Consider the following 58,630-nt stretch of genomic DNA (forward strand, 5'->3'; position numbering starts at 1 on the left):
TGCTGGGATTACAAGCGTGGGTCATCAACGCCCGGCTCATCTTCTTAACATATTATTAATAAATTTGTGGTACTAAAGGATTGAACCCACAGACATTCTACTAAACTCCACCCCCTCCCCAGCCCTTTGTGTTTGTTTGAAAATGATCTCAAAAGGTTGCTGACAGTCTTGATAAATTGCTGGTCTTCAACCTGAGATCCTCCTGGCTCAGCCTCCCAAGTACTAGGATTATAGGCCTCCGCCACCATGCCTGGTTTATTTATTTTGTGGTGCTGGGGGTTGAACCCAGGGGTGTTTTGCCTCCCAGCTACACCCTGAGCCCTATTCTATTTTTTATTTTGAAAGAGTCTAAGATGCAGATGGCTTCTCTAAATTTGCCGAGGCTGACCTCAAACCTGAAATCCTCCTGTCTCAGCCTCCCAAATACTATATGCACCATCCCACCCAGTTTGTTTTTGTAGGCATGCAGGGTAGAACCCAGGGACGTTCTACCTCTGAGCTACAACCCCAGACCTAGTTTTTGTTCTTTATTTTGAAACAGGGTCTCACTGAATTGCAAAAAACCTAAGTAGCTGAGGCTGTCCTTGAACCAAGATTCCGGTCTCAGCCTCCCAAATGCTGGGATTACAAGCGTGCGCCACCACGCTGGCTTATTTATTTTAAAACAGGGTCTAAATTACTGGGGCTAGTCTAGAACTTGTGATCCTCCTGTCTCAGCCCAAGAGTGAACCACTCCATCTGGCTTGATGGGTTGCTTTGGACCCACATTCAGGTTTGAAAATCTCTTAGCTGACTTAAGAACAAGATGAGCTCTTGAGTTACAGGAGAAAATCAGAACCCTGAACCCAAATTTCCTGTGCTATCACCACCCATAAACCTGGGGCAGCAGGGTGACTGAAGGCAAACCTGCTTCTGCTCAAGTACTGTCAACACACCCACCATAATGTTACCCAGGAACTCGGTGGTGGCCGGTGCCCCGGTGGCACCCAGGAAGTCCCGCAAGTTGTGATGTGAGGACCAGACTGCTGCGGTGGAGGCATCTTAGGGGGGTCAGGCCAGACACACTGGAACTGCATTAAGGCCTGGGGGAGGGAGAGGAAGAAAAGGCAGAAGGCGTTCTAACCAGGTGTAAATTAAAAAACTAGTTTGTTCATATCAAACTAGCAGCTTTATTCCTTAGGGCCCGTGTCCTCACTTGAGGAGGTATCGAAGCGCTTGCGGGAGGAAAACCTGTAAGAAATGATGGAGATCGGGAAACACGCCTTGGGAGTCCTGGAGTGGGCTCACGGTGAGCGTCTGGTTGGCCTGGGAGGCGGAAGCCACAAAGGCCACGAGGGGCTCAGTTTCTGGCTTCTGTCCGCTACCATTCGGTCCTCGCAGTTCCTGGGTTACACGAGCCTCTATTGCCAGCCATTCTGCTGCCGTGCCGGCGCCACCTTCACCTCCTTCCTGGGCTCGCTGCTGCAGGCGTCTCCGGGCACGGCGTCGCCCCTGCCACACTCGGTGCCACAAGGCGCAGCGCCAGCTCACTGAAGAGGGGCACGACACCCCCTTCCCCGTCTCACCCTGAGGCGCTTCCCGGGCCGCCTCGGGCTCCGCCAGCACTGCGTGGCCCGACGGGCCCTCTTCTCCAGCGGCCAGATGCTTTTCCGGCATCAGAGGTGACTCCCCAGGTTGGCCGGGGCTCCGCATGGCGCAGTCCTGCGGCGGCTCCGCAGCCTCTATAACCATTTCTTCCACTCCATCCTCACTGTAGCCCTCTACGCACCCCTGCTCCTCTTGCCCCTCCCCACAGCTCTCTTTCTGTCCATCTAGTTTCAGTCTCTTGCCTGCCCCACCCTGGGGAGCCTCCTCAGCCCCACCGCCTTCTGCCCTCGGTCTCTTGGTCCCCTGGTCTATGTGGCATCCCAGTGCTTCCCGCAACACCTGTGCCAGGGCGGCAGTGACCCGGGGAAAGGGCGCGGAGGGCAAGGGGATGGGCGTGGCAGACAGCAGGGAGCTGGGGGAGCTGGGCTGCAGGAGGGGCAGCAGCCCCCAGTCCCGACCCCTGGAGGAGCGGCGCTGGTACTGGAGGCTCCGGCAGTAGTTGGCTGCTGCTTGGCAGAGGTTCTGCAGACGCCCTGCCACCCGGCTGGTCACATTGGCTGCAACGTTGTGACTCAGGTCAAAGGGGTCCTGGAGATTCATGGGGCCGAGGCGCAGACCCTCCCAGAGATGAGAGGGCAGGCCCCCAGACACTGGCAGTGCCTGGCCCTCCCTCAGGGACAACAGCGAGCCACGAAGGTCCCAGCTAGAGACGCAGGAGAAGAACTGGGCCAATAGGGAACCTAGAGGCAGATTGGGGAAAGGCGGTCACTCGAAGGCCAGAACTGAGACGGAGGCAGGTCCGCACCAGCCACTTCCTTAGCAGTGCTTTCTTCTTCCTTCCCAAGGGGCTCAGAAGAGTCCTGAGAAACCAGGCTTCTCTGATCCCTCCAAACAAGAGGTCAAGCCTCGCTCCCCACACCCCAGCCATGCCCTGCCCAGATGCTGCTCGTGCCCTTGCTAGCAATATAACCTCAGGCAAGCCACTGAACTGCTGCAAAGCATGGTCTCTGCTTCTGTGAAACAGCCACAACACTAGCTGTCACGGGGCTGCTTTAAGAACCAGGCCCGGCCAGGTGTGATCTGCATGCCTGTAATCCCAGTACTTAGGAAGCTGAGACAGGACAGCTGCATGTTGAGACCAGCCTTTGCAATGCAGCAAGACTCTTAGCAACCTAGAGAGACTCTATTTCAAAGCAAAAAAAAAAAAAACAAAAAAAGCTGGGCTTGGTGGCATGTGCCTGTAATCTCAGTACTTGGGAGGATCACAGGTTAAGACATTCATCAATCTAGTGAGACCCAGTTTCAACACAAAAATAAAGTAGAGCTGGGGGTCACTCAGAGGTAGAATGCCCCTGAGCTCAATACCCAGAATCAGAAAAGATAAAAAAGGGCTATGAGCCAGGCATGGTAATCCCGGCTCACTTGTAATCCCAGCCTTTGGGAGGCTGAGACAGAAGTTCGCAGTTTGAGGACAGCCTCAGCTACTTAATGAGGCCCTCTGCAACTTAGTGAGACCCTGTTTCAAAATAAAGAATAAAAAATAAGCCAGATGTGGTGGCACACACTTGTAATCCCCGCACTTGGTAGGCGGAGACAGGAGGATCGCGCAGGATCGCACAGGTTCGAAGCCAGCAGCGCTGGCTTAAGAAACCCTGTTTCCAAATAAAAAAATTTAAAATAGGTCTGGGAGTGTAGCCCAGAGGTAGAAGGGCTTCCAGGAACCCCAGTACCACCAAAAAAATAAATAAATAAAAAAAAATAAAAAATAGGGTAGGGGATGTAGCTTGGAGGTCGAATACTCCTGGGTTCCATCCCCAGACCCTCAAATAAAAAGAGGCTATGAGTGTAGCTCAGAAGTAGGGTGCCCCTGGATTCAATCTTCAGGGGGAAAAAAAAAAAAAGCATGCCTGGCCCACAGTGAGCAGGCCCTGGCTACCCACTGCAGAGACTAACAATGTTACGAGTCCTCCACCAGGCCTCCCAGACTCACTGAGGGGCTCCACGTTGGTGCTGGGCTCTAGTCTCGAGGCCTCCCTGGGAAAACTACAGTCCCAGCCATCAACTTCCACTTGTTCCCCCTCACCTGCGGAAGCAAAAAAGAGGTCATTTGTACCCCTGGGGAAGTGAGGGGCAGAGGTCTCGTGCCGGTTGCTGGGTATGTCTACGTGCGGTGACGAGGAGCCAGGAGGCTAGGGCGGGAGAGGCGAAGGCCGGCTTTTGGTACCTGCTTTCTGGGTGAGCTGGGACACAGTGGGCAACACGGGAGGGTCCCTGGTCTGAAGGAAGTAGATCACGAGCAAGGTCAAGGCGTAGTTGTTGAGAAGGGGGCCACTCCCTGGGTGAATATCAATAATTCCAGTTAGAGGAGAGGTGCTTTCAAACCCCTCACTGGCGCTTTTCTCAATTCCGGCCCCATCCTGCACCCCCATCTGTGCCTGAATCCGCCTTTGTTCTGACACAAGCTCAGGCCCATCTGTCCTGATTCATTCTTACCTGACAGCCCTCGGCCCTGAGCCCAGCAGCGGACAGTGTACACAAGGGGCCGGACTCGCCCATCCAGCTCAGAGCACAGACTCAGGAAACGGGAGTTATGCAGGGCCAGCCTGGAACAGACACAAGGACACAGGAGCTTAGGAAACCTTGGAACCCGTCACCTCACCAGCTCTCATTCCAGACTTAGGGCCAGCTGGAATAAAGTCAAAGAACGTTTCCCAAAGTGGTGTTAAAACCATGAGTGGCGACACTCGCCTATAATCCCCGTACTTGGAAAGCTGAGACAGGAGGATCCCAGGTTTAAGACCAGCCTCGGCAACTTACTCTCCATAACCTAGTAAGACCCTGTTTCAAAACAAAAAATAAAGAGAAGCCAAGCATGGTGGCACACACTTCCAGTACTTGGGAAACTGAGACAGGAGGATCACAGGTTCATGGCAAGCCTCAGCTACTTAATGAGGCCTCCGCAACTGAGTGAGACCCTGTTTCAAAAATATATAATAAATAGGGCGGGGAGTGTAGCTTGGAGGTAGAATACCCCTAGGTTCAACCCCTAGTACTTCAAGGAGGAAAAAAAGTATTCTAAGCTGGGTGTTGTAGTGCGACGCCTGTAATCCCAGTACTTGGGAAACTGAGACAGAGGATATCAAGCCCAAAGTTAGCCTCAGCAATTTAGTGAAAACCTGTTTCAAAATAAAAAGGACTAGCCAGGAATGGTGGCTCACACCTATAGTTCTAGTACTTAGGAGGCTGAGGGAGGATTACAGGTTCAAGGATAGCCTAGGCAACTAGTGAGACTCTTGTCAGCCTTAGCAAGATACTGTTGCAAAAAAATAAATAAAATAGGGCTGGGAGTGTAGCTTGAAGGTAGAATGCTCCTGGGTTCAATCCCCAGAACCACAATAAATAAATAAATGAAACAGGGCTAGGGGCCAAGTGTGGTGTCTCATGCTTATAATCCCAATACTTGGGAGGCTGCAACAGGAGGATTGCAGGTTCATGACCAACCTCAGCTACTTACTGAGGCCCTCTGCAACTTACTGAGACACTGTTTCAAAAATTAAGAACAGAGCTGGGTGTGATGGCTCAGGTTTATAATCCCAGGATTTGGGAGGCTGACACAGGAGGATTGTGGTTTGAGGACAGCCTTAGCTACTTAGTGAGGCCTTCCATAACTTAGTGAGACCCTGTTTCAAAATAAAGAATAAAAAATAGGCATGGGGTGAAGCTCGGAGTTAGAATGCCCCTGGGTTCAATCCCCAGCACCACACGAAAGAAAGAAAGAAAGAAAGAAAGAAAGAAAGAAAGAAAGAAAGAAAGAAAGAAAGAAAGAAAGAAAGAAGCAAGCGAGCAAGCTGGGACTGTAGCTTGGAGATAGAAAGTGGATTCAATCCCCAGTACCAACAACACAAAAAATGGGGCTAGAGGCCTAGCTCAATGGTAGAGTGCCCCTGGGTTCAATCCCCAGCACCACAGAAACAAATTTATGAGTAAATAAAAAAGTACTCCAGAGCTGAGCCTGGTGGCGCACGCTTGTAATCCCAGCATTTGAGAGGCTGAAACAGGAGGATCACGGTTTGCAGACAGCCTCAGCTACTTAGTGAGGCGCTCTGCAACTCAGTGAGACCCTGTTTCAAACTAAAGAATAAAAAACAGGAATGGGGGTGTCGCTTAGAGGTCAAATGCCCCTGGGTTCCATCCCCAGTACTGCAAAAAAAAAAAAAAAAAGTACTCCAAAAAACATACTTTACAAACATTGAAACAGAAGCCAGATCAGGAGAGCTGAGGAGCAGAAAGTAGAGTGGGACCAAAGCCGGACGAGGTGGCGCACGCTTGTAATCCCAGCATTTGGGAGGCTGACACAGGAGGATCGTGGTTTGAGGACAGCCTCAGCTACCTTAGTGAGGCCCTGCGCAACTCAGTGAGACCCTGTTTCAAAATAAAGAATAAAAAATAGGGCTAGAAGCGTAGCTTGGAGGTCGAATGCCCCTGGGGTGAGCAAACAAGGATAAACTTGACTGAGCAGGCACAGGAGCCTCCAAAGGCCTGACTCCCTCCTCACCCACCCACAACTCAGCCGGCCCTCCCCAACCACCCCCGGCAAAGATACCGGTTACTGAGGGAGATGTCCCCGTGAAGACCTGACGGCCGATGGCAGAACTTGACCACGGGACGCCGGGCGGAGGGCACAGTTTGGACCCTGTACACACCAGGGACGCAGCCTCGGAGAATGGAGCCCAGCAGCTCCAGCATTGCAGCCCCCTCTGGCTTCTCGCCCTTGGAGGCCTCTGCCTGCTCCAGGGCCGTGCGCAGGTCTCCCTCTCCCCTGTCCTCCTGCAGCGGTGAGGTGGGAGGCAGAGACTGCGGAGAGGCGACAGTCTCGGAGGCCAGAGCAGAGTCCGGAGTCGGCGGGGCCATGGAAGAGGTAGGCGTTTCAAAGTCCAGGGCCTCAGAATCGCGGGGAGAAGCTGGGGGCTGTGAGTCGAGCGGGGAGGCCGGGGTGCAGGCCAGGGCTTGAGGGTCCACTGGGGAAGCAAGCGCTGAGTCCAGGGATGGAGACTCCGGAGCTTTGGGGGCTGGCTGTGGATAGAAATGAGCTGTGTGAGTGCCCGCCTGCACTCCCCTAACTAGAGAACATCTCTGTCCCCAGACTCACTCTTACTTATGTTTATTATTATTATGTTATTATGTTTATTATTATTCTCTGGGCTTCGGGCATATAAACTCATTTAATCGTCACACTACCTACCTGCGTATTTATTTAATTTTGTGGTACTAGGGATGGAATCCAGGTGCATTCTACCTCTGACCTATACCCCCAGCCCTATTTTTTTTTTTGAACCACCGTCTTGATAAGTTGCTGAGGCTGGCTTTGACCCTGCAATTCTCCTGTCTCAGCCTCCCAAATACTGAGATTATAGGCATGTGCCACCATGCGTGGTTTCAAATATTCCTGTTTTCCTTTTTCTTTTTGCCGTACTAGGGATGGAACCCAGGGACATTCTACCTCCAAACTACACCCCTACCCCTATTTTTTCTTAAAATAACTTTAATTCCCAATATAAATGCTCTCTATATAAAAACCATATCTCTGAAAGACAAATAAGGGCAGAGAAACTATTTCATTTTCTTAGCTTTTTCTTAAAGGGGTTCTTTTTTTTTTTTTTTTTTTTTCTTTTTGGAACTGGAGATCAAACCCAGAGCGCCACACCGGCAAAGCAGGTGCTTTGCCATTGAGCTACATCCCAGCCCCTTCATTTTCTATTTTTATTTTTACTTTTTATTTTTTGAGGGTCTGGGGATGGAACCCAGGGGTATTTGACCTCCGAGCTACACCCCCTGCCTTATTTTTTATTCTTTATTTTGAAACAGGGTCTCAATGAGTTGCAGAGGGCCTCACTTAGTAGCTGAGGCCGTCGGCGAACTGCAATCCTCTGGTCTCAGCTTACCAAATGTTGGGATTACAAGTGTGTGCCACCACGCTCGGCCAAGAGGAGCTATTTCAGAAAAGACTAAAAAGACAATACTTAAGAAAAAAGGCAGAGCCAGGCATGGTGGCGCGCACTTGTAATCCCAGCATTTGGGAGGCAGAGACCAGAGGATCAAGGTTCACAGACACCCTCGGCTACTTAGTGAGGCCCTCTGCAACTCAGTGAGACCCTGTTTCAAAATAAAGAGTAAAAAATAGAAGGGGGGTTAGTCGCTCAGAGGTCAAATGTCCCTGGGCTCCATCCCCAGACCCGCAAAAAAAAAAAAAAAAAAAAGCAATGCTACGCTGGGCGCAGTGGTATACTACTGCAATCCTAGCACGTGGGAGACTGGGGCAGGAGGATCCCCAATTTGAGGCCAGCACCAGCAACTTGGTGAGACCTTCAGCAATTTAGCAAGAGCCTGTTTCAAAATAAAAAATTAAAATAGCTGGGGCATAGCTCAGAGAGAGAATGCTTCTGAGTTCAGTCTACATTACCAAAAAAAAAAAAAAAAAAAAAAAAAAAAGACCGTACCAAAGTACATTCTCAGGATAGCTGACAAGATATGGATTCATGTCTTTTTAAGTTTTACACCGTACCAGTGTGACATCTGCTTGAACTGATAAATCATACTGGAGTTGCAAACGGGAGTACCTTTCTTATAGAACATACTTCAGAATGTTCAGGGCAAGCTGGGCGTGGTGGCACATGCCTGTGATCTTAGTACTTCGGAGTTTAAGACAGGAGGACTGGAAGTTTGAGGCCAGCCTCAGCAACTAAGCGAGACCCTGTTTCAAAGTAAAACCAAATAGGATGTAGCTCAGAGATTGAATGCCCCAGGTCAATCCTCGAAACCAAAGAATGAAGAGGGAATGATAAATGTTTTTAAAGAGAACAACTCAGCCTAGCCAGGCGTGGTGGCGCACGCTTGTAATCCCAGCATTTGGGAGGCTGAGACCAGAGGATCGTGGTTCGCGGACAGCCTCAACTACCTTAGTGAGGCCCTCCGCAACTTAGACCCTGTTTCAAAATAAAGAATAAAAAACTGGGCAAGGGGGTGTAGCTCGGAGGTCAAATGCCCCTGGGTTCCATTCCCAGACCAGCAAAAAAAAAAAAAGAAAGAAAGAAAGAAAAGGAAAAACTCAGCCAGGCATGTAATCCCAGTACCTGGGAGGCTGAGACAGGAGGATCAAAGTTCACAGCCAGCCTCGGTTACTTACTGAGGCCCTCTGCAACTTAGTGAGACCCTGTTTCAAAATAAAGAATAAAAAATAGAGCGTATAGCTGAGAGTGTAGCTCAGAGGTAGAATGCCTCTGGGTTCCATCCCAAGGACCTGCAAAAATGAGAGAAAATCTCTGAACCAAGTGTAGTGCTGCACGCCTGTAATCCCAGTACTTGAGAGGCTGAGACAGGAGGAGTACACATTTTTTATTGTTTTTTGTCTTTTTTCTGTGGCACTGGGGATTGAACCCAATTCTACCTCAAAGCAATACCCTCAGCCCTGTTTTATTTTGAAATGGTCTTGCTAGGTTAACGAGAGTCTCACAATTTGCTGAGGCTGTCCTCCAACCTGCAGGGCTCCTGTCTCAGCCTCCCAAGTACTGGGATTACAAACATGCACCACCACACCCAGTTCAGGATTGCACATTTGAAGCCAGCCTCGGCAAGAGAGCGAGGCCCTCGACAACTTAGTGAGACCCTATTTCAAAATAAAAAATAAAATAGGACTAGGGGTATAGCTCCAATACCCACATACACAAAGAAAACAACCCTTTTGTTGGTGGGGTATAGTTCCGTGGTAAGACACTTGCCCAGCACACACAAGGCCCTGGTTCAATCTAAGCACTAAAAGAAAACAGTGATAACCCCTTTTGTGAGGGTAAGAGGCATATGGGAACAATAGTTTCTGCTGAATTTTGCTACTAACCTAAGAACAGTCTTGTGTGTGTGTGTGGTATTAAGAATTAAACCCGTGGCCTGGCACGTGTTGGGCAATGCTCTACCACCGAGTACATCCCCACGTCTTTTTATTTTATTTTAAGCCCATGTCTCAGTAATTTGTCCAAACTGACCCCAAACTTGGGATCCTCCTGCCTCGGCCTCCCTAGTTGCTAGAATTATAGGCAAGAAAGAAATATCACACCAGGCTCTAAAGTCCTTTTTTTCTTTTTCTTTTTTGGTACTAGGATTGAATCCAGGAGTGTTCTACCTCCAAGCTAAACACCTGGCCTGTCCGTCCATCCATCCATCCATTCATTAATTATTTATTTGTGGTACTAGGAACTGAACTCAGAGGCATTCTACCTCCAAGCTACACCCCCAGACCGATTTCATTTCTTATTTGGAAACAGGTCTCACTAAGTTGCTGAGAGCCTCACTAAATTGCTGAGGCTGGCTAAGAACCTGCTCAGCCTCCCAAGTGCTGGAATTACAAGCATGCACCACCACACCTGGCTCATTCATACATTTCCGTGTGTGGTACTAGGGAATGAACCTAGGGGCGCTGTATCTCCAAGCCACAGCCTCAGCCTTTTTTTATCTTTGGTACTTGTGTGGTGCTAGGGATGGATCCCAGGGGCATCCTTTCTCTGAACTACACCCCCAATTCTTTTTTACTTGGAAATGGGGTCTTGCTAAGTGCTGAGAACCTCACTAAATTACTGAGAGATTGTCCTCAAGCCTGCAATCTTCCTTTCTCAGCTTCCTACGTACTAGGATTACAGGAGTACGCCATCATGCCTGGTTTCTTTTTGTTGTTTTGTGGTACCAGGGATTGAGCCCAAGGGCGTTCTACCTCCAAGCTACAACCCCTGTCCTATTTTTCATTCTCTATTTTGAAACAGGGTCTCACTAAGTATAGCTGAAGCTGGCTGCAAACCAGCAATCCTCCTGTCTCAGCCTCCCCAGTACTGAGATTACAAGATTATAAGCATGCACCACAATGCCCGGCATATTTTTTGTTTTGAAACAGGGTCCCGCTAGATTCTTCAGTCTCCTTAAACTGCTGAAGCTGGTCTCAAACCTGCGATCCCTCTGTCTCAGCCGAAAAGCACTACAATTACAGGGGCACACCACCATGCCTGGCCCTTTTAATTTTTTTGTTTTGAAAAAAGGGTCTAGCTAAGTTGCTGAAGGTCTTGCTAAATTGCTGAGGCTTGCCTCAAACCTGTAATCCTCCTATCTTAGCCTCCCGAGTACTGGGATTATAGGTGTGCACCGCCATGCCATGGTTCTATGTCTGAGCTACACCCCCAATGCTATTTTATTTTTATTTTGAAACAAGGTCTCACTAGGTTGATGACAGTCTCACTACTTGCTGAGGCTGTCCTCGAACCTACAGTCCTCATGTCTCAGCCTCCCAAGTGCTGGGATTACAGGCGTGCACCACCATGCCTCGCTGAAAGTCTGCTGTCACCGGGCATGGTGGCACACGCTTGGGAGGCTGAGACAGGAGGATTGCACAGGTTTGAAGCCAGCCTCAGCTACTTAGTGAGGCTCTCAGCCTGTTTCTAAATAAAATATAAAATAGGTCTGGGAGTAGAGCCCAGAGGTAAACAAAAACAAACAAACAAACAAAAAAAAAGCCCCTGGGTTCCACCCCAGTACCACACACACAAAAAAGTCTCTTGTTGTTAAAGTGTTGTTGTTTGGTAGTACTGGGGATTGAACCCAGGGACATTCTACTTGCAAGATATCCCCCAGCCCTGTTTTATCTTTATTTTGAAACAAGGTCTCACCAAGTTGGGTCGAGTCTCATTACTTGTTGAGGCTGTCCTCAAACCTGTGATCTTCCTGTCTCAGCCTCCCAAGTACTGGGATTACAAGCATGTGCCACCAAGCCTGGCCAAAGTCTATGAAAAACAATAATGGCCCCTTCCTATTCCAAAAACAGAATCTATACATTAAATATTAGGAAATACAGATAAACAAATTACCTTATATATACCTTTTTACCCATCTGTACTAACATTTCTCCAATTACAATAACCTTTCAGGGAAAAACAAAAACACAAAACACAATAACCCTTTCGGGTAGGTCCTCTTTCGCCCCCTTTACAATTGTGGAACTGAGGCATGGAGATGTAGGCCTTCGCTGCCAGCCCCATGCGCGTTCTCCAGCTCCTCCCTGGTCACTCACCTGGGGCTCCTCCAAGTCACCCAGGTCCAAGAAGAGGTCAAGGTCACAGCCGTGGACATCAAAGCTGTTCACTGAGGAGCCAAAAGGATGCACTACACAGCCTAGGTGCCAAGCAGAGAATAAAGGTCAAGAAGCAATAGGGCAGAGCAGGAGGTAGACACAGGCGGGTACAAAGACAGGACAACCACAGATCAGCAGCTCCAGCTGAGGGAAGACGGACGCACACAGAGCGGGCTCCAGCACAGCAGGGCTCACCAGGGAAGAACTCCGTGAAGACCTCCTGCATCAGGGCCACCACCAGGACTCGAAGCTGCCGTTCAGCCTCAGACAGTTCCCTCAGCCCCACGAGCTTGACCATTTGCGCCCCTACATCAGGAGCCTCTGCGAGGGCCCTGGACAACTGCTGGCTGTCAGGGGCTGCTCGTCTGGGGGATTTGGAGGCTGGACTCTGGAACTCCTTTTGCTCCCGCGGCCGGACACGCAACCGATGTCCTCCAAGGCTGTGCTGGGACTGAGACAAGACAGCTTCCCGAGCACCCACGTCTGCCATCTCCACAATGGCAAACACTCCCTGGCAAAAAAACAGAAGCTGTAATGATGGTTTTGCAACCAAGAATACAAGCACAGGGTCTGATGGTGAGTGAGAATCTTTGAAATGGGGACTAGCCCATACACTGGGAATATGTGCATGCCGTTTCCCTGACAACAGGGAACATATTTGTGTGGGGGGGGAGGGGGGGTACTGGGGGTGGAACCCAGGGGCTTTCTACCTCCGGGCTACACTCCCAGACCTATTTTAGACTTTAATTGGAAACAGGGTCTCACTAAGTTGCTGAGAGCCCCACTAAGTAGCTGAGGCTGGCTTTGAACCTATGCGATCCTCCTGTCTCAGCCTCCCAAGCGCTGAGATTACAAGCGTGCGCCACCACGGCCGGCAACAGGACACATATTTAGAAAAGCAATTTTTTTCCTATCTCATACATTTTACTCCCAGCTCAGTCTGCCTCTGAAAAATCTCATTTTACCTATTATATTGTCCCTTCTCTTCCCTATAATTTCATAGGTTATCATGTGGCCTACCCCCTAACTTTTCCTTGTTTAATTTTACTGTGTGTAGGGGGGGCTGGGGATTAAACCCAGGGGTACTCTACCTCAGAGCAACACCCCAACCCTATTTTATTGTTATTATTATTTTTATTTTTTTGTGGTACTTGGGAGTGGAACCCAGGAGCCTTCTATATACCTCCAGCCCTGTATTATTTTTTGTTTGGAAACAGGGTCTCGCTAAGTTGCTGAGGTTGGCTGAGAACGCGCAATCCTCCTGTCTCAGCCTCCCAAGTACTGGAATTACAGGCATGTGCCACCGTGCCTAGCTTTTCATTTTGAAACAAGGTCTGAGAGCTGAGACAGGAGGATGGCAGGTTCAAGGACAGCCTCAGCAAGTAGTGAGAAACGGAGACACCTAGCAAGACTGTTTCAAAAATAAGAATTAGCCGGGCGTGGTGGCGCACGCTTGTCATCCCCGCGCTTGGGAGGCGGAGACAGGAGGATCGCGCAGGTTCGAAGCCAGCCGCGCGCGCTGGCTTAGGAGACCCTGTTTCTAAATAAAAATATAAAAATAGGTCTGGGAGTGTAGCCCAGAGGTAGAAGGGCTTCCAGGAACCCCAGTACCACCAAATAAATAAATAAATAAATAAAATAAAATAAAAATAAAAATAGAAGCCAGGTGTGATGGTGCACACTTGTAATTCCAGTACTTAGGAGGCTGAAACAGAAGGATCACAGGTTCAAGGACAGCCTCAGCTACTTAGTGAGGTTCTTCAAAACTTAGTGAGACCCTGTTTCAAAATAATGAATTAAAAATAGGGCTGGGGGTATAGCTTGGAGGTAGAAGTTCAATCTCCTGAGTTCAATCCCAGTAGCATACACATACACACACACACACAAAAAAAAAAAACCTGGTGTGCTAAGGCTAAATATAAATATGCGTGTGCACACACACACATACACACACACAATTTGTGTCTGTGTGTGGTGCTGGGGATGGAGCCCAGGGCCTCAAGCATGCTAGGCAAGCACCCTACCACTGGGCTGTACCCTCAGTCCTTAATGATATTTGGGATCGCCTACACCACACACCCACTTAGTCAGAGTGAAGCCTCAGAAGCACAATGTGGTCAAACACAGCACTGCAACAATGGACTTTTTCAAGGCTCTAAATAGACAGGAACAAAAGGCCTCCCTGGAAGCGAAACAAAAAGCACCGCCAAGGCCGGGCATGGTGGCACAAGCGTGTAAATCCCAGTACTTGGGAGGCTGAGACAGGAGGATCGCAGGTTTGTGGCCAGCCTCGGCAACTTAGTGAGACAGTTTACAAATAAAATATAAAATTGAGGCCGGGTGCATTGGTACACACTTGTAATCCCAGCATTCAGTAGGCTGAGACAGGAGAATCGTGGTTTGAAGACAGCCTCAACTAGTACTTAGTGAGGCCCTTTGTAACTCAGTGAGACCCCGCTTCAAAATAAAGAATAAAAGAAAAGCCGGGCGTGGTGGCACACGCTTTTAATCCCCGGGCTTGGGAGGCGGAGACAGGAGGATCGCACAGGTTTGAAGCCAGCCGCATTGGCTTAAGAGACCCTGTTTCCAAATTAAAAAAAAAAAAAGTTCTGAGAGTGTAGCCTGGAGGTAGAAGGGTTTCCAGGAAACCCAGTACCACCAAAAATAAATACATAAATAAATAAAAGAATATTAAAAAAATAGGGCTGGGGGTGTAGCTCGGAGGTAGAACACCCCTGGGTTCCATCCCCAGCACCACAGGGGGTAAAAAAAAGGATCACCAAGAACAAGCTTGTTTGTCCATCATTGTCCAGGCCATGGTTTCCTGACCAAGTAACCTCCTCAGTTCTTATCAACCAGTTTATCAACCCGCTCCTAGGGAGCTGATCCTCCAATGGTATGACAGTCTTTAGGCACTAACTTTCACTGTCATTCCTCACTGGCTTTCCCCTCCAAACTGTACGCTCTCTGCAAGAAGGGACTCCATCTATCCCATTCACTACTCAGAATGCAGCCCTAAGCATGAGACTTAGTAAAAAGTTAGTAAAAAATAAATATTTGAGCCGGAGGTGGTGGCACGTGCTTGTAATACCAGTACTTGAGAGGCTGAGACAGGAGGATTGCAGGTTCAAAGCCACCCTTGGTAACTTAGTGAGGCCTGCTGCAATATAGTAAGACCCTGTTTCCAAATAAGAAATTAAATTGGCTTGGGGATATAACTTGGGATGGATATATATATATATATATATATATATATATATATGCCTCTGGGTTCAATCTCTAGTACAAATATATATATATATATTATATATATATAATATATATATATAATATATATATTATATATATATTTGGCAAATAAGTAAGTTAGACTAAATAAGTAAAAGACCAAAAAAAAAAAAAAAAAAATTCCCCCAGCAACTAACTCTTGGATAAAACCCAAGGGGGTAGGAAAGGTGTTAGAATCTCACAAGGCTACACTACCCCAAGTTCTGTGGTATCCAGCAAGGACTTGCCGTATCAAAAACTAGACAAGCCAGGCGTGGTGGCTTGACCTGTTTGCTATCTTAGTACTTGGGAGACTCAGACAGGAGGATCACAGGTTCAGCAATTAGCAAGACTCTCAGCAACCTAGAAAGACCCTGTTTCAAAAACAAAAAATAAGCCGGGCGTGGTGGCGCACGCTTGTAATCCCCGCGCTTGGGAGGCTGAGACAGGAGGATCGCACGGGTTCGAAGCCAGCCTCAGCTGCTTAGTGAGGCTCTCAGCAACTTGGTGAGACCCTGTTTCCAAATAAAAATACATTAAAAAAAAAAAAGGTCTGGGAGTATAGCCCGGAGGTAGAAAGCCTCTGGGTTGCACCCCCAGTACCACCAAAAACAAAACAAAACAAAACAAAACAAACAAAAAAAAACAAAACAAAAAAAAAATATATATATATATATATGGCTCGGAATTTGAATAAATAAATAAATACCAGCCAAAGAAGGCTGCTGGTTTCTCTCTCCTGTCTCCTTTGGTATGCAGCACAACTTACTCACTTTTTACCCCCAGAACCATTCACTGTACCTTGTCTTTGTCCATGACAACACTGGCCACAGGTCCAAATGCCTGGAAGTATTCAGAAAGCTGAGCAGAATTCACATCCCTGGGAAAGCCACTAACAAACACGCTTCGAAGTCCCTGGGCCTTCCTGGCAGCCCGTAGCTCTACCAGATGCCGGTGCTTCCGGCCTCCCAAGTGGGCCTCTAGGCTGGGTCCTGCAGGGTCAGGTAAGAGACAAAAACATCCGAATTACTATTTTTTTTTTTTTTTTTTTTTTTTTTTTTTTGGTGGTACTGGGGTTCCTGGAAGCCCTTCTACCTCCGGGCTACACTCCCAGACCTATTTTTACATTTTTTTTTTAATTTGGAAACAGGGTCTCCTAAGCCAGCGCGCGCGGCTGGCTTCGAACCTGCGCGATCCTCCTGTCTCTGCCTCCCAAGCGCGGGGATTACAAGCGTGCGCTACCACGCCCGGCCCGAATTACTCTTTCAGTGTACTTGTTCCCTGGCTCTGCTATGAATACACTTACATCCTGTTGATCCAAGCAACAGAAAGTATGAGCTTTAGGTGCACGTGGTGGTACATGCCTGTAATCCTAGTACTTAGGAGGCAAGACAGGAGGATTGTAGGTTTACAGCCAGCCTCAGCAACTAAGGCCCTCTGCAACTTAGTGAGACCCTGTTTCAAAATACATAATATAGGGATGGAGGTATGGCCCAGTGTCAGAGTGGCCTGGGTTCAATCTCCAGCAACACACACACACACATACACACACACACACACACAGACTGCAACATTTGAATAAAGTCTGCTCCTTTCACATCTGATATCCTTGTCAACTTGTCTATACAGTGCACTCTCTAAGTGGTTCCCAGGAGAAGTAGCCACACTACAAATAGTTCTTAACCCGTTATGTCCCATCCTCTATATGACACCTCTAATATTCAATTTAAGTTTTTATAGGTGTCATCTCTATATAGGACAATGAAACATAATGGGATAAACCATCAATGTATGCTAAAGAAACATGTAGGTAAAGTAACAGCTTCAAATTGTAAAGAAATTAACAGTCATGTAGACAGTGAAATAAAGCATAGCCCTGAATAATCCCCACAAATCAAATGTGGATATTGAATTGTGACTGCAATTTGCAGGATCTGAAATCACACTGCCCAAGTTCAAATCTCAGCTCTGTCAAGCTGTGTGAGTCCTTGACCTTGCTTAACTTAACTCTTTGCGCATCACGGTCCCCAGATATAAAATGGAGAAGCCGGGCGTGGTGGCGCACGCTTGTAATCCCCGCGCTTGGGAGGCTGAGACAGGAGGATCACATGGATTCAAAGCCAGTCTCAGCTACTGAGTGAGGCTCACAGCAACTTAGTGAGACCCTGTTTCCAAATAAAATATAAAAATAGGTCTGGGAGTGTAGCCCAGAGGTAGAAAGCCTCTGGGTTCCACCCCCAGTACCACCAAAAGAATAAATAAAATAAAATAAAATGGAGAGAATAACACCTACCATATAACTATTATTCATATATATAGAACCTGGCAGAAATCCTCATACATGGTAAATGTGGGTGAATTAGCTACTAGTATTTTTATTATCAGTCAGCTGCTTAATATCACTCAAGTATTTGTGGGGCCAAGGATGACTCCTGGGTTTGTGGCTTGCCCTACTGTTCAAAGAGTGGCAGTGCCATTCGTGGAGAAAAGACTGGAAGGCTCTGTTTAGGGAAGATCACGATTCCAGACTACAAAGGTGGAACCTGAGGTTTCACCGAGGCCTCTGTCTACCTCCCCAAACCCATATTCTGCCTTTCCCTCAGCGGTATCTCGTGCTCCGGTCATTCATGCTTTGCCGTCTCAGCCATCCTCGTGGAGGTCCTCTGTAGGCCTTCCTCGACTAAATTACTGCCTTCTAGGGGATGCCACAGCTCTCCAAACGTATCCAGGCAGCAACGAACATGTCTCGATCTAGATGGTGAGCTCCTACATCTCTGAACTCCCTCTCTCCACCAGAAAGGCCAGCAAAGTACCAGGTGAAAAGATCTCCTATAATAGATGATAACGAGGCAATAGCACAATGAAACTTTCGTCGTGAAGACTTCGGATACTGGGAGGGGGTGTACAGAAGTGGGCCTTTCCCCACGCTCCAACCTCCTCGGACGTGCGGAGTAAACCCGAAGGTGGGTGACCCTACCAACGACTTAACAAGAACTGTGACCTGTAACCCTAACTTTCGCCAGAACCCAAAGACTTCCGAAAGCCCACAGCCACCCCCCTCACTAGCCACCGCTTACGGTTGGCTGTAGTAACGTGGCAGAGGCAGCAGCGGAAACCCCCACGCGGCAGCGATTCGACATCCGAATCCACCGCCGCCATGGCGACCCTCGGGTACCGACACAACGCAAGCACTCCTGCCGCCGCCGGAACTCCTCCAAACCGCGGCGCGCAGAGGCCACGCCCAGCCCCCCCGGAAGTGACGTCATGTCCGCCCGCGCGCAAGCACTCCCCGGAAACCTAGCACCTTCGACTCGAGGTTCCGTTTCTAGCCCGGTTTAAAAAGAGCCGCCCAGCCACGCTGCGGATTGGTGCGTTCTGAGCCGTTCCGGCGTCGATTGGCCCAAAGAATCTTGAATATTCATAAGGCAGCCACAAAGGCTGGCGCCCGGTGGCTTTTCGGGGCCGCTCTTTTGACAGCAAGTCGGCTTCCTTGTCAAGTGGTCGTTACCGTCGTGTTCCTTCAGCCGGCTGTTAACGACCCTCACGGTTGCACCCTCAACCCCATTCGTTCAACCCCAGCGAATAATGGCGGAGGATGGGAACCTTTCAGTCCTTTGGCCCACGGAGCAAAGTTCAGGACTGTCCTCGGAGTCCAGTCCAGAGGTGTCACTCGAGGGCTGTTCCTGTCTTCCACTGCCGCCGGATCCCACAAAACAGAAGTTCTAGGCCCGTTTCCTAGCCCTCCTTGGGGCACTCTGTCCCGCAGACACCTTCTGGACTCCAGGAGACCACAACCACATTGCTACATTAAGGGGACCCAGTCTCGTTCCTTCCGCCGTAACCAACTGGGTGGATGGAGTGTACTAACCAGGCGCCAAAAACAGCTGCCCACGTGAAGGCCACGCCACAGAACCAACTATGGCAGCAGCTGAGTAAAGACACTGGAGGGGGTGAAGTGCTGCTTACACCCAGACGGGAACGGTCCTTAGTCCCTACAAACACCACAAAGGTGTAGGCTTAAAACAGGGAGAAAATAAGGGAGCAGGAGGAAGCTAGGAACCAGGATCCGTCCGATGGGCTAAACAGCAGCTTGTGATCGTCAAGACTATCAGGTGGCTATGATTATAAACCCCACAGTTGGGTTTTGTGTGTATGTGGTACCGGGGGTGGAACCCAGGGGCTTTTCTAACTCCGGGTTATACTCCCAGTCCTATTTTATACTTTATTTGGAAACAGGGTCTCATTAAGTTGCTGAGAACCTAAGTAGCTGAGGCTGGCTTTGAACCTGTGCGATCCTGTCTCAGCCTTCCAAGCACTGGGATTACAAGCATGCGCCACCAGGCCGGGCCAACCCCACAGAGCTGTGGACTAACCGGGCTTGGTGTTGCTGGCTTGTAATCCCAGCATTCTGGAGGCTGAGACAGGAGGATCGCGGTTCGAGTACAGCCTCAGCTACTATTTAGTGAGGCCTTGTGCAACTCGGTGAGACCCTGTTTCAAAATAAAGAATAAAAAATAGGGCTGGGGGTGTAGCTCGGAGTAGAAAGGCCCTGGGTTCTATCCCCAGTGTGGGGGGGGGAGCAGTGGACTGAGCCAGAAATCCAAGGTTTGTGACACTGAGTCACAACTGCTCAGTCCCATTTCCCTGTCTCTAAAGGACTTCTTTTTTCTTCCCTGTACTGGGAATGGAATCCAAGGGCATTCTACCTTCAAGCTACACCCTCAGCCCTATTTTTTATTTTTTACTTCTGGCGTACTGGAGATGGAACCCCGGGGCATTCTACCTCCCCTATTTTTATTCTTTATTTTGAAACAACTCTCACTGAGTTCCAAAGGCCTCACTAAATAGCTGGGGCTGTCCGTGAATCTCGATCCTCCTGTCTCAGCTGGGATTACAAGTGTGCACCACCACTCCCAGCTTCCTATTTTTTAATCTTTATTTTTTATTCATTCATTCATTTAGTGGTACAGATCTGAGCGGCTCAAGATCCTGCTATACCACCACTTCTCGCACATGCACACACACACCAAGCTGGGCTATAACTTAACATGGCTGCTAGCAATTCCCAGAATTCCCTGACAGAGGGGGGAGTAAGAATGGGGGGGGTGGTCTCTAGAGAGACCTGTTCCAAAATAAAAATATAATAGGCTGGGTTGTAGCTCCGAGGTAGAATGCCTCTGGGTTCAATCTTCGGTACCCCCCACACACACACACACATAAAAGAAGTCACATCACACCTCCCTCCTATAGAGGCCCACAGCCCTCGGAGAGCCAGCTTCTGTGAATGAATCTGGGCCAAGACGATGATGGCTCCAGAACCACTGGGAGCTGGAGGGCAGTTGGGTCCCAGAACAAGTTTAGCTGGAGCAGGCTGCCTCATTCCAGGCCGCGTATCTCATAAAGCTGTTCCCAGGACAAGCACCATCTGTACCTCTTTTATTGTCCTTTGTCCTTTTTCTCTCAAAAACACCCCCGACACACACACACACATCCATGGCAGAAAACAGCTGAGCCGAGAGGAGCTGAAGAAAACAGCTTTTTATTTGTTACTATAAGAACCAATTACAGAATCCGAGGTTAAAAAAACGGACAAAAGATCTTTATTTCTGAGAATTGGCGTACAAAAGGCAGAGGGGGAGGGGGAAGAGAAGAGTGAGCATGGGCTGGGGTTGATGCCAGCTGAGGGGCCTCAAACTCCAATTAGGAAAGTCCGGACACCGGACAGGAAGAGAAACCCCCAATTAGGAAAAAAAGATAAGACATGGCAGTGCACGCCCTCCCAACCAGGTTCCGCCACCTGACAAAGTTTCCTCTTCCCCTCCCCCGTCCCCTTTCACAAAGGGAGGCAAAATTTTTAAAAAATTAAAAAACCCTCTCCCCCCCAACTGTCCAAGACAATTGTGGGTCCTATCCCCAAAACAGGCTAGGTACCCACAAGGGCGAGGTTCCCGCAGGCTTGCCCTCCATCACAAGCATGGAGAAGCAGGGGACAGGGACCCGACACCAGAGGGCGCCCGAGCCCTCCAGGGACGCGCCCGCGGGCACCTAGGGCTGGGCCCCCCTTCAGTCCTCACTCCCTCCATTCAAAAGGGAGAGGTGTGGGTGCCCTGGGAACCACCCTCTCTTAGCCCACCTGCCTTCCCCAGACGCTCAGTCCTCCAGGACAATAGGCTCATTGGTGCTGGAGGGATGTGAGGGCACCGGCAGGGGGATGGGGGGCCGCACTGCAATCAATGCTGGCTTCACCTTCAGGGGCAAGTTGGGCCTGCGGGCAGCTCGCCGCATTTCCAGGTGTGTCAGAGCCTTCCGTAGGGCCCTGGCCAGAAAGAGCAAGATGGGGAGAGGAAGGCTTAGAGAACACAGGCCTCCAAGTGAAACCCCCACATTCTACCTTCTGACCATTATTTTCTGGCACCCCCATTCTTTCTTCTGCATCCAGTCAGCCTGGGGCTAATTTTGCCCATACCCATAACCTAAGATGTCTACCTCTCAACCCTCCCACGGTGGACTCCCTACCTGGTCTCTTTTGTGGCCACAAACACCACAGGGTTGGGAGCATCGGCTGGATTAAGTTTCTGGCGTTTGGCTGCTGGCTGTGAACCTGAGCGAATCCCCGAGGCCAGAGGCCTTCCATTGGCAGAGAAGGGGAGCCCTGCTCCTGCCATCTAGAAGAGGAAGGGCAGGCCAGTGAAGGAACCCCAGGCTCCGCTCCGCACAGAAGCCCGCCCAACCCCAGCTGTCAACTCACAGTCTCGTAGGCCCGTTTCACCATGATGCCTCCCAGGCCCCGATTCTGAGTCAGCTGGTTTCTGTTGATTGGCGTCTTGGTGCCCCGAGGTGTTTTTGGTTTCAGAGGTGCCTGGGCCACTTCCAGAGAGAGGAAGAATAAAAGAAAGTTTTCATACACCTTCTCTTCCATATGTAGTCTCCTTTTCTCATCTCCATCTCTTTTTCCTTACACCATCCTCAAAAGGTGTAACGCGGGAAGGGTCTGGCAAGCTACTTATCACTATTTTAAAAAAAAATCACATAGCCAGGCATGTGGCGCAGGCTTATAATTCCAGCATTTGGGAGGCTGAGACTGAAGGATCGCAGTTCACAGACACCCACAGCTACGTAGCGAGGCCCTCCGCAACTCAGTGAGGCCGTGTTTCAAAATAAAGAATAAAAAATAGGACAGGGGGTGTAGCTTAGAGGTCGAATGCCCCTAGGTTCCATCCCCAGACCTGCCCAAAAAAAAAAAAAAAAATCACATAAGCCAGGCGTGTTGGTGCACACTTGTACCCCAACATTTGGGAGACTGAGACAGGCGGATAGTGGTTCAAGGACAGCCTCAGCTACTTAGTGAGGCCCTGTGCAACTCAGTGAGACCCTGTTGCAAAAAAAAAAAAAAAAAAAAAAAAACAGGCTGGGGGTGTAGCTGAGAGGTACAATGCCCCTGGGGTTCTATCCCCAGAACCACAAGAAAAAAAAAAGTCACATGAAAGACAGGCATGGTGGCACACTTCTGTAATCCCAGGACCTGGGAGGCCGAGACAGGAGGACTGCAGTTTGAAGATAGCCTCAGCTGCTTAGTGAGGCTCTCCACAACTTAGCCAGACCCCATTTCAAAATAAAGAATAAAAAATAGGGCTGGAGGTGTAGATTGGAGGTAGAATGCCCCTGGGTTCCATCCCCAGTACCGCAAAAATTAATTAAAGAGTAATTTTAAAAATAGGGCTGGAGACGTAACTCAGAGGTAGAATACCCCTGGGTTCAATCCCCAGTACCACAAAATGAATACTTAGAAAGGGAGGGAGGGGGCTGAGACAGGACGATCACAGTTCGTTGACAGCCTCAGGTACCTATAGTGAGGCCTTGTACAACTCAGTGAGACCTTGTTTCAAAATAAAAAATAGCCAGCCGGGCGTGGTGGCGCACGCTTGTAATCCCCGCGCTTGGGAGGCAGAGACAGGAGAATCGCGCAGGTTCGAAGCCAGCCTCACTGGCTTAAGAAACCCTGTTTCCAAAAATAAAAAATTGGTCTGGGAGTGTAGCCCGGAGGTAGAAGGGTTTCCAGGAACCCCAGTACCACCAAAAATAAATAAATAAAAAATAGCCAATAGCCGGGCGTGGTGGCGCAAGCTTGTAATCCCCGTGCCTGGGAGGCTGAGACAGGAGGATTGCGCAGGTTCGAAGCCAGCCTCACTGGCTTAAGAAACCCTGTTTCCAAATAAAATATAAAATAGGTCTGGGAGTGTAGCCCGTGGTAGAAGGGTTTCATCTCCAGTACCACCCAAAAAAAAAAAAAAAAAAAATAGCCGGGTGTGGTGGTGCACGCTTGTAATCCCAGCATTTGGGAGGCTGAGACAGGAGGATCGAGGTTTGTGGCTAGCCTCAGCTATTTATGCCTTTTGCAACTCAGTGAGACTCAATTTCAAAATAAAGAAGAAAAAATAAGGCTGGGGGTGTAGCGTGGAGGTAGAATGCCCCTGGGGTTCCATCCCCAGCACCACAAAAAAAAAAATAAAGAACAAAAAATCAGGCTGGGATGTAGCTCAGAGGGAGAATGTCCCTGGGTTCCACCCCCAGTACCACACAAAGATTAAAAAATTATAAATACAGCCAGGCATGGTAGCACATGCTTGTAATCCTAGCACTTGGGAGGCTGAGACCAGAGGATCATGATTCGGAGACAGCCTCAGCTACTTAAGAGAGGCCCTCCGTAACTTAGTGAGACCCTGTTTCAAAATAACGAATAAAAAATAAGCTGAGTGTGGTGGCGCACCTTTGTAATCCCAGCATCCGGAAGGCTGACACCGGAAGGCTGAGACCGGGGGATCGTGGTTTGCAGACAGCCTCAACTACTTAGTGAGGCCCTCTGCAACTTAGTGAGGCCCTGTTTCAAATTAAAAAGAATAAATAATAGGGCAGCTGGTGTAGCTCAGAGGTTGAATGCTCCTGGGTTCTATCCCCAGACTCACCCAAAAAAAAAATTAATTAATTAAAAATAATTAAAAATCGAGCTGGGAGGTATATCTCAGAGGTAGAATGTCCCTGGGTTCAATCCCCTGTACCACCAAAAAAAAAAAAAAAAAACCACATACAACTGTGACATTATCATATCAGTTTATGAGCTGGCATGGTGGCACAAGCTTGTAACCCCGGCATTTGGGAGGCTGAGACCAGAGGATCTCGGTTCGCAGACAGCCTGTTATTTAGTGAGACTCAGAATAAAAAAAAACAGGGCAGGGGGTGTAGCTCGGAGGTTGAATGTCCCTGGGTTCCATTCCCCAGACCCGCAAAAAAAAAAAAAAAAAAAAAAAAAAAAGTTTGTTAAGACTAAATCCTGGATTAAGTGGGAAAGAAAAACACAGGGAGAGGGGAAAGCTCTTGATGGTAGGACTAGCAGCCTGACACCACCCTAACTGGTTTGCCATCCTTTCCCACCCATCCCTATCTATCCCATACCCAGATCTTTGACGATAGTTGCCAGGGGCAGCCGCACCAGAGGGTGGATCTTCAAGGGAGTCTTGGCAGCCTTAGGAAGTCGAATGGAGCCTAGGAGAAAAGAAAAAAAAAGATAAACGCTTCTTAAGGGACTTCACTACCGAGGCCACTTCCCAGACCAGGACCCCTATCTAATCTCCATTAAAAACTAAATTATAAATATAAATTTTATCTCTACCGTCATCAAGCATTCTGGCCGCAACACCCCAAAGCCACCACCCGCCACAAGTGTGCTTACACTCTGCCTTGATGGCATTGGCGTTGATGGGGGCGTAGGGGCGGCGCGCAGCCCTCCTCGGCTGTAACAGGTCTCGGCACATCCGCCGGGCGAGGCGGGTGAGCTTTGTTGTCTGGAGCAGGAAAGTCTGCCTGTTTTTAGCCAGCAGCTTGGCCCGGTTGGCGCTGGTCGTATATGGGGACAGGCTTTGGGCTTCAGGTCTGGATAAATGTCCCCTCGAGTGTGGTTCCTGGGAGCGGGGCACAAAAACAAGGGAGACTACAACTGACGAAGGCAATTCATTGGGGGGTGGAGGGTGCTGGAGAGTGAACTCGGGGGCATTTTCTCTCTGAGCCACACCCACGTTGCTGAGGGGGTCTAAGTTGCTAAGGCTGGTCTCGAACTTGTGAACCTCCTGTCTCAGCCTTCCAAGTACTAGGATTACAGATGTGCACCACCACACCCAGCACCAGCGCCCTCTGTAAGTTTTATTTTGAGACAAGGTCTCATGTAAGCTGCCTACGCTGGCCTTGAAGCTGCGATCTTCCTGCCACAGCCTCCTCCTGAGTAGCTGGAATCACAGGTAGATGCGGTGCCGGCCTCCTGACCTCTTCCCTGACACCCCAGCCTACCCGACCTCCCCAACGCTCTCCAGCGCGCCCTGCCCACCAGGCCAACTCCGCAGAAGGAGCCGGGTATTCTGGCTCACATCAGCATGCGCCCCACCCCACTGGTCCTTACAGCGCTGCCACGAGCAGCTCCCTCTAGCTGGGTTGGGGTCTTCAAGCCCCCATACTTCTTCCAGTAGATCCAACAGGAAGCGCAAAGGCGGCACTGCATGTTGGGCGGGCCCCAGGCGTACCACTGGGCAGACTGTGTGGCTGAAAGAGTCCGAGGGTAGGAAAGCTGTGGCCTGAGCCCCTCAGACTCCGGCCCGCGCGAACCCCACCCACCTCCAACATCCCTGTCCTGGCCGGGACTCACTGTGGCAGCTCTCGCAAGTCAGGCCTTTCTGGAATCCCGCCCCATTCATGCCAGGCTTCGAACCCACAGAAATGATCTGATTAGGGTTTGGCTTAGTGCTAACAAAGGAAACAGCGAGAAATCGGGAAGCTGGTCAGGGGAAAGAACTCATTTTGCAAAATCTCCCCTTCTTCCAAAGGGGGAGGGGGAAGTGGGGCTCGAAACAGGGACATTCTAACTCTGACCTACACCCCATCCCGCTTTTTTTTATTTAAAACAAGGTCTTGTTGGCTGGGCTTGGTGGCGCAAGCTTGTAATACTATGACTTGGGAGGACGGGAGGATCACAGGTTCAAGGTCAGCCTCAGGAGGATCACAGGTTCAAGGTCAGCCTCAGCAACTTAGCAAGGCTCTCAGCAACCTACTGAGACTGTTTCCAAATATGAAATAAAATCGGGCTACAGGAGTAGTTTGGAGGTAAAGTGCCCCTAGGTTCCATCCCCAGTGCCAAAAAAAGACAAAAAAAAAAAAAAAAAAAAAAGGACAGGGTCTTGTTAAGTTGCTGAAGATTTCACTAAGTTTCTAAGGCCAGCCTTGAATTTGCAATCCTCCTGTCTCAGCTTCCCAAGTCTTAGGATTCCAGGCATGAACTATCATGCCTCACTCTTTGTTGGTGCTGAGGACAGAACCTAAGGCCTGATGCATACCAAGCACTTTCCGCTGAACTGTACCCACAGCTCCTGTCTCTGTAATTTGACTGTCTCCTGCCTACGACCAGTCGCTGAGGAAGGCACAGTTTGGAGAAAGGAGAGGAACACATTGCAGTCTTCCCATCACACTTACTAGGTGGGGATGTAGACCTGTTTTAGTTTGCTATCTGCTTCAGCAGCTTTCAATCTTTTCTGCAGGAAGGGAAAAAGAAAGGGAAGACTCAGAGGATATCAGTCAGAAGGACCTCATTACCTTCAAAAGCAGAGGTGGGCAGGAAGCCTCTGGCCCAGCTGCCCCGGCCCAAACCATACCTGCTGAATATACCGGTCTGTGGTTTTCCACATGTAATAGAATTGGACTATGCTGGCGAGTGACTTCCAGGGTAGCTATGGAGGGCAGAGGGAAGAAGGATAATCTGGCATCTGGCCCCAGGTCCTAGTTACCTGACCCATCACCTCTCCTCCCGTCCTCCCCATCCACTTACAAAATCCTGGCGAATATCATTGAAATCCTTCCCATACTTCTCTAGGGCCTCCTCAAACAGCATGGCCTCGGAGGCAGACCATTCCTCCATTTCATCCCGACACAGAACTGGGCCCCCCTGGGGCACCAGAGTCGACATGGCTTTAGCTAGGTCATAGCCGTTCCTTTGCAACGTGTCCATGGCGTGAAACTACAGAGAAGGCAAAGACAGACTGAGGACTTGGAAGCCTGGCGCCGCACACCCGCTCCCTCCCTCCGAGACACCCCGCGCTCTCCTCTCTGCAGGCGCTGTGAGGCGCAGGCCGCCCCGACACCTGCCGGCTTCCGCTCACCAGAGTGATGTCTCGGGAGGCGGCGGCTGCGCTCATGTGCAGGCTCGGCTGCCGAATGGAGCTGCTGCAATCGAGGGCTCTGGCGAAAGTCCCCACAGCTCTGGGGAAGAGAGCGAAGCGTCACGAAGGAAAGAAGAGACTCAAGCAGGCTGAGGAGAACGAGAAACACCCGTACCGAACACACTAACGCCCATCTCTAAGAATAGCCAAAACTGTAACCACACCTCGCCAGCCCAACTTCCTGTCCACCCACCCCTCACCGGGCCACCACGAGAAACTGGTCAATCTGCCGGTCTGTGAGAGGGTTGTCCGGATCCCAGACCTTCATTTCCATCTTCTGCTGGTTCCGATTATCCAGTTCTCCTGGGGATCAAGCGATAGCAACAGGGAAAAGGAGGAGAAAATAACTGGTGTCTTCTTTATTTTTTTCTGCGGGTCTGGAGATGGAACCCAGGGGCATTCAACCTCCAAGCTACACCCTCCGAGCTGTCCCCTGCCCTGTATTTTATTCTTTATTTTGAGACACGGCTCACTAAGTTGGGAGGGCCTCACTCAGTAGCTGAGGCCGTCCGCGAACCATGATCCTCCAGTCTCAGCCTCCGGAATGCTGGGATGACAAGCGTGCGCCACCGCGCCCGGCTTAACCGGCGTCTTCTTAGTCACTCACAAGAGCACCTTTTTCTTCTTAACCGACCTGGATTCTATCGACTACCTCAACTGTCAGAATTCTCTTCCCAATTTTGCCCACTTGCCCCTTTCAGGCTCCTAAGGTCCAATTCCGTCAGGGTCGTAGCAGAGAGCCCTGGAGACTGTGCAGGCCATTAACCCCGACTGTGACACCACAGTGACCCTTGCAGTTAGATCACCCAGTAGCAATACAGTCTGTCCCAGGGCTTACCCTCTGCCAGACGATCTGGGATCTCAGCTTGGTATTTGCAACCAACTCTGATCTCCCCTTGATCAGCCAGAAGTGTCTTCTGCACGGGGTCAAATACCAGTGAGTAAAAAAAGCAGTCCTGGAGGGGGAGAGAGAGGGTGAACAGGGCAGCAACCGCAGGGGCAGAGGGCGCCAGTCTGCCCAGCCCTCACCTCCACGCTGTCCTCCTTCCCCTTGTCCTTGGGTGCCATACCCGCTCCCCTCCCTCGTCCCCCAATACCTACTCCTCCTCACCTCCTTTTCCAAGTACTGGCTCAAGATATCGGTCTCATTCAACAGGGTCACACTGCATTTCCCCCTACAGAAACAGGTCAGAAAGCCCTGGGTGAGCCTCTCCTTCCCTCTCCACAGCACCTGCAATACACCACCCTCCCTTCTCCATCTTTTAAAGCAGGGCATGCAGGCCACCCTGGCCCTAAGTGCCCCGTACCTGATGTGAGTGGCTGGTAATGATTCAAACTGACGAGAAAGAAAGAGCTCCCGGTGCTTCAGCTGATGCCTCTGCTGTTCAGAGACACCCGGCTGCTTTGACTCCTCCTCAAACTCTCCTAGGACAGTGAGGAGGAAGAAACCAGGTCAGAAGCCAATCCAGACAGCAGGTGAGTTGGAAACTCTACCCAGAGCCCACGTCGTCTACCTCAGCTGCTCTGCCTCAATTCTTCCAGGCAGCCGACCCTCCCAGCCTTCCGCCAGCCCTCCGCCTCATTATGGATGCTCCCAAACTCTGCAGCACTGAGGCTCTCTGGGAAGAGCTGGGAGCAGTGCAGAGAACGCACAGAAACGCATCCCAACCCCGGCGGCCAATGCTCAGACACCACTCACAAAGCACAAATACTGCCACGCCATGCCCAGCAAGAACGCACACTTGGTTTTGTTTGGTTTTTTCTTGCTTAACCAGCCTGAGGTCTGGGAACCCAGTAAGATGAAAAAAATATCACAAGGTAGTGAGTGTTTACCAGTTCCTCTTTGGGGATTTTAGGAGACTCTTTACTCTAAAATATCACAGGCAACCCTAACTATCCCTCCCTTTCTACTTGGCTAATAATAGTTCGGAAGGCTTTCTAGGACAACACAGCTCAAGCCAGTACCAATACCTTCTTCCCCAAGGAGCTGCAGCTTACCCAGAAACAGTGGAAAGCGTTAACGGGGCAGAGCTCCAGCCAAAGTGGGAGGGGGTAGAAGAGCCTCAGGCCCAGGCTCATTGGTTCATTGTTCCCAACCTTAAGGAGAAGGGGGGTGGGGTGCAATAGGCTCCGCCCATTGCCTGTGCACTCCGGAAACCTTGTGCTAAGGCAAGGGGACCACACCCCCCACACCCCATCTGATTGGACAAGGCCAAGGTCAGCCCCTGCCAGATGGAACTGGAAACCCCAAAGGGCCAGGAAACTTGGTAAACCCGAGCTCATTAACCCCTTCAACTCCAAAGCACCCTGAAAAAGGAAAACAGGAAGGAGATACAGGAGGCAGGAGAGAAAGGAAACCAAAGCAGGAAAGAGAATTAAAGCTAATAAGAATAAAGGGGAAAAAAATGGGGAAGGGTACTGATACTGAGGATTAAACCAAGCAACATTCTACCTTTGAGCTATAGCCCCAGGGTTATTTTATTTATTTTGAAACAGGGTCTCATTAAGTTGCTAATGCTGGCCTTAGATATGTAATCCTCCAGCTTCAGCCTCTCCAGTAATGGAATTACAAGTGGGAGCCACCACGCCCAGCTAAAGAAAAAGAAATATAGAGCTGAGTGTGGTAGTGCATGCCCATACTCCCAGTACTTGGGAGGCTAAAACAGGAGGATCACAGGTTCAAAGCCAGTCTCAGCAACTTCATGAGGCTCTTGGCAACTTGGTGAAACCCTGTCTCAAAATAAAGAATAAAAAATAGGGCTAGGGTATAGCTCGGAGGTAGAATGCCCCCAGATTCTATCTCTAGCACCACAAAAATAAAAAATAAAAACGTTTATCTTTCATTTTGAAACAAGAATCTCACCAAGTAGCAGGGGGCCTCGTTAAATTCCTTAGGCTATCCACAAACCTGTGATCCTACCTCAGGCTCACAGGTACTGGGACTGAAGCAGAGGTAGAATGGCACTGGATTTAATCCCCAGTACCTAAATAAACAAATAAATAGCCAGGCATGGTGCTGCACGCTTGTAATCCCAGCACTAGGAGGCTGAAACAGGGGGACTGTAGTTCACAGACAGCCTCAGCTACTTAGTGAGGCCCTTTGCAACTCAGACCCTATTTCAAAATAAAGAATAAAAAAATAAGCCGGATGTGGTTGTAATCCCAGCGCTTGGGAGGCTGAGACGGGAGGATCACAGAGGTTCGAAGCCAGCCTCAGCTCCTTAGTGAGGCTCTCAGCAACTTAGAGACCCTGTTTCCAAATAAAGTATAAGTCGGGGAGTATAGCCCAGAGGTAGAAAGCCTCTGGGTTCCACCCCCAGTACCACCAAAACAAAAACAAAAAGAATCAAAGAATAAAAAATAGGGCTGAGGATATAACTGAGGCAGAGTGCCCCTAGGTTCCATCCCCATCCCCCCCCCAAAAAAAAGCCAGGTGTGGTGGTGCACACTTTTTTTTTTTTTTTTTTGGTGGTACTAGGGGTGGAACCCAGAGGCTTTCTACCTCCGGGCTATACTACCAGACCTTTTTCTTTTCATATTTTATTTGGAAACAGGGTCTAAGTTGCCGAAAGCCTCACTAAGAGGCCGAGGCTGGCTTCGAACCCATGCGATCCTCCTGTCTCAGCCTCCCAAGTGTGGGGATTACAAGCATGCGCCACCACGCCCGGCTGGTGCACACTTTTAATCCCAGCATTTGGGAGGATGAGACAGGAGGATCATGGTTTGGGGACAGCCTCAGTTACTTAGTGAGGCCCTTTACAACTCAGTGAGATCTTGTTTCAAAATAGAGAATAAAAAATAGGGCTGGGGCCGGGCATGGTGGCGCATGCTTGTAATCCCCACACGTGGGAAACTGAGACAGGAGGATTATGCAGGTTTGAAGCCAGCCTCAGCTACTTAGTGAGGCTCTCAGCAACTTAGTGAGACCCTGTTTCCAAATAAAATATAAAATGGGTTTGGGAGTATAGCCCGGAGGTAGAAAGCCTCTGGGTTCCACCCCCAGTACCACCAAAAAATAAAAAATAAAAAATAAACCAGGCATGGTGGCACATGCAGGCTTGTAATCCCAGCATTTAGGAGGCTGAGACAGGAGGGTCGCGGTTCACAAACAGCCTCTGCTACTTAGCAAGGCCCTTTGCAACTCAGTGAGACCTTGTTTCAAAATAAAGAATAAAAATTAGAGGGCTGAGGGTGTAGCTCAGAGGTAGAATTCCCCTGGGTTCCATCCCAAGTACTGCAAAAAATAAATAAATAAAAAGTAAGCCAGGCATGTTGGCGTACGCTTGTAATCCCAGCATTTAGGAGGCTGAGACAGGAGAATCACGGTTCACAGACAGCCCCAGCTACTTAGCGAGGCCCTCTGCAACTCAGACCCTGTTTCAAAATAAAGAATCAAAAATAGGGCTGGGGTGTAGCTCAGAGGTGGAATGCCCCTGGGTTCCATCCCCAGTACTGCAAAAAATAAAAATAAATAAATTAAAAATAAACAAAAATAAAAAGTAGTAAACCAGACATGGTGGTGTTCACCTTAATCCCAGTACTTGGGAGGCTGAGACAAGAGGATCACAGGTTTGAGGACAGCCTCAGCAAGTAGTTAAACTCTCATCCACCTAGGAAGACCCTGCCTCAAAATAAAAAGCTCAAGGCCAGGCGTGGTGGCGCAGGCTTGTAATCCCCGTTTGGGAGGCGGAGACAGGAGGATCGCACTGGTTTGATGCCAGCTGCGCAGGCTTAAGAGACCCTGTTTCAAAAATATAAAATAGGTCTGGGAGTGTAGCCTGGAGGTAGAAGGGCTTCCAGGAACCCCAGTACCACCCAAAAAATAAATAAATAAATAGCTCAGGGGTGGAATGCCCCTGAGTTCAATTCCCAGTATCAACAAAAACAAAAGGACACATGAAGGATGTGGAGTGGAGTTGAAGGGAAACAGGAAAGATGAAAAGGAAAAAGTGCTTTTTAACGCCTCCCTACCGCACCAGGCTTCCTCTTAGCCCCTTTCCATTTGTTCTCAGTGCCTCCTGATTACAAAATAGGCCTGTTTCCCTCTTAGGCGCCGTGTCTTCACCTCGACCCTCACACTCACTACGCTCACACTCACAATGTGTTCAGAACCGTCCCCCCAAATGTCTTGCTTCATCCCCTGCGTCCTATCTTCCCCACACTCCTCTCTTTCTCTCACTCTCCAACAAACACACGCGCGCACGCACAGAAAGCTTTCCTTATCATGGTCTCACCACCCTGCTCCCATCCCCAACGTGTAAAAACAAGCTTCCCTCCACAGGCCAGGCACCTCCCACCCCCAAACACATGCAACACCCAGCCTTGGGCCTGCAACCAGAGGAAACACCTGCAGGGACGTGCCCGCCCGCCCGCAGATCATGGGCAGGGGAGGGGGGACCAGTACACTCACTGGCATTACTATCAGCCAGGCTGTTGAGGCTACTGGAAATGTCTCTTCGCCGGAAAAGACAGACCACCTTGGCTTCCACGTTTCCATTTGCAGTCTAAGAGGGGAAAAAAAACATGGCCGTGAAAGTGGGAACGCTCAAAGGAAAGACCGACGACAGTCAATCAATGTCTCTCTCCTGTGTGTGTGTATGTGACCGGGGACTGAACTCGGGCATTCTACCTCTGAGTTAAGACCCCCAGCCCTGTTTTTTAGTTTTATTTTGACCGAGGGTCTCTCTAGGTTGATTTGAGTCTCACAGCTGAGGCTGTCCTTGAACCTGTCTCAGCCTTCCAAGGACTGGGATTACAGGCCTGTGCCACTAGGCTAGGCTCAATAAATTTCTAAGACACCAAAGTAGACGCGCCCAAGAAACTGTCAGTGAAGACTTATTTTTTTTTTTTTTGGGGGGGGGATGGAACCCAGGGGCATTTGACCTCAAGCTACACCCTCTGCCCTATTTTTTATTCTTTATGTTTGAAACAGGGTCTCAGCAAGTTGCAGAGGGCCTCACTAAGTAGCTGAGGCTGTCCACGAACCGAGATCCTCAAGTCTCAGCCTCCCAAATGCTGGGATTACAAGCGTGCGCCACCACACCCGGCTTTCAGTGAAGACTTATATTCAAGGATAGAGTTCCAAATCCCTTTCCTTTACCCCAAAGAGACAGAATAAACAGTAAGGTCCCCACTAAGCTCTCAATAGCCTTTCCTCAATACACTGAACGAACGACTACGAACGAGTACTTGGGATAGGATACTCCCACCCTATCCTAAGAAGTTAGAGACCCCAGAAAGAGACCACTTTGGGGGAGGGGATGGTGCTGGCTGACTCACCTTGTTGAGCTCCTCAATCCGTCTCACCAGGTAAGGATTGCTGGAAGAGTTCTCAAAATAGACGTAATCTGTGCGGAGGGGGTGGGGAAGAGTCGGGAAGATCAGAAGGGGTGGGAGAGCCGGCGCACCGGGAACGGAGGGTGTCGGGCTGAGTGGGCCAAAAGGAGACAAAGGTCCAGGTGCCACGGGGCGAGGTGGGGAGCCGAAGGCAGAGCGGGCGCCCCCACCGCTGCCGCACTTAGTTCTCAAACCCGACCTGCGCTCCAAAGTGCGCGCGGAGGAGCGGCGACGGCGCCCCGCAGGCCCCGCAACTTGCCGGGGGCTGAGCTGCACCCCAGGGCGGCGGGCCCCGGTCGCGATCCGGGGTGCACGGAGCGCCTGGGGAGGGGGCCTCCCGCGGGGACCGCGCCGAGCGCCCGGCCGCGCTGTCAGCCCTCGGGGCCGCGGGCGCCGGGGCCCACGCGCCCGCCCGCGGCTCCGGCTCCGGTTCCGGTTCCGGTGCCGGCGGGCGCCCGGTCCACGCCGCCCCAGACGCGCCCCGCGCCGGTACTCACCCCCCACCCGGTACATGTTGGCCGCCATGGCCGCTCCCGCCGCCGCCGGCGGCCGCACAAAGGGTCCGGGCGGCGGCGAGGCCGAGGGCGGGCGGCGCTCGGGGGGCTGCGGGCGCGGGGCCCCGCGGCGGGTCAGCCGGCGCGGCTCATGGCTGCCCGCGCCGCCGCCGCCGCCTCCTCCCGCCGGGCCGCCGCCGCTCCCGGAGCGAGCTCGACTCCGGCCACGCTCGGCGCCGCCGCCGCCCTCCGGAGCGCCTCCGCGGCCGAGAACAAGGCCGGCGTCGGCTCGCAGACCGCGGCCGCGATCGGCCCCTTCCGGAAGCGCTCGGCGGCGCTCGGCCCCCGCCGCTTCCGCCGACGGCTCCGCCCACCGGGGGCGGGGCCTGGACTCGCTCCTCCCCGGCCCCCGCCGCTTCCGCCGCCGGCTCCGCCCACCGGGGCGGGGCCTGGACTCGCTCCTCCCCGGCCCCCCCGCCGCTTCCGCCGCCGGCTCCGCCCACCGGGGCGGGGCTGAACTCGCTCCTCCCCGGCCCGGCCCGCGCCCGCTGGCCAGCGGCTCTGCATTTGCACGGTCTGCGCCCGGCCGCGCTCCCTCTCCCCCCCCCCCGCCCCCGCCCCCGGCCGCGCCCACAGAAGCCCGGGAGGCGACTCTGTTTTCTGTTTATTGCCCCTCAGCAGGTAGCAGGAGTCGGGGCCGAGGCTGGGGCGGCCCGGCTCAGCCAGCGCATCTGTACAGTGTGTGCGAAGGCGCCCTTGGCCCTCTCCGGGAAAACGCGCGACGGGAATGTCTACAAGTGGAAGAAAGGGTCCGTCCCCGTCCAAGGGGCTTCCAGTCGGCCGGTCCCGCCGCGATCAGACGTCCAGGGAGGAGGCGGGGGACAGGGAGGGGGTCCGGGAGGGCGTGGCGGGCGCCTGCCCGGCGCCCAGCACTCGCCACTGGAAGATGCTGGCGTCCTTGCCGCCTAGCGAGACGAGGTACGAGTCGTCGTGCGTGAACCGGACGCTGGTCACGTGGCTCCCGTGGCCCCCGTACATGCGGCTCGGCGCCTGGGCCAGAGAGAAGGTCGAGAAGAGAGAAGGTCGAGAGAGAAGGCCTCCCCGCCGCCCCCGCAGCGCCCGCGGCCTCACCTTGGCCCGCGCACACGGGTACTGAAAGAGGTGCACTTTGCAGAAGTCGTCGGCCACGGCCACGACCCGCTCGTTGTGCGAGCGGCACAGGGAGTTGATGTCGGTGCCATCAGAGCCGTCCGGCCACACACCTAGAGACGGCGGCCAGCTGGCGTCAGCCGGGCCTCCTTCCCGCCCCACCCACGGCCACCCACCCACCCGCCTTCCAGGCCGTCCTTTCCAGTCCCCAGTGCCAGAGGGGCCTCCTGGCCTGGACCTGCGGGGTTCTTGGCCCCCCCAACCCCCACGACACGCGCCCAGCTTTCTGAGCCCAGATTGGTCTCCACCTTGTCTCCCCAGCCCTCCCGCAGGAGCCCCTGCTCACCGTACACGTGGAAGCCCAGCACGCAGGTGTAGGTGGCCCACTCCCGGTCTCGGCTCTCATAGCGGTTCCGCAGCAGCCTGCAGCCCCCGGCGACTTCCCCTGGGGAGGAGTCCTCAGCTTAGCTCCCACCCTGTCCCCAGCCCCGACGTGCTGGGCGTGTGAACTGGCCCCAGAAAGCACCCCCTCTCTCCTCCGCTATCCCCTCCACCCCGTGAAACCCACCCTGCGCTTCCTGACTTCTTCCAGAAGTTCTCCTAGCAGCTGCTCGTGGGTTCCTCTTCAGCCCTCCACACCCACCCTGAGAAACTTTTCCAAAACAATCTTTTCTTAGTACATTTTTCAACTCCCTCAAGTCCTTGTGGGAAGAAGACAGGGTGTGAAACGTGTGTGTGAGTTTTCTTTTCCCCCCAGAGTTTCTCCTATGTATATAAAATAAATTCCAGCTCCACTTTAATCCCCTCTCTCTCCACCTCCTTATCCGATGACAGCTCCTCTGCCTGGGGCTCCCTGATCATTCCCCTTTGTGCCCTCCCAGCAGGAAGCCCACACACAAAACCCACTTCAAACACCCTCTCCCCAGGTCCTGCGCCTGCCACTCACAGTAAAGAATCTCATAGTCCCCAGAATTGGACATGATGAAGTTCCCATCCTTGGACCAGTCAAGGTGAGTGATAAAGCTGGAGTGACCCTGGGAACAAGGGTCAAGAATTAAAAAACATACACCAGCTGGGCCCGGCAGCACACGCTTGTAATCCCCGCGCTTGGGAGGCTGAGACGGGAGGATTGCACAGGTTCGAAGCCAGCCTCAGCTACTTAGTGAGGCTCTCAGCAACTTAGTGAGACTCTGTTTCCAAATAAAAAATATAAAATAGGTTTGAGGGTATAGCCCGGAGGTAGAAAAGCCCCTGAGTTCCACCCCCAGCATCACACACAAAGAAAAATGTACACCGTTTTCCATCCCCAGACTCCCCCTCCTTAACATAGCAGGCCCTACCCTCCACCCCAGCTCCCTTACCACACAGCGGCCAAAGCGGCTGGATTTGGCACCATCACCGGAAACACTATAGATGTAGATCATGTTGTCATGGGAACCAATGGCTAGGTACAACCCATCTGCAAAGACAGTCACTCAGAGAGAGAAGGGCCGAGGAAGGATCTGGGCTGAGGATGGGGGTGGCTCCCACCTGGGCTATACCGGACAACAGAGAGCTGTTCATTGCCATCGGTGACATCAGACACGATCTCTCTGGTCTCTGTGTCCAAAACCAACCACCTGGAAGGGCGGGAGGGGGAGGAAGACGCCAGCAAATCAGCAGAATGCGAGGTGACCCCCCCCTCCCCAGGGAGACCCTGGGGAGGGTGGGGGGATACAAAACAGAGAAGTTCAGAAAAGCTGTGCTAGAGAGAGGGATGACCACTGCGCTCTCAGGATGGGAAGCCTGAGGGGCTAGGATCAGGTAAGGACCGAGGGACTTCTGGAAAGGAAGTTAGAACCTACAGGACAGGCCTATCACCAGGGCCTTGTCCACTGAGCCTGTCACTTCCCTGGTCTCCACTGTGCCCCTCCCATGTCCACCCTTCCTGGGCTGCTGCCTCCTCAGCTCCCAGGCTTGGAGGAGAGGGCGGAGATGAAGGCAGTGACCCCAGGGGAGCAGGGGCCTGGAAGGCCAGGGCCACAGGAGAAGCCAGCAGAATGGAAAGGCCCAGGCAGCTCCTGAGCAGCTTTACACCCCCTCTCATCCACTCCCTCATCACCAGGAACCTTCCCTCACCTCCCGAGTCCTGGGGCCTCTCACCTCCCCGTGTTCAGTCCTACAGCCACGACCGCCCCACTCGGGTGGAAGTCAGCACAGAGACCTGTCTCCTGGGAGGGGAGAAGGTGGATTCAAGAAGGTGCCTTGAAGCCGGGCGTGGTGGCACACACTTGTAATCCCAGCGCTTGGGAGGCTGAGACAGGAGGATCACGCAGGTTCAAAGCCAGCCCAGCTACTTAGGCTCTCGGCAGCTTAGTGAGACCCTCTTTCCAAATAAAATATAAAATAGGTCTGGGAGAGCCGGGCGTGGTGGCGCAGGCTTGTAATCCCCGCACTTGGGGGAGGAGACAAAAGTATCGCACAGGTTCAGAACCAGCCTCAGCTTCTTAGTGAGGCTCTCAGCAACTTAATGAGACCCGGTTTCCAAATAAAATATAAGATAGGGCTGGGAGTATAGCCGGAGGTAGAAAGCCTCTGGGTTCCACCCCCAAGTACCACACAAAAAAAAAAAAAAAAAAAAAAAAGCCAGGCGTGGTGGCGCACGCTTGTTTCAAAATAAAGAATAAAAAATAGGGCAGAGGGTGTATCTCAGAGGTCGAATGCCCCTGGGTTCCATCCCCAGACCCGCAAAAAAAAAAAAGGTCTGGGGGTATAGCCTTCTACACACAGGTGTAGAAGACCCCTGAGTTCCTTCCCCAGTACCAAAAAAAAAAAAAAAAAAAAAAAGAATGTGCCTTTCCAGTGAGGGGATCAAGACAGACTCCTCAGTCACTTGGAGGCCTCCTATCAAGGAGGAGATTGAGCTGGCCTTGGTACTCAGAAAGCTGAGATGATGGGAACATTACTGGTTCGAGGCCAGCCTTAGCAACCAAGGAGAAGGAGATGGAGGAAAAGAGGGACAAGAGGCCTGGGATGGAGACAAGGTCAGGAGCCCAAACAGGGTGGTACTCAAAGCACCTAAGCACCAGCAGCAGCCCCACTGCTGATTGACCACCCATGTAGCTGACGGGCTATACAAAGGCTTTAGGCACTGTCACAGTGCCTAGGCAGCTTTGGAGCCTCAGCTTTTATAGATCAGTATGGAAGAGTCAGTGTTTGAGTAGCCACACCGGTACAGACTGGCTGCCTCTGGGTACAGAGGAAAGCTGAGTGGAGGAAGGGGTGGCGGCTGCAGGAGTCACCGTGGGCGTTGCACAGGGGATCAGGGACACCAGGCTCTACCTTGAGGTCGATGCTCCAGGCCAGCGCGTGGCCCTCCCCATCCCACAGGCAGAGCTGCCGGTCATGGCCACAGGTGAGGAAGCGGTTCTGGAAAGGATGCGTGCAGAGCCCCCAGAGCTCATCCGTGTGGCCCTGCAGCAGAGGATGGCCTGTCACCCCTACTCCTCCCCTACTCTGCCCTGCCCCTCCCTCCGCCTCCGCAGCTCTTCCCCTCCCAACCTGGATTACAGGGGAGAAGCCCTGGGCCAGATCCCCCCTCAGCAGTGCATTCTTCGTGGTCCCCACCAGCAGCTCAGAGCCAAGCCCTTCAGCAATGGCCCTCACGGCCCCAAAGTGTTCTGGAATCTGCAGAGTGGTAAGCGAATGTCAGGAGCCCCCGGCCATCCCTCCTGCGGCACCCGCTCTCCACCCTGGCCTGGACCTCACCTCCGCCTCCTGGAGGGCCACCAGCCCAGGCCCCCACTGCACCAGCCGGCGGTCCCGCCCGCCACCACTCAGCACCGTCCCATCCCGCAGGAGACACAGGGCAAAGATGGAGCCTTCATGAGCGTGGGCCTGCGCCACAATCCCGTAGGTCTCTGTCGGCAAAGCCACAGGGGGGTCATGCTCTTTGGGAGGAGGTTGGAAGGGCAGCCTAGGCCATCAGAGCAGGGGGAGGACCAAAGCCCCATCCCTCTCTCCCTGCTGTGCTGGCCCCCATCCTCCTGGACCAGCCCCCCAGAGAACTACCAACTCTCAAGGTGAAGGAATGGGAAATTCTCTCCTCTGTTCCCAGGGACAGACCCTCGGGGGTAAAGATGTCATACCTTTGGCCCCGCCCCTGCCTGGGGTCCGGGAATCCGAGAGGCTCCGCCCCCAGGTGAGAATGTTCCCCTCTGAGTCCCCAGTGAGAATGTCTCCATCCGGCAGGAACACAAAGCAAGGGATAAACTTGGGTTTCTTGTATTTCTGGCATGGGGGCAGAGAGCAGAGGTCAAAGGGAAGGGCAGTGGTCACAGTCCCATGGCCCTTGGGGGTTGGGGGAATTAGGGTCTACAGTACTCAATTCTTCCAGCACCAGCCTGCCTTCCCCCACCACCTGTCATTCATCCACACCTCACCCCAAAGACACCCTGTTTCCGGGCGAGGGTCCCATTCCCGGGCACCCCTGCTCCACCACTCCAGTTCCAAAAGTGCACGTGAGATTTCCCGCTGGTGACGATGCAGCTACTGTCACGAGGGCTGAAGCCGACGGCCAGGACGGAGTCATTTGTACTCTGAAGGGGATAGACTAGAATCAGCTACCCATGCCCTTAGCACCCTCATTTTCTTAGACTCCTCAATCTGTGTCCTGGCAGAACACAGCCGGTCTACAAAAGTCCAGGAGCCTCAGGACAATCCTTGCAAGGCCTGGGCTCGGGGTATGGCTCGGTGGCAGAGCACTTGCCTGGCGTGCTCAAGATCCTGGATTTGAGCCCCAGCACCGCAAAGAAGAAAGAAAGAAGAGAGAAAGGAAGGAAGGAAGGAAGGAAGGAAGGAAGGAAGGAAGGAAGGGAGGGAAAGAGGAAGGACCCTGTCCCCCTAAAAGCTTGATTCCCCAAGACTCATGATTAACTAATATCTAATCCACTGTAACTCCTAAGGTCAGAATTGTATAGTCCCCATTTCACAGAGGAAGAAACTAAGATGCAAGCTGGCCGAGGTGGCGCACGCTTGTAATCCCAGCATTCGGGAGGCTGAGACAGGAGGATCGCGGTTCGCGGACAGCCTGAACTACTTAGTGAGGCCCTCTGCAACTCAGTGAGACCCTGTTTCAAAACAAAGAATAAAAAATAGGGCTGGAGGAGTAGCTCGGAGGTAGAATGCCCCTGGGTTCCATCCCTGGTACCGCAAAAAGAAAGAAAGAAAGAGAGAAAGAGAGAAAAAAAGAAAAAGGCAAGAAACCAACGTGCAGAGGAGCTGGGAGGTTTGCCCCGGGGACCAGGCCGCGAGGCAGGAAATGCATGACCCTCTCTGCTCCCTGCCCTCTCACCTCACCCCCAACCCCAGAGGCCCTCTAGAGCACCTGGTCCTCACCTTGATCTCGGCCAGCTTCGTTCCCCGGCTGCAGTCCCACACCGAAAGCATGTGCTCATTGGAATCATCCACCACGCAGAGAAAAGCACCCTGATCCTGGGAATGGGGGGACACGGGGGGCTGAGCGAGCACTGGAGGTCTGGGGGCTCGTGGTCATTAGGCGGGGCTGCTCTTGCAGGGGAGGATGGAAGTGGCCCTGTGTCCCCTTCTCAGGAGAACTGGCTGGGTGGTGCTCGGGCAGGCCAGAGCTCCTAAGGAAGTGCCGCTGAAGTGGAAGAATGGGGATTCCTGGGTGGTCCAGAGGCTTTGGGGTCAGCTCACCGCTGCTGAAAAGGCCAGGGCCCCCACGCCACGCTCGAAGGCCCCCAGGCCAATCTCCTGTAGCTTCAGCAGTGTCTCGGAGTCCCAGATGTGAACCACAGGCTGCAGGGGCTGGCGGAGGAGGAGGAGTCAGGTGCCGGGAAGAGAGTGAGGCTGGAATCCCATCCGGCCTGCGTGGTGCCCCACGGTGTCCTTACCTTCCCGTCCTTGTCCACTCCGGCCGTCTGTCCTGAGGCTACACGGACGCCATCCGGGTGAACTGCAAGGCTAAGTGGAAGATGAGACACTTCTAGGGAGGAGGGTCTCTCAAGACCACCCAAGACACCTCACCTTCTTTTTGTTTATTTTGTGCGGTACTAGGGATGGAACCCAGGTGCATTCTGCCCCTGAGCTACACCCCAAACCCTATCCTGAGCTACACCCCAAACCCTATTTTGTGTGTGTGGGGGGGTATATATTAGGGATGGAACCCAGGGGCCTTCTACCTCTAGGCTATACTCCCAGACCTATTTTATGTTTTATTTGGAAACAGGGTCTCACTAAGTTGCTGAGAGCCTCACTAAGTAGCTGAGGCTTCTTTTTTTTTCTTTCTTTTTTTTTTTTTTTTGCGGGTCTAGGGATGGAACCCAGGGGCATTTGACCTCCGAGCTACACCCCCCGCCCTATTTTTTATTCTATTTTGAAACCGGGTCTCACTGAGTTGCAGAGGGCCTCACTAAGTAGCTGAGGCTGTCCGCAAACCGCGATCCTCCAGGTCTCAGCCTCCCGAATGTTGGGATTACAAACGTGCGCCACCACGCCCGGCTGTAGCGGAGGCTTCTAACCTGTGTGATCCTCCTGTCTCAGCCTCCCAAGTACTGGGATCATACAGAAGCATTACCATGCCCGGCCCCAAGCTCTATTTTTATTCTTCATTCTTATTTTTTTTTTATTTTATTTTTGCGGGTCTGGGAATGGAACCCAGGGGCATTTGACCTCTGAGCTATAGCCCCTGCCCAATTTTTTATTCTGTATTTTGAAACAGGGTCTAAGTTGCAGAGGGCCTCACTAAGGAGCTGAGGTTGTCCACGAACCGTGATCCTCCGGTCTCAGCCTCCCAAATGCTGGGATTACAAGTGTGAGCCACCACGCGCAGCTATTCTTTATTGTTGAAACAGGGTCTGAGTTACAGAAGGCCTCACTAAGTAGCTGAGGCTGTCTGGGAACTGTGATGCTCCTGTCTCAGCCTCCCAAATGCTAGGATTACAAGCGTGCGCCGCCACACCCGATTTCAAGACACCTTCTCCTTACTTGTAAGAGCAGCAAGGCAACTGTCTCTCCTGTTCCCCCACACCCAACCAAACCCTCTTCCTGCCAAGCCCACCACCCCCAGACCTCAGGCCCCTCACCATCGAACGCAGTCCGTGTGGCCCCGATAATGTCTCTGGCCGCCACCTCCAGGGCCCCCCGGGCCTCCCCCAGGCCGATATAGCACCACCACACAAGCAATGAAGTAAACCACCTCGCCGGAGCGCAGCACAAACAGATTAGAGCGGGAGTCGCGACCCCTGTACCCATAGCTGGGGTGGGGACCAAGGTCAAGGAAGTGTTCAGATTAAGGGCAGGAGGAGGAAGAGGGGACAGAGCTTCTGGGGACTGGTAGAAGGATGATAGGATACTATCTGGAGGGCTCCCTGTTTCCGTTGACCCAGGAGGACACTGTAAAGAAGGGAACAGTGTCCCAAGGTGGGAAGGGGTGGTTTCCATGGGACTGGAGGATACACCCAGTCAAGGCTGAGGGTCTCTGGGGGTGGGCCACTGGGCAACTCCTCAAGACTGCGGATGCCAGACGGGATGTACATGGTAATGGGGCGGCCACGCAGGAACATCTTCACAGAGATGCCTTCTACAGAGGAAGGGGGAAGGCGCTGTCAACCACCACCCCACAGCTTCCCTTCCAGAAAAGCCAGAGCAGAACTCCGCCCACCAGGCCTCACCAGTCACCCAGCGCAGCTCCTATGGCTGCAGCCCAAGCCTCCATCACCCAAGTACTCCTCTCTTTCCCTCCGTACATACCCAAATTGTAATTGCTCCTCCGAGATCCAGGCCCCCCAGGGCTGGAGAGGGGGTCTCTGCCCCCACGGCTGTGGGGAAGAGAAAAGCATAGGTTCTAAGGTCGGGTCCCAAGGCCTGACACCTGGAGGTTCTCCAGAGACCATCAGCCCTGCGTGGAGTCTGCATCATGTCAGGACCCTACAATGGATGGGGGCTCTTAGTTCCACTAAAAGAGGAAAAGAACCACAGCTTGTAAGAGAAAGCAAGCGTTAGCAAGCCTCTGGCGAACAACCTTTTCCATTTCCCCATGTATAAATGGGGTCAGAGTGTATACCAGCACCGCCTTTCAGGGAGGTTAGCAAGGAAGGCCTTAGCTCTCAAGAGGAAAGTGGAAAGCGGTGGGTGAATTCCAGAGATGATTGTCATTGATACTATCTCTTCAGAGAATAAAGTGGAGGCCAAGGAAGGACAGGGCTAGAATGAACATTAAGGACACACTCAGCTAGGCGTGGCAGTGCACACTTGCATCTCAGGACTTGGGAGACTGATACAGGAGGATCACGGGTTCATGGCCAGCCTCAGCTACTTAGTGAGATCCTGTTTCCAAATAAAATAAATATTATAAAAAATAGGTCTGGGGGTGTGGGCCAGAGGTAGAAGGCCCCTGGGTTCCATCCCCAGTACCACCAAAAACCAAAAAATAAAAATAAAAAATAGGGCTGGGGCTGGGCGTAGTGGAGCACACTTATAGTCCCAGCATTTGGGAGGCTGAGACCAGAGGATCTGGGCTTGCAGGGAAACCTCAGAAACTTAATGACGCCCTTTGCAACTCAGTGAGACCCTGTTTCAAAATAAAGCATCAAAAATAGGGCTGGGGGTGTAGCTCGAAGGTAGAGTGCCCCTGAGCTCCATCCCTACCTAGTACTGCAAAAAAAAAAAAAAAAAAAAAACAGGGATGGGGGTGTTGCTTGGAGGTAGAATGCCCTGGGTTATATCCCCAGTACTGCAAAAAATAAAAATAAATAAACACACACTCTGAGACAGCTATGCCCAGCCACTAGAATGTCCCCCTGGCCCTCTAGAAGGAAGTAGACTCCTACTTACTAGGGGCTGCAGGGGCAGGCTGCAGCTCTGAGGACACTGAGCTATGGAAATCATGGGAAATTTTAGAAGAACCTCTTGGAAACTTGGAGGGTGTGTGTGAATACAGTGAGAAGGGAAGAGTTGGGTTCAAATCCTGACTCTAGCTGTGACTCCAGGCAAATAACCTACCCTCTCTCTCTCTTTTTTCTTTCTTTTTTTTTTTTTTTTGGTACTAGAAATTAAACCCAGGGGTATTCTACCTCTGAGCTATACCTCTAGACCCCCCCTTTTTTTGCAGTACTAGGGATGAAATCCAGGGGCAGTCTGCCTCCAAGCTACACCTCCAATCATTTTATTTATTCTTTCTTTCTCTCTTTCTTTTATGTAGTACTAGGGGTAGAACCCAGGGGCTTTTCTATATCCCCAGACCTATTTAATATTTTATTTGGAAACAGGGTATCACTAAGTTGCTGAGAGCCTCACTCAGTACCCGAGGCTGGCTTCAAACCTGCGCGATCCTCCCGTCTCAGCCTCCCAAGCACTGGGATTACAAGTGTGTGCCACCATGCCCAGTTTATTTATTTTTAACCCAGGGGCATTCTACCTCTGAGCTACACCCCCAGCCCTATTTTTTTATTATTTATTTTGAAACAGGGTCTCATTGAGTTGCAAAGGGCCTCACTAAGTAACTGAGGTTGTTTGCAAACCGCGATCCTCCTGTCTCAGCAACTCCTCCTCCCGAACACTGGGATTACAAGTATGGACCACCACACCCGGCTTATTCTTTATTTTGAAACAGGGTCTCACTAAGTTGCAGAGGGCCTCATTAAGTAGCTGAAGCTGGCCGTGAACCTGCAAACCTCCCGTCCCAGCCTACCAAGTACTGGGATTACAAGCGTGTGCCACCACGCCCAGCCCTTTTTTTTTTTTCTACATGACACCCCCAGCAGTGTCCCCCACCCCACCCAGCGCAGGAGACAGGGATATGAAAAGTCAAGGGCCTGTGACTGGAGCCAGCCGGCGGGTGGGGTGACAAGTGCCTGGCCCACCTCTCTGTGCTCCCAGACCGCAACAACAGGTTGGCTGATGAAGCTGCCTTCCTGGAGAGCTTCTGCCTGGGCCGCTCTGAAGGGGAGGAGGAGGAGGAGGAATTTCTCCGTGGCCTGATGGGAGCAGAGGAAACGGGTCATACCTTCTCCTCTAGCTCCTCAATCCTCCTGCCCCTCCCAGGCTCGGCCGAGGACACCTACGTGTCAGTGTGCTGCGGGAGCTGCAGAGGCCTGAGGATCCCGGGGGGGCCGGGAGAGCCAGCCCCACTGCTGCTGCTGCCCCCTCCTTCAGACTGGGTCCCACTAGGCTCCTCGCCGGCCCCCCGAGGGGTTGGGGGCCCATTGATCAGGCCAGGGAGTCCGGGGGACGGCTCCATCTCCACCTCTGTCTCTGTCTGGGTGCCTTGGCTCACCAAAGAGAGGCTGCATGTGGGTGGCAGTCCTGGGGGTGCCGAGGGGCTGCTGGGAAGACAGCATATCAACCTGGTGCCCGGGAGCCCAAGAAGGAAGAGGAAGGTTGTGTGTCCATATGCATACCTGTCCCTTGCAGGAGCCGGGGAGCCAGGGCCCTGCAGGGAGGAGGGGGGTCCCTGCAGCCGGAGCAGGCGCAGGGCTTCTGCCAGGGCTGCCTTTACCAGCTCCATCTCCTCCTCCTGCACCCGAAGCCTCTGACTCAGGGACTGCAGGGCCTCCTGAGCGGGGCCCTCACCTGGGGAAGAGGCAAGAAGCGCTCAGAAGGTGCCGTCTGCACAGGGGGTCGGGTGGGCTCCTCTCTCCACCGCTTTACATTTGCCCACTAGGGCTGCCCCTTTCGAGCAGCTGCGGCTCTGAGGCTCACGCAGAGGGGAGGAGATGGTGGTAGAGGGACCCAGGGCCTCCTCCTGGCAGGGCAAGCAGGGAGCCTGGCAGAGCGCCCTTCCTGCTGCCGTCTCTGCCTCCGCAAAGACAGGGAGTACCATGGAGTACCAGGGAGAGAATCTGGAGTGCTGCCGAGGAACCTGGGAGCCACAGGGCAGGCACGCGGCGGGGGCGACACGCACCCTCCAGAGAGCTCGGGTTTCCACCCAAAGCAGAGTGACAGCACCGGGGCCGCCAGGAGAGGGAGGGGTGCAGGAGAGCGGAGAACGCGGAGCACAAGGAAAGAGATCCAGAGCGACTGGGAGAGGGGCCCGGGGGTGCCCCCGGTCGACGGCGGGGCTCAGAAGTAAGAACACCCGGAGAGCCAGGGCAGGAGGCAGAGTCACGTGGGGGCAACGAAAGTTCGAGGTGCCCAGAGTAACACGGAAGGTGGAATGCGCCAGGGGCGTCCGAAATGACAGCGGAGGAGCCCGGGCCGCGGTGGGCGAGCTGCAGCGCGTGCGGGATGCTCCGCCGGGCGGGCGGCGGGGCTCCTCCAGCGGCGTCTGCACCGGCGCCCGCCGCGTACTCACCGGGCCCCGCGGCCCCGTCCATCCGGCCCCGGCGGGCTCGAGCGGCGGCGGCGGCGGCGGCGGCGGCGTCTAAGCCGCGGGGACCATGGCGGGGCAGAGGGGAAGGGGAGCACCCCGGGGCGCGCGGAGGGGCGCCGTGCCTCCCCGGGGGCGCTGTCGAGCGCGCGCGAGGGGCCTGGAGGGGGCGCTGCGGGGCCGCCCGGGCCCCCGCGCCGCAGCACAAACAGGCGCCGGACGCGGAGCCGCCAGGAAGCGCGGGAGGGGGGCCGGGCCGCCTGGTAACCCCTCCCTGCCCGGCCCGCGCTCGGACGGGGCGGAGCGGCGGCTGACCCTCGCCCGCAGCCCGCCTCCCGCCGCCCCGGCCCCCCGCGGGTGGGAGCGAGCGCCCGCCCCGAGGTCGCGGCTCTGGCCCCCCGCCCCGCGGGCAGCGCCGCCCGAGCCCCACTTCCGCGAGGGTCAGGGGCGGGGTCACGCAGTGGGCCCTCCGCCCGGGGGCGGGGCCCTTCCTCGGGGGCCGGGCCGAGGCATCCCGAATCCGCGCTGGCGGGAGGGTTGTTAAGGCTGGGGTGGGAGGGTGCCCAGGGTATTGGGGTCAGGATGGCATTAGCCCAGCTCAAGCCAGGCCAGGCTGACTCAGCATCCTGCCCCAGCCAACCTCCCATCCCCGACGGCTTCGTCCTCCCTCGGGCAGAGATGGGAGATGGCGCCGGTGCTGCCCCTGGTGCTGCCCCTCCAGCCCCGCATCCGTCTGGCTCAGGGGCTCTGGCTCCTCTCCTGGCTGCTGGCACTGGCCGGTGGCCTCACCCTCCTCTGTAGCGGGCACCTCCTGGTCCAGCTGCGGCACCTTGGCACCTTCCTGGCTCCCTCCTGCCTGTTCCCTGCCCTGCCCCAGACTGCCCTGGCGGCGGGGACAGTGGCCCTGGGCACAGGACTGGGGGGTGCAGGAGCCAGCCGGGCAAGTCTGGATGCAGCTCGATACCCTCCCTGGCGAGGGGTCCTGGGCCCGCTGCTGATTGCTGGCACCGCTGGCGGTGGGAGTCTCCTGGTTGTTGCCCTGGGGCTGGCCCTGGTTTTGCCTCTAAGTCTGGACCAGGGTCTGGAGGAAGGCCTGGGGGCTGCGATGGGTCACTACAAGGACACAGAGGTGCCTGGGCACTGTCAAGCCAAACGGCTGATGGATGAGCTACAGCTGAGGTACCACTGCTGCGGGCGCCATGGCTACAAGGATTGGTTTGGTGTCCAGTGGGTCAGCAGCCGTTACCTGGACCCCAGTGATCAGGACGTGGCTGAGTGAGTGATTCGTCCCTCCTCTTCCTCCTCTTCCTTCTCTGCAGACTCCCTCCTGCTGCCCTGAAACCCCACCTCTCCTCACCCAGTCACTAGAGCACAGGAGCTGGAGAATGGGTTCCCGTCCTGCCATTTATCCGCTATGCACGCAGGGCATGATGCCAAGCCACTCAGGACGCATTTTCTCATCTGTAAAATAGCAATAGCTGTATCCATCTTTTAGATAGATACCTGTCTTCGAGCTATTGTGACCCTAAGTGAATTGGGCAGGCCGGGCGTGGTGGTGTATGCTTGTAATCCCAGCATTTGGGAGGCTGAGACAAGAGGATTGTGGTTTGAGGACAGCCTCAGCTACTACTTAGTGAGGTTGATACACCTGGGGGTGTAGCTCAGACGTAGAATGCCCCTGAGTTCCATCCCTAGTACCCCCAAAAAATAAAAAATAAAATAATAGAGTTGGGGGTATCCGGGCGTGGTGGCGCAGGCTTGTAATCCCCATTCTTGGAAGGCGGAGACAGGAGGATCGCGCAGGTTCGAAGCCAGCTGTGCTTGCTTAAGAGACCATGTTTCCAAATAAAAAGTATAAAAATGGGTCTTGGAGCGTAGCCCAGAGGTAGAAGGGCTGGGGGTGTAGCTCAGAGGTAAAAAAAATAAAATAGGGTAAAAAAAAATAGGGCTGGGGGTGTAGCTCAGAGGTAGAATGCCCCTGAGTTCCACCCCCAGTACCACAAGGAAAAAAAAAAAAATGAATTGGGCACACCTGGTGCATAGTAAGACAGTCTGTGAATGACTGTTTCCTTCTCAGCTCCTGAGGCCCAGCCTCTTCTGTAGGCTGGTCGGCAGGTATCTTAACACCCTTGCCCCTCCTCTTGCAGCCGGATCCAGAGCAACGTGGAAGGCCTATACCTAATCGATGGGGTCCCCTTCTCCTGCTGCAACCCCCACTCACCCCGGCCTTGCCTGCAAAGCCACCTCTCAGACCCCTATGCCCACCCCCTCTTTGATCCTCGGCAGCCCAACCTGAACCTCTGGACCCAAGGGTGCCACCAGGTGCTGCTGGGGCACCTGCAAGGCTTGGCAAGCACGCTGGGCAGCATGCTGGCCGTCACCTTCCTGCTGCAGGTGAGTCAGCAGTGTCCAGGGCTCCCTGCATCTGGGGCTCTGCCTCGCCTCCAGCCTGGGGCCCAGGAGCCACAGACCCACTGCAGCCCTCCCCTTGCTTCGCCCACAGGCTCTGGTGCTCCTCGGCCTGAGATACCTGCAGACGGCGCTGGAGGGGCTTGGAGGGGTCATCGATGGGGAAGGAGAGACCCAGGGCTATCTCTTCCCTGGTGGGCTGAAAGACATGAAGTCAGCGTGGCTACAGGGAGGGGCTGCCCACAAGCCAGCACCCGAGGAGCCCCCCCCAGAGGAGGCCCCTCCCAAGGAGGATCCGCCTGAGGTCTAGCACCCGGTGTTGGGGGTGGGGGTAGGGGCGAGGGAGCGATGGACACTGTTCTCACTGTGGAAAACTCACTGTTCTTACCAAGCCCCAGGCAGGGGCTGCAGTCCCTGGGGTTAGAGGGTTAAGGATAGTAAGCCAGATGGAGTGAGGGAGAGAAACGGGGGTCCTCGGGACCAGAGGAGAGCAGGGTGACGGGAAGGACACACAGGAAGGACTGGAGACTGCTTGTGGTGTACAGACTCAGACTCAATAAAGCTTTTGGACAGAAGCCACCGCTCTCTCATCAGGGGGACTGGGGCCCTGAAAGAACTGGCTTGTGTCTCTGGAGGAAGCCTGGACCCCTGAGTTTTGACCCTGGATCAGGACACAAGGCCGAGGTGTGCAGGTGTGCGAGTGAAGGAAAACAAGAGGCCCCCCCAGGTTGAGATTCTTTATTCTGGAGGTAGGAAGGGGGTCTGCATGCTCAGGTGGGGAGGGTCCAGCCCAGCTCCTCCAGCCCCCCAGTGCATGCCCAACCCCAATAAGTTACCCAGTTCCTCAGTCACCCTCCCTCCTGAGTCCGTCTGTCCTTCTCCACCCCATGGAGGGCAGACCCAGCTCCATACCAGGGCGGCTGGTCCCTGGCCTGTGGGCAGTGCCACATGGCGAGGTGGGGGAGGGGAGAGGCAGCTGGGCCACACCCTGGGGCCAGAGGGGCTGCCTCTGGCCCCAAGGGAATCAGGACTTGGAAAGCCACATCCTGGGCAGGCCTGCCCATTCCCACAAGGTCTGTGCCTGAAATAAGGTGGAAGTCGGGGTGGGGCCGCCATCACACCTCAATGGCTGGGTCCGAGCCCCGGCCCTGCCGCTGCAGCTGCTCCTCCTGCTTCATCTTGGGTTTCTCTGTCCGTGTGTGCCACACCAGTACCTGTACGGGAGGGTTTCCACTAGAGCCGAGCCCAGCCTCAGCCAGGCTCCTGGGACTCTCAGTGTAGAACAGATTCCCCGACCTCCTCTACACTCACAGGGTTAGCTGCAAAGTGTGAAGGACCAGGAAAGGGGGTGACCTTAGTGCTGCTTTTTCTTTTCTTTTCTTTTCTTTTTTTTTTTTTTGTGGTAGTGGGGATGACCTCTGAGCTACACCCTCAGCCCTAGTTTTTATTCTTTATTTTGAAACAGGGTCTCACCGAGATGCAAAGGGCCTCACTAAGTAGCTGAGGCTATCCTCGAACCATGATCCTCCTGTCTCAGCCTCCCAAATGCTGGGATTACAAGTGTGCGCCACCACGCCCGGCTCGACTTTAGTGCTTCTAAAATGGGACTTTGGAGCCAGGCATGGTAGTGCACGCTTGTAATCCTAGTACTTGGGAGGCTGAGACCCAAGGATTGCAGGTTCACAGCCAGCCTCAGTTACTTAGTGAGGCCCTCCCAACTTTGTGAGACCCTGTTTCAAAATAAAGAATAAAAAATAGGGCTGGGGGTGTAGGTTGCAGGTAGAATGCCACTGTTCAATCCCCAGTACTACAAAAAAAAATCAATAAAATAAAATGGAGCTTTGTCCCTTTACCCTCTCTGTGCCCATGGCGCCCAGGACTCTGGGTGACACCGTGGTGGAAGCCCGCCACTCTCCCTCCCCGGCTACCAGCTGCCCCTTCAGTAGAGTAAGTGCGGTCCACCAGGGATCTACAGGGTCCCTCCTGGTTCAAACACCCCTTCCCAGGGCCACCCTACTTCTTCCATCACCCGTCCATTCCAGAGCCAGGTTTCTGTGCCTGTCTCCATCCCCTTACCCGAGTGCAGTTAGCAGCCCGCGGCTCTAGGTCCTTGGGATCGACGAGATGGCTCAGGAGACTGCTCTCCAGGTGGCCCCGGGGAGCAGTGGCATCAAACTGGGCATTGGGCTTGGCCATCAGCAAGGGCAGGGCGACAGCAAATCCCGCCATATCCATGGGGAAGGGTCTGTTGGGCTCCCACGCCGTGTGGAAGCCCACGACCCGGCCGTCCTGTACCCGAGGGCCCTCGAATCGCAGACCGCCCACCAGCCCCACGGGCCACACCGAGACAGCACGGGTCCATCGCATCTAACGGAGGTCAGGAGAGAAGAACAGAGAAGAGGCTGGCTGGGGGGAAGGCAGAGGCAGGAAGAACCACAAGGCTCTCTGCCCACCGCTCCCACCCCTCACCCAGCGGCTACAGCAACACTGGTCCCCAAGAAGGGATGACACCCAGCCCAGCCCGGTGCTCACCTCCTCGAAGAGATCCCGGCTGTAGGTGTTGTCATCATCCGCGAAGTACACGACTCCCTGGGTCTCCGGCAGTGGTGGGTCTTTCTCCCCGCCCACAGCGCCCCCTCCGCCTCGGAGCCAGTCCAAGGCTTTGTTCCGCTGCTCCACCCCACGGGGCCGAACCCAGCCTGGCTCTCCTTCCCGGAGCCTCTGGGCCTTGGGGGTGAGGGCCACCAGGTGGGTGAAGAGGAGGCCAGAGGCGGCCAGCAGCCCCGAGACCAGCGGGGTGGGGCCTTCCGCATCCTCCACCAGAAGCCAGTGCAACCGGGGCACCAGGCTCAAGGTCTGCGACAGTCGCACCAGCTCTGCCTTCTGCACCAGCCTGCAGGGGGAGAGATGCGGAGAAGAAAGAGGCAGGTGCCACCGGCCACACCACCAGGACAGTTGACGGCAGCTCCTTGGGGCTCACTCGGCTGCTGCGTCCCCTGATCTCCCTGGCCGTACCCAAGCGCCCCGCCCTTCCAGCTCCCGTCCTTCACCCACCTCGCACAGCACCCAGGGGACCTGAGACTATAGGTGAAGGTCACAGGCTTTGGCGTCTGAGGATCTGGAATTGAATCCTAGCACTGCAGCTTATATCACATGAGACATCTTGGGAAATGGCTCAATGTGGGCCTCGAGTTTATTCTGATGTGAAATGGGACTAACATCATAGAACAATGTTGTTCTAAAATATAAACAAGAGGATGACTTGCGGGACGTGGCACTGGGGATTGAACCCAGTGGCATTCTACTTCTGGGCTAAAGCCCCAGCCCTAGCCCGGCGTGGTGGCGCACGCTTGTAATCCCCGCACTTGGGAGGCAGAGACAGGAGGATCGCGCAGGTTCAAAGCCAGCCACGCGCACTGGCTTAGGAGACCCTGTTTCCAAATTTTTAAAAAAATGTAAAAATAGGTCTGGGAGTGTAGCCCGGAGGTAGAAGGGCTTCCAGGAACCCCAGTACCACCAATAAATAAATAAATAAATAAATAAATAAATAAATAAATAAATAAATAAATAAATAAATAAAATAAAGCCCCAGCCCTGTTTTATTAGGTCTCACTAGGTTGCTGAGGGTCGCAGTGAGTTGCTGAAGCTGGCCTAAAACCAGAAACCCTCTGTCTCAGTGTCCCAGGCCCTGGGATTTCAGGCCTGAGAGACCACACCCAGCTAGATAATAAAACCCCAGTAGCTGCCGGGTGTGGTGGCACACGCTTGTAATCCCGTTCTTGGGAAGCAGAGACAGGAGGATCGCGCAGGTTTGAAGCCAGCCGCACGCTGGCTTAAGAGACCCTGTTTCCAAAATATAAACAAGTATAAATTAGGTCTGGGAGTGTAGCCCAGAGGTAGAAGGGCTTCCAGGAACCCCAGTACCACCAAAAAAAATTAATTAATTAACGATTTAATTAAAACACCAGTAGCACAGGTTCTTTTTTTCCTGAGCTGGGTTTGCAGGGAGAGAAATTCAGAGGAGCCCCTTCATCCCTTGCTCTTTGGGGCAGGAGGAAAGATTGATTTTAGAGAAGGCACAAGCGGCTCAGGCTCTTCTGGGCTTCTTTATCATTTAGTTCAGACTACCTGCCCAGGGTTGGTGGTATGTATGTGACCTAGAAGGGGGTCTAGGGTTGCCTGTGCCTGGAGGGACCAGCCCTTTGAATCCAGGAAGGCATGTTAATCGCCTACCACATCCAACACCGCATCTCCAAAATGGTTTAATCAATAATAAAGCTAGATTTTGACCTAAAACAAAAACAAAGCCAGTGTAAAACAGTTAGTACAGTGCATGGTAAAGAGTAACACTGTTAGCTGGGCATGCTTGGGAGTGGCGGCACATATTAGGACATGCCTGTAATCTCAGTACTTGGGAGCCTGAGACAGGAAGATCAGGTTCTCAGACAGTCTCAGCATTTAGTGAGGCCCTTTGCAATTTAGCGAGACCCTGTTACAAAATAAAGAATAAAAAATCGGGCTGGGGGGTGTAGCTTAAAGGTAGAATGCCCCTGGATTCAATCCCCAGAACCACACACACACACACACACCAAAAAAAAAAAAAAAAAAGGAGAGCGTAACACTGAATAATAGTGTGTAAAAACATTTCCAGACACTGGTATGACTATCAGGCCTCTTTCTACTTTTTTTTTTCTTTTTGGTACTGGGGATTGAACCCAGAGGCATTTTGCTGAGGCTGTCCTGGAACTTTCAACCTTCCTGTCTCAGCCTCCCAAGTACTGAGATTATAGGCATTTCCTAATATGACTTTATCAATTTTAATAGAAAAACAACAATTTTTCCCTCAAATCTAAGAGGAAAGATATGGTTCATTATGCAGTTGTTTGGCATGCTCTAGTTTAAAGAACATCCCCAAGTCCAGAGCCGCCCCCGACATCATCGACCCCAGCTTCTTGGTGGATGCAGCCCCCTGGGGTAAACCAAAGCCCATACCTGGCATAGGTGGGGGTAATGACATAGATGGTAGGCAGGGCTTCAGGCTCAGGGGGCTGGGCAGGGGCGGGGGGCGGGCGCCGCAGATCTGCTTGGAGCTGCGAAATCCTCAAATCCTTCTGCCGAAGCTGCTCAGCTGCTGCCCGCAGGGGAGGGAGGCAATCACATGGCTGGCCTGGTCCCAGGAGGCACCAATAAGGAAAGGCAGTGGGGGCAGAGAACCACAGACTGTTCAGCAACCCAAAGGGCCCCAAACCACCTTCTTCTTTAACTCCTGGCCAACGCAGGACTCCACATACAACTATTTTTGCATGTATGCGTGCTGGAGAGCAAACCTAGGGCCTTGTACATGCTAAGCAGGCACCCCACCACTGAGCTCTATCCCAAACTTATAACTTTTTGTTTGCTTTTTGGGTACTGGGGATTGAGCCTAGGGACATTCTCCCACAAAGCTATACCCCCAGCCTCTTTGTTTTGAAATGGTCTTGCCAAATTGCTGCAGGTCTCAGGCTGTAGAAGCTGGTCTCAAACCTGCAGTCCTGTCTCAGCCTCCTACTTCCTAGGACCACAGGTGTACACCACCGCACTTGGCTTATTTTTGTATTTGGAATCCGGGTCTCACACAGTTTCTGAGGCTGGCTTCAATTCTATGATCTTTCTCTCAGCCTCCCAGTGTGGGGCTTCCCTGACTTCTCTTTTAGCTGTTTCTATACCTCAGGTTTTAGGGAGCGCACTGACTCAAATAGTAGCCTGTCTCTATCTAATAAATTCTAAGCTGGGCGCGGTGGCGCACACTTGTAATCCCAGCATTCGGGAGGCTGAGACTGGAGGATCGCAGTTCACAGCCTCAGCTACTTAGTGAGGCCCTCTGTAACTTAGTGAGACCCTGTTTCAAAATAAAGAATAAAAAATAGGGCTGGGGGTGCGGCTCAGAGGTCAAATGCCCCTGGGTTCCACCCCTAGACCCATAAATTAATCAATTAATTAATTAATTAAAAATTCTACTTGTTACTTTATTTTTTTTTTTCAGTGCTGGGATTGAACTCAGGGCCTCACACATGCAAAGTATGTTGTCGCTGAGCTATATCCTCAGTTCTGCTAGTTTTTTATTTGGATATTGAGCAGATTATCTGTCTACATTCTTTCTACCTGCTGGTCCTAATTTTACATCCTGAGCTCATACAAAACAAGTGAATATTTTTATATAGGACTGTGTGTGTGTGTTATTGAGGATTGAACCCAGGGCATTCTACCCCTGATCTACACCCCTATTTGGGGGGGGGTCTGGAGACGGATCCCAGGGGCTTTTGACTCCTGAATTACATCCCCTGCCCTATTTTTATTCTATTTATTTATTTATTTATTTATTTATTTATTTTGTGTGTGTGGTACTGGGGGTAGAACCTAGGAGCTTTTTCTACTCCGAGGCCTATTTTATACTTTATTTGGAAACAGGGTCTAAGTTGCTGAGAGCCTCACTCAGTAGCTGAGGCTGGCTTCGAACCTGTGCGATCCTCCTGTCTCAGCCTCCCAAGCGCTGAGATTACAAGTGTGCACCACCATACCCGGCCTTTTTATTCTTTATTTTGAAACAGGGTCTCACTGAGTTGCAGAGGGCCTCACTAAGTAGCTGAGGCTGTCCGTGAACCGTGATCTTCAGGTCTCAGCCTCCAGAATGCTAGGATTACAAGTATGTAACATCACCCGGCTCCTTGGCCCTATTTATTGAATTAATTTTTTTTTTGTGTGTGTGGTATTGGAGATGGAACCCAGGGGCATTCTACCTCTGAACTACATCCCCATCCCAATTTTTTATACTTTATTTTTGAAACAGGGTCTCACTAAGTTGCAGAGGGTCTAAGTAGCTGAGGCTGGCTGCAAACCTGCGATTCTCCTGTCTCAGCCTCCCAAGTACTGGGATTACAGGTGTGTGTCACTACACCTGGCTTCTATCTTTTTTTTATTTGGAAAGGGTTTCACTAAATTGTCCAGGCTGGGTTTGAACCTGCAATCCTCTTGTCTCAGTCTCCCAAGTACTAAGATTACAAGTGTATGCCATTGTGCTGGCTTATTCATTTATTTATTTATTTATTTATTATTTTTTGGTGGTACTAGGGGTGGAACCCAGGGGCTTTTCTACCTCTGGGCTATTATTTGGAAACAGGGTTTCACTAAGTTGCTGAGAGCCTCACTAAGTAGCTGAGGCTGGCTTTGAACCTGTGCAATCCTCCTGTCTCAGCCTCCCAGGCATGGGGATTACAAGTGTGGGCCACCATGCCCAGCTTTATTTTTGGTTTTAAAACAGGGTCTTGCTAAGCCCCACGTGGTGGCGCACGCTTATAATTCCAGCATTTGGGAGACTGAGACAGGAGGTTCACAAGCAGCCTCAGCTAATACTTAGTGAGGCCCTTTGCAACTGAGTGAGACCCTGTTTCAAAATAAAGAATAAAAAAAAAAAAATAGAGATAGGGATGTAGCTTGGAGGTAGAATGCCCGTAACCATCCTCAGTACAAAAAAAAAAAAAAAAAAGGTCTTGCTAAGTTGCTGAAAGTACAACTACTTGCTGTCTTCAAACCTGCAATCCTCCTGTCTCAGCCTCCCAAGTACTAGGATTACAGATTTGTGCCATCATGCCTGAAGAGTGTGTGTGTGTGTGTGTGTGTTACTGAAGATTAAACCCAGGGGCATTCCTACCTCTGAGCTACACCCTCAGCCTACTTGCTGTCTTCAAACCTGCAATCCTCCTGTCTCAGCCTCCCAAGTACTAGGATTACAGATTTGTGCCATCATGCCTGAAGAGTGTGTGTGTGTGTGTGTGTGTGTGTGTGTGTGTGTGTGTGTTACTGAAGATTAAACCCAGGGGCATTCCTACCTCTGAGCTACACCCTCAGCCTTATTTTTCATTCTTTATTTTGAAACAGTTTTACTAAGTGGCTGAGGGCATCGCTAAGTACCTGAAGCTGGCACCAAACCTTATGATCTTCCTGTCTCAGCCTCCCAATTACTAGGATTACAGGCATGCACAACTACGCCCATTTTTTATATTTACTTATTATTATTATTATTATTATTATTGTTGTTGTTGTTGTTGTTGTTGTTACTGGGGGTGGAACCAGGGGCTTTCTACCTCCGGGCTACATCCCCAGACCTATTTTATATTTTATTTGGAAACAGGTTCTCACCAAGTTGCTGAGAGCCTCACTAAGTAGCTGAGGCTGGCTTGGAACCTGTGGGATCCTCCTGTCTCAGCCTCCCAAGCGCGGGGATTACAAGCGTGCACCACCACGCCTGGCTTGGTGGTTTTTTTGTTTTGTTTTGTTTTTTGGTGCTGGGTATTGCACCTGGGGCCTTGTGCATGCTAGGCAAAAACTACCACGGAGCTACAACTCCAACCCTTTTTTTTAGTAATAATAATTATTATTGTTACTGGGGATTAAACCCAGGAGCACTTTACCACTGAGTTACATCTTCAGCGTTTTTTCCTGAGCCAGGGTCTTGCAAGTGGCCCAGACTGGTCTTCAACTACAGCTTCCCGGGAGGCTGGGATTACAGGTCTGTGACAACACACCCCAAAAAGGCAGCCTCAAATCTCTGAGATCACCAAGTGTTACTGTCCCTAAATCCCTGCATAGGAGGTATAGTGTTCCATCTGCTCCCTGGGCTGTGCGAACCAAAGACTTCTCATTAAATTCACTGATTCCATCAATAGATAAATATTTATTGAATACTCCTCTGAGAGGCACTGTCTTAGGTGCTGGGGATATTAGCAGAGGGGAGAAAAGGTCCCCGCCCTCTTGAAGCTGTCAAGTTAGTGGAGGAAGCAGACACGAAGCAAAGAAACGAATCAGCCAAAGCATTACAAACTGTCCTATAGGTGATGCAGGGATAAAGAGGAACGAGCTAGGATGGGGAGTGCGAAGGGTTACTCTAGCGCAGGTGGTCAGCGAAGGCCTCTCCGAGGAGGTGAGCCAGGGGCGCAGGGAGAGCGGGAGGAGGGCGCCGCGGGCCGGGGGGCGGGTTAAGAGCCTGCGATGGCGAGCGGGAGCGGGGTGCCCGAGAAACTGCCAGGAGGCCCGCCTGGCTGCGGACAGCGGGGAGAGGGTGGGAGGTGAGGCTGGCCAGGGCCCGCGGCTTCCCTCCGGGGCGCCGCGGGGGGCTGTCCGGATGAATGGAGCCTGCGCAGGGCTCGTCCCCGGGCGGGATGCTCCGCGCAGGGCCCTCGGGCGGCCGCGCACCCGCCCCGCCCCGCTCACCGAGCTGCACCAGCGCGTAGAGGAGGCCGGCGATGGACACCAGGAAGTAGGCGAGAAACACGTTCTTCAGCTTCAGCTTCATGGCCGCGCCGCCGCGGCCGCCGGAGCAGGCGGGGTCTGGCGGCGACGCGGGGTGCCCGCCCCCGGCCCGCCCGCCCCGCCCCGGCCCCGCCCCGGCCCGTCCCCCGCGCGCCCCCGGACCGCCGCCCGCCTGCCAGGCCGCGCAGCGCCGCCCAGAGCCCACTTCCGGTCATCTGGGCGTCCCGCCGAGCCGACTTCCGGTTCCCCCGCCGGATTCCCGGAACCGCGGGTCGGTGACGTCACATCCGGCGTGTCAAGCGCGCCTGGGCCGCAGTCAGAAGCCGGGCTGGGAGCACGTGGGACCTACCTTGAGACCCGCCCCTGGCGCACAGAGCTG

The 58,630-nt window shown here is 52.9% G+C and overlaps 5 protein-coding genes across 6 annotated transcripts; 1 reads left to right on the forward strand and 4 right to left on the reverse strand.

The window, feature by feature from the left end:
• Positions 1-1,191: 1,191 nt before the first annotated feature.
• On the reverse strand, positions 1,192-18,175 carry TUT1 (terminal uridylyl transferase 1, U6 snRNA-specific; the record flags this gene model as incomplete). Its single annotated transcript, XM_080719706.1, has 9 exons — positions 1,192-2,327; positions 3,578-3,670; positions 3,812-3,922; positions 4,081-4,190; positions 6,191-6,660; positions 11,690-11,790; positions 11,945-12,260; positions 15,818-16,008; positions 18,094-18,175. 9 exons carry the CDS (start codon positions 18,173-18,175, stop codon positions 1,192-1,194), a joined length of 2,610 nt encoding a protein of 869 aa, XP_080575832.1.
• Positions 18,176-21,166: 2,991 nt separating this feature from the next.
• Positions 21,167-34,131, reverse strand: MTA2 (metastasis associated 1 family member 2; the record flags this gene model as incomplete). The annotated part of the gene is made up of 18 exons (XM_080718728.1): positions 21,167-21,332; positions 21,533-21,681; positions 21,765-21,883; positions 24,467-24,556; positions 24,744-24,972; positions 25,464-25,603; positions 25,707-25,804; positions 26,528-26,586; positions 26,707-26,781; positions 26,880-27,068; positions 27,211-27,310; positions 27,471-27,573; positions 28,109-28,226; positions 28,382-28,445; positions 28,578-28,695; positions 32,681-32,774; positions 33,550-33,617; positions 34,104-34,131. 18 exons carry the CDS (start codon positions 34,129-34,131, stop codon positions 21,167-21,169), a joined length of 2,007 nt encoding a protein of 668 aa, XP_080574854.1.
• An 824-nt stretch (positions 34,132-34,955) lies between these two features.
• Positions 34,956-46,564, reverse strand: EML3 (EMAP like 3; the record flags this gene model as incomplete). 2 transcript variants are annotated; one of them, XM_080717997.1, is made up of 22 exons in its annotated part: positions 34,956-35,150; positions 35,232-35,362; positions 35,596-35,694; positions 36,196-36,283; positions 36,611-36,708; positions 36,780-36,868; positions 37,392-37,459; positions 38,571-38,702; positions 38,790-38,915; positions 38,997-39,148; positions 39,377-39,518; positions 39,671-39,826; positions 40,626-40,721; positions 40,947-41,057; positions 41,144-41,213; positions 42,335-42,505; positions 42,708-42,831; positions 43,002-43,069; positions 45,113-45,226; positions 45,314-45,571; positions 45,650-45,821; positions 46,543-46,564. In XM_080717997.1, 22 exons carry the CDS (start codon positions 46,562-46,564, stop codon positions 34,956-34,958), a joined length of 2,682 nt encoding a protein of 893 aa, XP_080574123.1. The 2 variants fall into 2 exon arrangements, with proteins under 2 accessions (XP_080574123.1, XP_080574122.1); XM_080717996.1 differs by having other exon boundaries at positions 45,314-45,574.
• Positions 46,565-47,242: 678 nt separating this feature from the next.
• On the forward strand, positions 47,243-49,276 carry ROM1 (retinal outer segment membrane protein 1; the record flags this gene model as incomplete). Its single annotated transcript, XM_080691971.1, has 3 exons — positions 47,243-47,832; positions 48,705-48,951; positions 49,061-49,276. 3 exons carry the CDS (start codon positions 47,243-47,245, stop codon positions 49,274-49,276), a joined length of 1,053 nt encoding a protein of 350 aa, XP_080548097.1.
• Positions 49,277-50,081: 805 nt separating this feature from the next.
• Positions 50,082-58,294, reverse strand: B3GAT3 (beta-1,3-glucuronyltransferase 3; the record flags this gene model as incomplete). The annotated part of the gene is made up of 5 exons (XM_080708047.1): positions 50,082-50,180; positions 51,043-51,333; positions 51,499-51,859; positions 53,959-54,133; positions 58,213-58,294. 5 exons carry the CDS (start codon positions 58,292-58,294, stop codon positions 50,082-50,084), a joined length of 1,008 nt encoding a protein of 335 aa, XP_080564173.1.
• Positions 58,295-58,630: the final 336 nt, after the last annotated feature.

Source organism: Muscardinus avellanarius (assembly GCF_963383645.1).
Source record: "Muscardinus avellanarius genome assembly, chromosome: 1".
Taxonomy (NCBI): Eukaryota; Metazoa; Chordata; class Mammalia; order Rodentia; family Gliridae; genus Muscardinus; species Muscardinus avellanarius.